Source organism: Oratosquilla oratoria, chromosome 24 (genome assembly GCF_046742065.1).
Source record: "Oratosquilla oratoria isolate Oo_2021 chromosome 24, ASM4674206v1, whole genome shotgun sequence".
In the NCBI taxonomy this organism is placed as follows: Eukaryota; Metazoa; Arthropoda; class Malacostraca; order Stomatopoda; family Squillidae; genus Oratosquilla; species Oratosquilla oratoria.
Genome location: NC_134800.1, coordinates 34,490,532 through 34,562,620, shown reverse-complemented (window position 1 = coordinate 34,562,620; position 72,089 = coordinate 34,490,532). Strand labels below are relative to the sequence as shown.

The 72,089-nt window shown below is 35.1% G+C and overlaps 5 protein-coding genes and 1 non-coding gene across 10 annotated transcripts; all 6 read left to right on the top strand.

Annotated features, from left to right (window-relative positions):
- The first annotated feature begins 12,702 nt into the window (after positions 1-12,702).
- Positions 12,703-16,024, top strand: LOC143038240 (uncharacterized). The gene is made up of 2 exons (XM_076207251.1): positions 12,703-13,047; positions 13,679-16,024. Exon 2 carries the CDS (start codon positions 14,640-14,642, stop codon positions 15,948-15,950), a length of 1,311 nt encoding a protein of 436 aa, XP_076063366.1. The 5' UTR covers positions 12,703-13,047; positions 13,679-14,639; the 3' UTR covers positions 15,951-16,024.
- TRNAV-CAC (transfer RNA valine (anticodon CAC)) lies at positions 13,268-13,339 on the top strand. The gene has a single exon. It is a non-coding gene; the product is annotated as a tRNA-Val (tRNA).
- An 8,398-nt stretch (positions 16,025-24,422) lies between the features above and the next one.
- Positions 24,423-29,789, top strand: LOC143038239 (uncharacterized). 2 transcript variants are annotated; one of them, XM_076207250.1, is made up of 6 exons: positions 24,423-24,772; positions 25,480-25,576; positions 26,472-26,722; positions 27,413-27,636; positions 28,110-28,296; positions 28,988-29,789. In XM_076207250.1, exons 1-6 carry the CDS (start codon positions 24,547-24,549, stop codon positions 29,125-29,127), a joined length of 1,125 nt encoding a protein of 374 aa, XP_076063365.1. In that variant the 5' UTR covers positions 24,423-24,546; the 3' UTR covers positions 29,128-29,789. The 2 variants fall into 2 exon arrangements, with proteins under 2 accessions (XP_076063365.1, XP_076063364.1); XM_076207249.1 differs by having other exon boundaries at positions 26,472-26,845.
- A 438-nt stretch (positions 29,790-30,227) lies between these two features.
- Positions 30,228-37,851, top strand: LOC143038548 (uncharacterized). 2 transcript variants are annotated; one of them, XM_076207886.1, is made up of 6 exons: positions 30,228-32,083; positions 32,791-32,887; positions 33,783-34,033; positions 34,724-34,947; positions 35,421-35,607; positions 36,298-37,851. In XM_076207886.1, the coding sequence occupies exons 1-6, from the start codon at positions 31,858-31,860 to the stop codon at positions 36,435-36,437; spliced, it is 1,125 nt and encodes a 374-aa protein (XP_076064001.1). In that variant the 5' UTR covers positions 30,228-31,857; the 3' UTR covers positions 36,438-37,851. The 2 variants fall into 2 exon arrangements, with proteins under 2 accessions (XP_076064001.1, XP_076064000.1); XM_076207885.1 differs by having other exon boundaries at positions 33,783-34,156.
- An 878-nt stretch (positions 37,852-38,729) lies between these two features.
- Positions 38,730-44,138, top strand: LOC143038237 (uncharacterized). 2 transcript variants are annotated; one of them, XM_076207247.1, is made up of 6 exons: positions 38,730-39,392; positions 40,100-40,196; positions 41,094-41,452; positions 42,020-42,243; positions 42,715-42,901; positions 43,597-44,138. In XM_076207247.1, the coding sequence occupies exons 1-6, from the start codon at positions 39,167-39,169 to the stop codon at positions 43,734-43,736; spliced, it is 1,233 nt and encodes a 410-aa protein (XP_076063362.1). In that variant the 5' UTR covers positions 38,730-39,166; the 3' UTR covers positions 43,737-44,138. The 2 variants fall into 2 exon arrangements, with proteins under 2 accessions (XP_076063362.1, XP_076063363.1); XM_076207248.1 differs by having other exon boundaries at positions 38,733-39,392; positions 41,094-41,329.
- A 2,271-nt stretch (positions 44,139-46,409) lies between these two features.
- On the top strand, positions 46,410-51,055 carry LOC143038547 (uncharacterized). Of its 2 annotated transcripts, none has more exons than XM_076207884.1 (6): positions 46,410-46,688; positions 47,395-47,491; positions 48,387-48,637; positions 49,328-49,551; positions 50,023-50,209; positions 50,901-51,055. In XM_076207884.1, the coding sequence occupies exons 1-6, from the start codon at positions 46,463-46,465 to the stop codon at positions 51,038-51,040; spliced, it is 1,125 nt and encodes a 374-aa protein (XP_076063999.1). In that variant the 5' UTR covers positions 46,410-46,462; the 3' UTR covers positions 51,041-51,055. The 2 variants fall into 2 exon arrangements, with proteins under 2 accessions (XP_076063999.1, XP_076063998.1); XM_076207883.1 differs by having other exon boundaries at positions 48,387-48,760.
- Positions 51,056-72,089: the final 21,034 nt, after the last annotated feature.

Here is a 72,089-nt window from a genome sequence, read left to right as displayed (position 1 = left end):
CCACTGTTGTTTCTTCATGGTATATTCCTTCCCAGTTTTCTTTTTGAAAGAATTCTCTTATTTTGATCAAAGTTTGTTATTTCATACATCATTCTTCCTTTTCTACATTGTTCATTTCTTTTCTTGTATTTTTCCTCATTTAGTTCCAGTTGAATCAGTATATGGTCACTTTTACTTATTGGTGTTTTATATTCAATCTTTTCTACTATTCTAGTCTCGATGGTTCTTCCTCATTTCTATATCTAGTGTTCTCCTGTATCCACTGTGTCATTGTATGGTCAATAATCATCTCGAGTAGAACATTTCCCCATGAGCCGTCTCCACCCTTTACTGTCATCTCTTTCTAGCAGACTTCTTTGCAATTAAAGTCGCCCATCACAGCTATTCTTCCTCCATCTTCCATTATCTTATTTAATGTTATCTTTGTGTCTTCTAACATACTTTTATGTTCACTCTCTTCCCACGAGGCTGTTTTTGGAGGCACATAATTTATCACAAACTTTCTGCTCCTCTTATCTCTGTCTTCCACTTCGATCATAATCATCTCTACTGTATTCTTTCCATATGTGACACACCTCACGTTTATATCCTTCTTAGTCAGGAACATAACTCCACACCCTTGTTTTGTCTCTCTGTTTCTAATCCAATAATTATATGCGTCATGTCCTACACTGTTGGGTGGTCGTGGACCTTTTAATTTCGTTTCTACAATTCCCATTATGTCCGGTTCTTTTTCCTTCAGATAATCATTCAGCTCATTCAATCCTGTTATTAATCCATCTATATTTGTGTAAGACACTCTTAGTTTTCTGCCACTTCCATTGTATTCTCTGTTTCCCTTTTGTTTTTCTCTAGTATTTCGAATTTCCTTACTTTCATATTCACTACTCTCCAATAGAATTTCTCTTTTTCTGACTCTGTTCTGTTCTTGTTTTTTTCCTTAGCTTGTTGTCTTTTCATTTTTTCTTCCTCTCTTTCCTCTTTATTCATTTCTCTTTTTATCCATACCTTTTTATATTGTTCACTTGCTGCTAGTTTCCCTGTTTTTGCTAAGATATTCTCTGCCGTCGTTTGTGACCTGCATTTAATCTTAATTGGTCTGGTCTTATCTGTACTATACTTTCCGAGTCTAAACTTCTCTTCAATTTGTTTCATGATTTCAGGTTGATCTTCCTGAACTAATTCTAGTAATCTGCTTACTTTTTCATTTTCCTCATTGATTCTTGTGGTTGTATCTGGGTTGTGTTTCTCTTCCATTCCTAATATAATTATACATTTCTTGTTATATGCTAAGTCTCTTAATATATTCTCCTTTTGAGTCTTCAGTTTGTTCTTTCATTTGCTGTTTAATTATGTTAGTAGATGCAACTTTACTGTTTTCATGGAATGTCTTCCAACCCTTAGCTTCTTTAGCTATGGCCTCTTTGTTTTCTTTATTATTCCTCTTTAATTCTTCATTCTCCTCTTTTACTTCTTTTAACTGTCTTTTTAGTTCTTCTATATTCTTAGTTAAGTTTTTGTTCGCCTTCTCTAGTTCTTCCAATCTTTCAACCCTTTGGGCAATTTCTAACATTCTACCGAACCTACTCTCCCAATGTTCGGTCATTTGTTCAAGTTTTTGTTCTAGTCTTGCCAGTCGGGGGAGGTTGGTATCCGCCCCCCCCCCTCATTAAATCCATGGAAATTATTATCCTCACCTTCTATTGGGCTGCTCATATCTATGTTTCTAATCTTTACATTTTTGTTAGACTCTTCATCGTCACTAAATTTATCCGGTCCGCGTTTGTTTACATGGCGTCTGCCTGCCTGGACCAAGTCCTCTCCTTCCTCATTTCCTTCCATTTCCCTCAGTAATCCCTCCCCTTCTCCTTTTCCCTCACTTTCCCACTACACCACGAGCAATCCCCTTCCCTGCAAATACAATAGGTACTTCCTTTGCGTTGAGATTCACGAAAATTTCACTTTTTCTTCAGGACGTCAATCCTCGCCGTCTGTCCGACGTAAGTGTGTGTGTGTGTGTGTGTGTGTGTGTGTGTATATATATATATATATATATATATATATATATATATATATATATATATATATATATATATATAATTCATTTTGCTGGGTGATTGACAAAATTTTGCTTTGGCTGAAGAGGTCAGTGAAACACTACAATGCGGTACATTGAATATTTTATTGATGACTGACAGCACAATGTGACTGGAATGGAGGGTGACTGGTGAATTCATAAGTGAAGGAAGTGTGAAAAAAGGACATTTTGGTGGAGTTGACTTCATTGAGGAATTTCTCATTGTATTGTTGGTTGACACTGCAATGACAAGTAGGGGGACATAATATTTATAATAACTGATGTCCACAGACTTGCATACTTCACACAGCATTGTTTGAATAGTGCATTTGCCCCCAACTCCATGTTAGTCCTTCCTTAAACTTAACCAGCCAGAGAGGCACTCCTACCCCTGACGCACAAGAATCCACACACACACACACACACTTTCTTCGGATGGACGGCGAGAATTGGAATTCCGAAGAAAAAGGAAAATCTACGTGGATCTCAACGTCAAGGAAGTACCTTACTGTATATATAGGGAAGGTGAAAGCTCGTGGTGTAGTGGGAAAGTGATAAAAAAGAAGGGGAGGGATTATTGAGGGAAATGGAAGGAAATGAGGAAGAGGGGGACTTGGTCCAGGAGACCAGGCGTCTTGTAAACAAAAGACGGACCGATGATGACGAGGATTTCGGTGATGACGGGATCAACAAAAATGTAAAGCTTAGAAATATAGATAAGAGCAGCACAGTGGAAGGTGATGATAATAGTTTCCAGGGGTTTGAAGAGGGTGGGGGCATACCAACCTCCCCCAATTAGCAAGACTAGAGGAAAAATTTGGTAAAATGACCGAGCATTGGGAAAATAGGTTCTGTAACGTAGCCAAGATTGCGCAGAGAGTTGAAAGATTGGAAGAACTAGAGAAGGCAAACAAAAACTTAACTTTAGAAATAGAAGAATTAAAAAGACAGTTAAAAGAAGTTAAAGAAGAGAATGAGGAATTAAAGAGGAATAATAAAGACAATAAAGAGGCCATAGCAAAGGAAGCACAGGGCTGAAAAAAATCCAAGAACAGTAAAGTTGCATTTACTGACATAATTAAGCAACAAATGAAAGAACAAACTGAAGATTCAGTTATTAAAGTGATGAGACAGAAGGAGAATATAGTAAGAGACTTAGCAGATAAAAAGAAATGTATAATTATATTAGGAATGTAAGAGAAATTTAACCAAAATAGAACCACAAGAATTAAAGAGGAAAAAGAAAAAGTAAATAGTTTACTAGAATTAGTTCAGGAAGATGAACCTGAAATCATGAAACAAATTGAAGAGATGTTTAGAATCGGAAAATATAGTACAGATAAGACCAGACCAATTAAGATTGAATTCAGGTCACAAACAACAGCAGAGAATATCTTAGCAAAAACAGGGAAACTAGCAGCAAGTGAACAATATAAAAAGGTATGGATAAAAAGAGAAATGAATAAAGAGGAAAGAGAGGAAGAAAAAATGAAAAGGCAAGAAGCTAATGAAAAAAAAAACGAGAACAGAACGGAGTCAGAAAAATAAGAATTCTATTGGAGAGTAGTGAATATGAAAGTGAGGAAATGGAACATAACAGAGAGAAACAAAAAAGAAACAGAAAATACAATGGAAATAACAGAAAGTTAAGAGTGTCCTACACAAATATAGATGGATTTATAACAGGATTGAATGAACTGAACGAGTATCTGAAGGAAAAAGAACCGGACATAATGGGAATTGTAGAGACAAAATTAAAAGGTCCACGACCACCCAACAGCATAGGACACAATGCATATAATTATCGGATTAGAAACAGAGAGACAAAACAAGGGGGTGGAGTTATGTTCCTGACTAAGAAGGATATAAACGTGAGGTGTGTCACATATGGAAAGAATAGAGTAGAGATGATTATGATAGAAGTAGAAGACAAAGATAAGAAGAGCAGAAAGTTTGTAATAAACTACGTGCCCCCAAAAACAGCCTCGTGGGAAGAGAGTGAACATAAAAGTATGTTAGAAGACACAACAATAACATTAAATAAGATAATGGAAGATGGAGGAAGAATAGTTATGATGGGCGACTTTAATTGCAAAGAAGTCTGCTGGGAAGAGATGACAGTAAAGGGTGGAGACGACTCATGGGGAAATGTTCTACTTGAGATGATTATTGACCATACAATGACACAATGGATTCAAGAGAACACTAGGTATAGAAATGAAGAACCATCGAGACTAGACCTAATAATCACATCAGAACCTGAAATAGTGGAAAAGATAGAATACCAGGCACCAATAAGTAAAAGTGACCACATATTGATAGAACTAGAACTAAATGAGGAAAAATACATGAAAAGAAATGAACAATATAGAAAAGGAAGATTGATGTATGATTTTTTTTTTTTATCAAATAAGAGTATTCTTTTAAAATGAAGGATGGGAAAGAATACACAAAGAAGATACAACAGTAGAAGAGAAATGGAATATTTTGACAAAAATTTATAGAAAAAAAAAAAAAGGAGTGGAAAAGTATGTCCCAAGACACAAAAACAAGAAAAAGAATATCTAAAGTGCTGGTACAACAAAAGTTGTAAGAAGTTAAAAGACAAAAGAGACAAAGCTTGGACCAAATGGAAGAAACACAAAAGACCTGACAAATGGAAAATATACACTACTTATAGAAATGAATATGTACAAGTGTGCAGAGACGAAAAAAGAAAATATGAAAAAGATGTCATAGAAAAATGTAAAGATCAACCAAAACTATTTTAAAGATTTGTAAACAACAAACTGAAAAACAAACAAGAATTAGAGAAATTACGACAAGGAGGAGTTGAATACACAGAGGAAATAGAAATGGCAGAAATTATGAACAAGCATTTTAAATCATTGTTTAAAAGGGAGAACATACAATCTGGAGAGATCGAATGGGAAGAGAAAGTCCCCCCTATGAAAGAAATAGAAGTAACAAAGAACAAAATGATGAAACACTTGAGGAATCTTGATGTCAGAAAATCGCATGGGCCAGATGAAATAGCAAACTGGATTTTGAAAGAATGCAGGAATGAACTGGCAGACAAAATACATAGCATAATAAACAGTTCCTTGAAAGAAGGAAAAGTTACAGAAGATTGGAAAAAAAGCAAATATAGTACCTATATATAAAGGAGGAAATAAAGAGGACCCTACCAACTATAGACCAGTCTCTCTAACAAGTACAATAGCAAAAATCTGTGAAAGAATTATCAAAAGTAGATGGGTAAAGTATTTAGAAAAAAAAAAAAAACGTACTAAATCCAAGGCAGTTTGGATTCAGACAAGGACGATCATGCGTCACCAATTTAATATGTTTCTATTCAAGGCTAATAGATATAATACAAGAAAGAGATGGATGGGCTGATTGTGCATTTCTAGACCTAAAAAAAGCTTTTGACAAAGTACCACATAAGAAGTTACTTAAGAAATTAGAAACTGAAGGAGGAATACAGGGCAAACTGCTTAAATGGATGGAAGACTTTTTGCAAGAAAGAAAAATGAGAGTAGTGATAAGAGACAAACACTCTAACTGGGATGAAGTAATAAGCGGTGTTCCACAAGGAACAGTTTTGGCCCCAATAATGTTTGCTATATATATTAATGATATGGATAAAGAAATTGAAAATTGCATGAGCTTCTTTGCAGATGATGCAAAACTGTTAAAAAAAAGTGAACACGGAAGAAGATTGTGAGTCACTAGAGTGATCTCAATAAAGTCTAGGAATGGAGTAGGAAGTGGGAGATGGAGTTCAATACCAAAAAGTGTAGTATCATGGAATTTGGAAAAAAAAAAACAGGATTATATAAATTGGGAGAAGAAGGAATAAAAAAGTAGAAAATGAAAAGGACCTGGGAGTCATTATTATGAATAACATGTCACCTGAGAAACATATAAACAAGATTTTTGGAGAAACTTATAATTTAATAAGAACAATCAAAGTAGCATTTACATACCTGGATGAAGAAATGGTGAAGAAAATACTAATCACTTTGATAAGACCAAGATTGGAATATGCAGCAACGATGTGGTCACAAAAAAAAAAAAAAAAAAAAAAAAAAATATATATATATATATATATATATATATATATATATATATATATATATATATATATCAAAACTTGAAAGAATACAAAGAGCAATTACAAAATTGGCACCAACACTCTCAAAACTATTATATGAAGAGAGACTAGCAAAACTTGAACTACAGACACTAGAGCAAAGAAGAGAGAGAGGAGATTTGATAACTATTTACAGAATCATGAAAGGCATATAAATTATTGATAGAGAGGATCTAATAAAATGGGGTGATAGAAATACAAGAGGACACAGAAAGAAAACCAAGAAAGACAACTATAGAAGAGATCTGAAAAAGAATAGCTTTCCTCACAGAGTAATTGACATTTGGAACAAGTTAGATGAGAAAGTAGTGTGTGCAAAAACAATACATGAATTTAAAAATAGTTTAGATAAAATGACATATAAAGACGGGACACCACGAGCATAGCTCCCCTTCCCGTAAAATACAACTATGTAAATACAATTAGGTAAATACACACACACATTCGTCGAATGGACGGTGAAGATTGGAGTTCCGAAGAAAAAGTGTAATTTTCGTGGATCTCAACGTCAAGTACCTTATTGTATTTACAGGGAAGGGGAAAGCTCGTGGTGTAGTGGGAAGGTGAGAAAAAAGGAGAAGGCGAGGGATTACTGAGGGAAATGGAAGGAAATGAGGAAGGGGAGGACTTGGTCCAGGAGACCAGGCGTCTTGTAAACAAGCGAAGGACCGATGATGATTTTGGTGAAGAAGGGATGAACAAAAATGTAAAGATTAGAAATATAGATAAGAGCAGCACAATGGAAGGTGAGGATAATAATTTCCAGGGTTTTAATGAGGGGGGGGGATGCCAACCTCCCCCGATTAGCAAGACTAGAGGAAAAACTTGAGAAAATGACCGAACATTGGGAGAGTAGGTTCAGTAAAATGGCAGAGATTGCGCAGAGTTGACAAATTGGAATAATTAGAGAAGGTGAACAAAAAACCTATCTAAAGTAATAGAAGACTTAACAAGACAGTTAAAAGAAGTAAAGGATGAGAATAAGGAATTAGAGAAGAAGAACAAAGAGAATAGAGAGTCCATAGCAAAAGAAGAACAGGGTTGGAAAAAATCCAAGAGAACAGTAAAGTTGCATTTACTGACATAACAAAACAGCAAATGAAAGAACAAACTGAAGACTCAGTTATTAAAGTGAAGAGACAGAAGGAGAATATAGTAAGAGGCTTAGCAGATAAAAAGAAATGAATAATTATATTAGGAATGGAAGAGGAGTATAATCTTAATAGAACCACAAGAATCAAAGAGGAAAAAGAAAAGGTAAGCAGTTTACTACAATTAGTTCAGGAAGATGAACCTGAAATCATGAAACAAATTGAAGAGAAGTTTAGACTCGGAAAGTATAGTACAGATAAGACCAGACCAATTAAGATAAAATTCAGGTCACAAATGACAGCAGAGAATATCTTAGCAAAAACAGGGAAACTAGCAAACAGTGATTAATATAAAAAGGTATGGATAAAAAGAGAAATGAATAGAGAGGAAAGAGAGGAGGAAAAATGAAAAGACAAGAAGCGAAGGAAAAAAAACGAGAACAGAACAGAGACAGAAAAAGAGAAATTCTATTGGAGAGTAGTAGATATGAAATTGAGGAGATGGGCAATACCAGAGAAAAACAAAAGAGAAACAGAAAATACAATGGAAGTAGCAGAAAATTAAGAGCGTCTTACACAAATATAGATGGATTAATAACAGGATTGAATGAACTGAATGATTATCTGAAGGAAAAAGAACCGGACATAATGGGAATTGTAGAAACGAAATTAAAAGGTCCACTACCACCCAACAGTGTAGGACATGATGCATATAATTATTGGATTAGAAACAGAGAGACAAAACAAGGGGGTGGAGTTATGTTCCTGACTAAGAAAGATATAAACGTGAAAAGTGTCACATATGGAAAGAATACAGTAGAGATGATTATGATCGAAGTGGAAGACAGAGATAAGAAGAACAGAAAGTTTGTGATAAATTATGTGGCTCCAAAAACAGCCTCGTGGGAGGAGAGTGAACATAAAAGTATGTTAGAAGACACAAGGATAACATTAAATAAGATAATGGAAGATGGAGGAAGAATAGTTATGATGGGCGACTTTAATTGCAAAGAAGTCTGCTGGGAAGAGATGACAGTAAAGGGTGGAGACGACTCATGGGGAAATGTTCTACTCGTGATGATTATTGACCATACAATGACACAGGAGATACAAGAGAACACTAGGTATAGAAATGAAGAAAAACCATCGAGACTAGACCTAATAATCACATTTGAACCTAAATTGTGGAAAAGATTGAATATAAAACACCTATAAGTAAAAGTGACCACATATTGATTGAACTGGAACTAAACGAGGAAAAATACATGAAAAGAAATGAACAATATAGAAAAGGAAGAATGATGTATGAAAATTTTTATTTTTGATCAAATAAGAGAATTCTTTCAAAAAGAAAACTGGGAAAGAATATACAAAAAGAAACAACAGTGGAAGAGAAATGGAATATTTTGACAAAAATTCATAAAAAAAAGGAGTGGAAAAATATGTCCCTAGACCAAAACAAGAAAAAGAATATGTAGAGTGCTGGTACAACAAAAGTTGTAGGGAATTAAAAGACAATAGAGATAAAGCATGGACCAAATTGAAGAAAGACATAAGATCTGAAAAATAGAAAATATATACTAGTTATAGAAATGAATATGTACAAGTGTGCAGAGAGAAAAAGAGAAAATATGAAAAAAGTTTCATAGAAAAATGTAAAGATCAACCAAAACTATTTTACAGATTTGTAAACAACAAACTGTAAAACAAACAAGATTTAGAGAAATTAAGACCATGAGTTGAATACACAGAGAAAATAGAAACGGCATTCTAAATCAGTGTTTACAAGGGAGAACATACAAACCTGGAGAGATTGAATACACAGAGGAAATAGAAATGGCATTTTAAATCAGTGTTTAAAAGGGAGAACATACAATCTGGAGAGATTGAATGGGAAGTGAAAGTCCCCCCTATGAAAGAAATAGAAGTAACAAAGAACGAAATAGTGAAACACTTGAGTAATCTTGATATCAGAAAATTGCATGGACCAGATGATATAGCAAACTAGATTTTGAAAGAATGCAGGAATGAACTGCCAGACAAAATACATAGCATAATAAACAGTTCCTTGAAAGAAGGGCAAGTTCTAAAAGATTGGAAAAAAACAAATATAGTACCTATATATAAAGGGGGAAATAAAGAGGACCCTACAAACTATAGACCAGTCTCTCTAACAAGTACAATAGCAAAAATTTGTGAAAGAATTGTCAAAAGTAGATGGGTAAAGTATCTGGAAAAAAACAACGTGCTAAATCCAAGGCAATTTGGATTCAGACAAGGACGATCATGCGTCACCAATTTAATATGTTTCTATTCAAGGCTAATAGATATAATACAAGAAAGAGATGGATGGGCTGATTGTGCATTTCTAGACCTAAAAAAAGCTTTTGACAAAGTACCACATAAGAAGTTGCTTAAGAAATTAGAAACTGAAGGAGGAATACAGGGCAAACAGCTTCAATGGATGGAAGACTTTTTGCAAGAAAGAAAAATGAGAGTAGTGATATGAGACAAACACTCAAATTGGGATGAAGTAATAAGCGGTGTTCCACAAGGAACAGTTCTGGGCCCAATAATGTTTGCTATATATATTAATGATATGGATGAAGAAATTGAAAGATATATGAGCTTCTTTGCAGATGATGCAAAACTATTAAAAAAAAGTGAACAAGAAAGAAGATTGTGAGTCACTACAGAGTGATCTCAATAAAGTCTGGGAATGGAGTAGAAAGTGGGAGATGGAGTTCAATACCAAAAAGTGTAGTATAATGGAATTTGGAAAAAGCAAAGAATAACAGGATCATATAAATTGGAAGAAGGAATAAAAAAGTTGAAAATGAGAAGGACCTGGGAGTCATTGTTATGAATGATATGTCACCTGAGAAACATATAAATAAGATTTTTGGAGAAACTTATAATTTAATAAGAACAATCAAAGTAGCATTTACATACCTGGATGAAGAAATGGTGAAGAAAATACTAATCACTTTGATAAGACCAAGATTGGAATATGCAGCAACGATGTGGTCACCAAGTACAAAAAAAAATAAAAATGTATAACAAAACTTGAAAGAATACAAAGAGCAATTACAAAATTGGCACCAACACTCTCAAAACTATCATATGAAGAGAGACTAGCAAAACTTGAACTACAGACACTAGAGCAAAGAAGAGAGAGAGGAGATTTGATAACTATTTACAGAATCATGAAAGGCATATAAATTATTGATAGAGAGGATCTAATAAAATGGGATGACAGAAAAACAAGAGGACACGGAAAGAAAATCAAGAAAGACAGCTATAGAAGAGATCTGAAAAAGAACAGCTTTCCTCGCAGAGTAATAGACAGTTGGAACAAGTTAGATGAGAAAGTGGTGTGTGCAAAGAAACAATACATGAATTTAAAAATAGTTTAGATAAAATTATATATAAAGACGGGACACCACGAGCATAGCTCCCCTTCCCGTAAAATACAACTAGGTAAATACACACACACATGTACGTCGGATACACGGCGAAGATTGGAACTCCAGAAAAGATGTGCAATTTTCGTGGATCTCAACGATGAAGGAGTATCTTGTTGTATTAGTAGGGAAGGGGGAAAGCTTGTAGTGTAGTGGGAAGGTGAAGAAATAGGAGAGAGGGATTATTGAGGAAAATGTAAGGAAATGAGGAAGGGGACGAACGGGCTTCAGATCTTAGGAGAGGTGTAAACAAACGGGGGCCAGAATACACAGACGAGGAACAACAAGGAAGATAACTGCTTTTATGGATTTAATTAGGGAGGTGACAACCTCCCCTGACTAGTAAATCTAGTGGGGAGAAGAAGAAAAAAAAAAAAAATGAACGAAGAAGGAGAGGTTAGGTTTGACCAATTATCACAGGTTCCTCAAAGAGTTGATAAACTGGAAGAACTAAAGAAGGAGAATCAAAGCCTAACTAAAGAAATAGAAAAATAAAAAAGACAGTTAAAAAAATAAAAGATGAGAATAAGAAATTAAAGAAGAAGAATAAAGAAAATAAAGAGTCCATAGCAAAGGAAGCATAGTATTGGAGAAAAGTCCAAGAGAACAACAAAGTTGTATTTAGAGATATAGTGACACAACAGATGAAAGAACAAAATAAGGACACAGTTAATAAAGTTATGAGAGAAAAGGAAAATATAGTAAGAGACTAAGCCGACAAAAAGAAATGTATAATTATATTAGGGATGTAGAAGTATAATCTTAATAGGACAACAGTAAAAGAGGAAAAGGAAAAGGGAAACAAGATATTAGAAGTAGTTCAAGAGGATGGACAAGAAACAGGGAAAGAAACTGAAGAAATATATAGAATAGGGAAATACAATACAGATAAGACTAGACCAATTAAGATCAAATTCAGGTCACAAACGACAGCAGAGAATATCTTAGGAAAAACAGGTAAACTAGTTGACAGTGAACAATATAAATAAGTATGGACAAAAAGAGAAATGAATAAAAAGGAAAGAGAGGAGGGGAAAACAAAAATACTAGAAACTAAGGGAAAAAAACGAGAAAAGAACAGTCAGAAAAAGATAAATTCTATTGGAGAGCACTGGATATGAAAGTGAGGATATGGTTTATAGCAGAGAAAAATGGAAAGGAAACAGAAAACGCGATGGAAGTAGCAGAAAATTAAAAGTGTCTTACACAAACATAGGTGGCTTAATAACAGACTTGAACGAACTGAATGATTACCTGAAGGAAAAAGAACCGGACATAATGGGAATTGTAGAGGCAAAATTGAAAGGTCCACTACCACCCAACAGTGTAGGACATGGTGCATACAATTATTGGATTAGAAACAGAGAAGTAAAACAAGGCAGTGGCGGATTAACTATAAGGCAAACTAGGCACATGCCTTAGGGCCACAAAAGAAGAAGAAAAAAGAAATCCAGGCCATTTCTGGCAGTCCAAAAACATTTTAATTATGACAAAGAGAAAAATGTTACGTGTCAGTTATCGGTAATTAGCCACGTTGTGAAAGGTAGTTGTTTACCATGTTTTAAGTGCTTTGGCTGTAAAACAATAAAATTCTTAAGTTTCGTAATCATCAGACATTTCTTTTGACGTTGTTTACATATCTACATGTATGTCCTTGTCCGTGTGTACTGTTGGTGGCAGAAACTCACAGAGAACCGTGAACGGTTATGGCCCATCATGAGTGACTCAGAGTACTGACAGGTTTATTTCTGCTCAAGTAGTTAATTTTTGCTTCGAGTTTTTGTTCGACACATATTTTTGCCAAACGATTCATCGGAAATTGTTTCTCATATTTTTGTTGTAGTAATGTTCCTCATTGTTCTATTAATATTTTCTCATTTTTCTCACGTTATATTCCATCATATGTAAATCAGTTTAAAGTTTCTTTCTACCTAGATCTGATCTAGGTAGAAAGAAACTTTTCACTGAATGAATGATCTAGTAGATCATTCATTCAGGCTTCGAGGTTTTACTTGAGACATGTTTTTGTCAAGTGATTCATGGATACTTTTGCTTACATTTTTGTTACAGAATTGTCCCTCGCTGTTCTATTAACGTTTTCTCATTTGTTTAGACACAGTATATTCAGTTACATATAAAATAAGAGTTTTAAGGAATTTTTTTTTAACGACCAAGAACCAGATTATCAGTCTGTCTGTAGGCTATGTATATTGGGTTCACTGTGTTTTAATCATCATTCGCCAGATCTCCTGCTTAGAGGTAAGAACCCGTGTGTTTTATATTACTTCTTGTGTTTAAAAGATCTGATGATCTCGAAACGTAACATTTGAAAATCAAAGATGCTAGCTCAAGTACTACTATACAATCAAGGTTTTCAATCTGCTCGATTTGGTGACAATCCCTCGGGGCATTCATTTACATTCAATTACTTTGTTGTACATCTTGACACACACACACACGCTCGGTGGCGGATTGGTACGGCTCGGTGGCGGATTGGTAACGCGCTGGCCTCACAAGCCAGAGAACCGGGGTTCGATTCCCCGGCGGGCGGAGATAATTTGGATTTGTCTCCTTTCACGTGTAACCCCTGTTCACCTAGCAGTGAGTAGGTACGGGATGTTAGTCAAGAAGTTGTGACCTTGCTGTCATGGTGTGTGAGTGGTCTCAGACCTACCCAAAGATCGGCAAATAATGAGCTCTGAGCTCGCTGCCGTAGGGTGGTGTTTGGCTGTCTCAACAGAGGCTGCAGCAGATCCGAGGTGAATTACACACACCTCACGTATAGTCAGACTAGTGACTATAGAAAGTGTCCCTGCTCCAGTTTGAAAATAATTTATTCAAATTGGTTAATATATAAAATCTCAACTAAAAAATGTTTTTCCTTTTTCAGGCTTTCTTCACGGGACTTCACCATGTCAATGTCAAAACGGAAAGGTGGTTGGTTGGGAAAGAGCTCAGGAATCAAAAAAGAAAAAGCAAATGCAAGAAGATCTGTTGGAGAAAACACACAAATTAACTTCATATTTTCAAGTTGTAGACAAAGATGTTGGAAGCAGCAGTGGTGACTTAGATGATTAATCTCCTACTTCTCCTCCATCAGACACTGTCCAAAGGAAAGTTATTGGTGATGATGATAAAGAATCTACAGCCACAAAAGAAGTTCAGAGTTCAGTTTCAAATGAAGCTGTACCAAATGATGTTGGGCTTTTTGGTAATGACTGGAAGAATATAACTCAGAATTTGAAATCTCATGAAACAAGCACCAAGCATATTGACTCAGTTCTGACTCTTGCTCATCGCTCTGCTGCTGCTGGTCGAATTGATGCTGAGTTGCACAAAAATATGATTGAGCAGCATAAATACTGGAAAAATGTGCTTAGACGTTGTGTTGCAACAATTGCCTTTCTTTGTGAGAGAGGCCTACCACTTCGGGGCAGTAATGAGATTATTGGGTCTGGTAACAATGGCAATTATTTGGGAATATTGGAGTTGATTAGTCAATTTGATCCTTTTCTATCTCAGCATATTCGTCAACATGCCAACCGCGGACGTGGGCATTCATCTTACCTATCAAAAACAATTTGTGAAGAACTTGTCACACTGATGGGACACAAAGTGCTTGATGTTATCAAGCAGGAGATTTTGAAGTCGAGGTATTTCTCTATTTCAGATATTACTCATAGTGACCAGCTGACAATCATTATTCGTCATGTCAATATGACAAATTATGTACCAGTGGAGCGTTTTCTCACATTCATCCCAATTTCCAGTCACACAGGTTCTGCAGAATCTTGCTGATACTCTACTTCAGTACTCATTGCCGTGGACAGACATATGACAATGCTAGTAATATGTCCGGTAAATACATTGGTATGCAGCAAATCCTGAAAAACAAGAACAGTTTGGTGGATTATATTCCATGTGCAGGCCACTCACTAAATCTTGTTGGTCAATCTGCGGTGGATTGCTGTGTTGAAGCTGTTTCATACTTTGGGTTTTTGCAGCATTTGTACACATTCTTTGTAGCATCTACACATCGATGGAGGATTCTGCTAATCCACATAGAACAGAAACCTCATTGCCTTATTCCTAAACACCTATCAGATACCCGATGGTCTGCTAGGGCTGATGCCACTGAGGCTGTATTCCAAAGATATCAACAGTTCCACAGTGCTCTTGAGGAAATTGCAGCTGATGACAGTCAGAATAGGGATACTCAAAATCAGGCAAACGCTTTGGCAGAGCATATGGATACCATAGAAGTATCCTTCATGTGTGAACTTTGGAATGACATTCTGCAGCGCTTCAACCAATGCAGCAAGTTGCTGCAAAGTGCTACCATTGAACTAACAACTGCTATTGGTCTTTTGAAGAGTCTGGCTCAATTCATAAGTGATTGCAGAGAGAAATTTGACATTTATGAGCAGAAAGCCTCTGACCGTTGTGGAAACAGCTCTTATAAGTATGAAAGTGAAACCCACCGAATACCTAAAAGCAAGAAGCATATTAGTGAAGGAAGTGCTGCAGATGCTATGGAAAGTATGACAGGAAAGCAGAAATTTAAAGTTAACACTTTTAATGTCATCATCGATCAACTGAACAGTGCTTTGAAAAAACGCATTGAAGCATATTCAACCATGCAGCAGTGGTTTGGTGTTCTGACTGAGTTTGAATCAATGTCTGATGATGATATTGTGGCTGCAATTGAAAGACTTGTTGGTGTGTATGCAAGTGATCTTTCCTCTGACTTCTATTCAGAATTCTGTCAGTTTATCTGTTGGTATAAGGAACAGACAAAGAAGAAATGTAGCAAAGAAGCGTCAACAGGTATTGCTCAACATATGTTCAAATTAATGCACAAAACTGGAATTTCAACTGCATTTCCAAACACTGAAGTGGCTTTGCGAATTTACTTGTCACTGATGGCTACTAATTGCTCTGGTGAACGGTCATTTTCCCAGCTTACTAGAATTAAGGATGTAAAGCGATCCACAATGAGTCAGCACCGCCTTGGTGTGTTGGCACTTCTGTGCATTGAAAAATATTTGCCATTAGAAACTGACTTCAGTTCTATGATTAATGAGTTTGCTACTGTCAAAGCAAGAAAAGTGAAAATTATAATGTATACAAAAACACATGTATGTAGTAGTACCTTACCTTAACATATGTAAAATTGATAAGATTTTGTTTAGAAATAAATGTTTACTAATGGATATTTGTTATTATTGTACAATAATATAAATTTTATCATTAGTTCAGGCCATATTTTAAAAAAATCTTGAAATTTGCCTTAGGGCCACAAGAGCCTTAATACGCCACTGAAACAAGGGGGTGGAGTTATGTTCCTGAATAAGAAGGATATAAATGTAAGGAATGTCACATATGGAAAGAGAGTAGAGAGGATTATGATGGAAGTGGAGGACAGGGATGGGAAAAGCAGGAAGTTTGTAGTAAATTATGCCTCCTAAAATGGCCTCGTGGAAAGAGAGAACACAAAAGTGTGTTCGAAGACACAAGGATAACACTAAATAAGATAATGGAAGATAGAGGAAGAATAGTTATATTGGGTGACTTTAATTGTAAAGAAATATGCTGGGAAGAGATGACATTGAAGGGTGGAGATGACCTATGGGGAAATGTACTACTTGATATGATTATAGAATATACGATGATGCAATGGATACAAGAGAATACTAGGCATAGAAATGAGGAAGAACCATCGAGACTGGACCTAATAATCACATCAGAACCCGAAATAGTGGACAAGATTGAATATAAGATGCCATTAATTAAAAGTGACCACATATTGGTTGAACTGGAACTAAATGAGGAAAAATACATGGAAAAAATTAACAATATAGAAAGGGAAGACGGATGTATGGAAAAACAAATTTTGATCAAATAAAAGAATTCTTTAAAAAAGCAGACTGGGAAAGGATACACAAGGAGGAAACAACAGTAGAAGAGAAATAGAATATTTTGACAAAAATTTATAAAGGAGTGGAAAAGTATGTTCCAAGACAAAAGCAAGAAAAAGGATATATAAAGTGCTGTTACAACAAAAGATGTAGGGAGTTAAAAGACAAAAGGGACAAAGCTTGGATAAAATGGAAGAAACACAAAAGACCTATAAAATGGAAAATATATACTAGTTGTAGAAATCAGTATGTACAAGTGTGCAGAGCAGAAAAGGGAAAGTAAGAAAGGATGTCATAGAAAAATGTAAAGATCAACTAAAACTATTTTAAAGATTTGTAAACAAACTGAAAAACAAATAAGAATTAAAGAAACTATGGCAAGGAGGAGTTGAATACACAGAGGAAATAGAAATGACAGAAATTATGAACAAGCATTTTAAATTGATGTTTACTAGGGAGAATATACAACTTAGATATATCGAGTGGGAGGAGAAAGTCCCCCCTATGAAAGAGATGAAAGGAATAGAATAATGAATCTCGATGTCAGAAAATTGCATGGACCAGATGAAATGGCAAACTGGATTTTGAGAGAATGCAGGAATGAACTAACAGACAAAATACATAGTCTAATAAGCAGTTCATTGAAAGAAGGAAAAGTTCCAGAAGATTGGAAAAGAGCAAATATAGTACCAATATATAAAGGGGGGAACAAGGAAGACCCCACTAACTATAGACTGGTCTCTCTTACAAGTACGATAGTTAAAATTTGTCAAAGAATCATCAAAACTAGATGGGTAAGGCATTTAGAAAAAACAACGTACTAAATCCAAGGCAATCTGGATTTAGACAAGGATGATCAAGCGTCACAAACTTAATGTGTTTCTATTCAAGGCTAATAGATGTAATACAAGAAAGAGATGGATGGGCTGATTGTGGATTTCTAGACCTGAAAAAAGCTTTTGATAAGGTGCCACATAAAATATTGCCAAAGAAATTAGAAACCGCAGGAGGAATACTGGGCAAACTGCTGAAGTGGATGGAAGACTTCTTCCATGAAAGAAAAATGCGAGTGGTGATAAGAGACCAACACTCTAATTGGGATGAAGTGATTAGTGGAGTTCCACAAGGAACAGTTCTAGCCCCAATAATATTTGCTATATATATTAATGATATGGATAAAGGAATTGAAAGTTATATTAGCTTCTTTGTGGACAATGCAAAATTGTTGAAAAAATGAACACTGTATAAAATAGTGAGTCGCTACAGAGTGATCTCAATAAAGTATGGGAATGGAGTAGGAAGTGGGAGATGGAATTCAATATTAAGAAGTGTAGTATAATGGAATTTGGAAGAAGCGAAAAAAGAATAGTGAGACCATATAAATTGGGAGAAGAAGAAATTTAAAAAGTAGAAAATAAGAAGGACCTGGGAGTCATTATTATGAATAATATGTTCCCTGAGAAATATATAAACAAAATTTTTGGAGAAACTTATAATTCAATAAGAACAATCAAAGTGATATCTACATACCTGGATGAAGAAATGGTGAAGAAAATACTAATCACTTTGATAAGACCAAGATTAGAGTATGCAGCGCCGACGTGGTCACCAAGTATAAAAAATGTATAATAAAACTTGAAAGAATACAAAGAGCAATTACAAAATTGGCACCAACACTCTCAAAACTATCATATGAAGAGAGACTAGCAAAACTTGAGCTACAGACATTAGAGCAAAGAGGAGAGAGAGGAGAATTGATAACTATTCATAGAATCATGAAAGGCATAGAAGCTATTGATAGAAAGGATCTAATAGAATGGAATAGTAGAGATAGAAGAGGACATGGAAAGAAAATCAAGAAAGACAGTTATAGAAGAGACCTGAAAAAGAACAGCTATCCCCACAGGGTAATAGATGTTTGGAACAAGTTAGATGAAAATGTGGTGTGTGCAAAAACAATACACGAATTTAAAAACAGTCTAGATAAAAGGAAGTATGAAGACAGGACACCACAAGCAAAGCTCCCCTTCCCGTAAAATACAACAAGGTAGATACATGTATATGTATATATATATAATTATTCATTTTGCTGGATTTTTGACAAAATTTTGACCTTAACCCAGTAAACATGGTTAAAATGGACCGTTTCTGGTTTCCTTGCGGCATGTCAAGGCAGTTCGGGTTCTGTTTTGCCTTAAGCTAACCGTAACGGGGCCAGTTAAACGCTGCCATTTTATAACCGACTTTAAATTGTACCGTTATCATACCAGAATGGTGCCGTTTAATCATAACGTACAAATGGGCCAGTTCTGGCCCGGTTAAGGTAGATTGCAGTGTTTATAACGTTACATCTCGCGCCATTCCATCTACGGAGATAACGTCCGAGCCTTCGACGCATGCCCTGAAGAGTTCCGATCTCACATTTTGAATCCAAAGAAACTACAAGAGCGGAGCGTTTTTTCACGGGCTGATATACTTTCCATTTTGCTGTGTCGATTCCACTCTTTATTACCAGGTAACAAAGCAATGGCATAACGTATACATTATAGCATAGTGATTACATTTCAGTGGCAGCAGTTTGTTTGGTAATGATTTTATATAGTGGGTCTGTTGCATTAAATTTCCTTGGGTGAGCGATAATGTGTAAGTCTGGCACTTTATCAGTTTGTCAGACACTGGGCCTATAACGTTGTAAGCTATCAACGCCAGCTTAAGTAAATTTTATTTTAATTCATGAATTTTTAAATTAGGTTAAGCAATATTATCATGTATAGTGTTGTTTATTAAAAGCCTCTAAGCCTAACAGTTATTAAAAACTCCAAAAAAACAATTCTACACCTACACTAGAATAATTCTATTATTAATATTACTAAACTAGTAGGCCTATAGTCAAAACATCTCAACCACAGCCTTTATTATATCAGTTGTGGGCTCTATTTGATACTACTTGTTACTGTTACTAATACTAGTGAATTGTGTTGGGTAAGGCTAGAGCTCTACTTATAAATTTATTGTTAGGTATAATCACTGTAGCATATCTGAGTTATTTGTTTATTGTGCTGTATAGAGCTGTATGAAATAATTCAAGTATTAAACAATTTAGTATTCAATATTTTTAAAAATTAGCAATGTCAATTTGGACAAAACGTCGAAAAATAAAAAATGATGTAAATCATCATTTAGAAAATATTATGAATAAGTCTTCAGAAAATGTGGATATTGTTGATTCTAGTCATAACCAAAATGTTAACATTGTGAAAGTAGCACATAGTTTGCCATCTAGTTCTACTTATGTACAAAATACAGTTAAATATAAAGATAGTAATGAGGTACATCAAACTTCACAAGAGTCTTATAAAGAAATGGTTGGCTTTGAAATTGAGGAAGACAATACTATCCTGCATGATAGTGATTGTCATAACAATTATGATTCTTCTGACTATGATTATGTATCATCCGATAATGATGGAAATGGTGACTCACAGACTTTTCAAATTGAGTTGATGGATTTATTGTCCAGATGGGCAGTACAGTTTAATGTAACTCATATTGCACTAAAAGAACTACTTAAAATTTTGAGTCTAGTACTACCATACCTCCCTAAAGATCCAAGAACACTAATTAAAATAGGGAAGATTGATAAAATTGTGCAAATACAAGGTGGTGAGTATTATCATTTTGGTGTTGCTACTGGTATATTAAATCAGCTGACATACCGTAGTGATTTACTGGAGCAAGTCGTACTAAAGTTACAAATAAACATTGATGGTCTACCACTGTTTAAAAGTGCCAAAACTCAGTTTTGGCCTATTCTGGGGTTAATTCCAGGAACAGCAAAATCACAACCTTTTGCTATTGGTATATTTTGTGGTGATTCAAAGCCAGGTAGTGTTGAAGAATTTCTTTCTTATTTCATTGATGAAATGATAGAGTTAAAGGTAAATGGAATAAAATATGAAGATAAGATCTATCAGGTAGTTATAAAGGCTTTTGTTTGTGATGCTCCAGCACGATCCTTTATCAAATGTATTAAAGGGCACACTGGCTATGCTGGATGTGAAAAGTGTGACCAGTCTGGTGTTTTTGAGAAGAAAATAACATTTCCAGATACTAATGCACAGTTGCGCACTGACATAGCATTTGATGAAATGCATGATAGAGACCACCACAAAGGAGAATCCCCTCTTAAAAGATTAGGTGTTGGTCTTGTGTCTCAAGTGCCTTTGGATTACATGCACCTTGTGTGTTTAGGAGTAATGAAGAAGCTGATTTGGCTTTGGTTGAAAGGACCATTGACTGTAAGAATAGGGAGACAAGTTAAAAATAGTATATCTGAAAGACTTCAAAGTTTTAAGACAATTTATCCCTCGAGAATTTTCAAGAAAACCTCGTGGCTTAGATGATATTGATCGATGGAAAGCTACTGAATATAGATTGTTTCTGTTATATACAGGCTTGGTTTCATTAATTGACAGACTTCCTCTAGAAATATATCATAATTTCATGCTTCTATCTGCTGCTGTTCATATTTTAGCTAATCCCAAGCTAGCTTCAACTCATTGTGATTATCCACAGCAGCTTCTATTGTCATTTATTCAGCATTTCATGAGATTGTATGGTTCAGAGTTTGTGACCTATAATGTACATTCTCTAATGCATCTTCCTGATGATGTAAAGTTGCATGGACCTCTAGATTCATTTTCATCCTTCCCTTTCGAGAATTTTCTTGGAGCTTTGAAGAGAATGTTAAGAAAACCTAGTGGTGCATTACCCCAAATAATTAGGAGATTAACAGAAATTTCAAATATAATGCAGCCTCAGGTTGCTGCACATTTTCATCCTAAAGGCCAACATTATGAAGGACCTGTCCCAGCTCAGTATCTACTTTCAAAATATAAACAGTATACTGAATTTCATAATGGGAAATTTGTCATAAGTAGAAAAACAGGCAACAACTGTTTTCAAATTCAAGGCACAGTATGTTTGGTTCAAAATATTTTTAGCCAAAATGATGAAATTTTTGTAGTGTATAAACGTTTCATGACTCAAGGTTTATTATTTGATTATCCAGTAGAATCTTCAAAATTGAATATTCATGCTGTTTCTAATTTACACAGTGAATTGTTAGTAGCAAATGTTAAAGTCATATCAGGCAAGTATGTCTTACTGCCCAATTGTGCCAACTCTGCTGCAATTCCTCTAATACATTCATTTTAGCTGTCATTTTTATCTTTTATGTAAAATTACATTAGAACATTGAAATTGGGATTTTGTCTTAATTTATATATTCTTTGTTTCATGAGATAGTATTATTCTATTAAGATTTATATGAATATATATGGTGTTATACCATTTGGCTGAATCATTTTACCAAAGGTTGGGATAATGCATATCAGGTATTACTAAAAATTATAAAATAGTCATGTTTTGAGAATGTCTGAAACCCACTTTTCGACCTACCAGTGAACTGTAACTGTCAAATGCCAATATAATACTATGGATTAATATAGTATTTTTTGCCCTATAACCCCTCAAGCCTGTATTTACCTTATATTTAGCTTGAACCCAAACAATTAATCTACATCATTCTATATATTTTGAGAATATAGTAATAATTAAAGGTATTAAACTATGTTTAGAAAGACAAAAATATATGTACTATTAGTGGGTATTTTAACTTTAAATGGAAGTGTTCAGTGCAAATGTAGTAGAAAATATCCAAACGTTAGATACACACTTTTACCAGTAATCTTTATTGTTAAAAGTAAAAGTAAGTTTTCACTCGGTGATGCCTAGAAACATTATCATTTTAAAAATAGATAGGGTTGTTGTTTCAAATAAATTATTTCACGTAATACACAATTTAACCAAATGTCCATTCCTAAAACAAGGTTAAACTAAACTCTCTTGTAAAATGTAAGCTATGAATATAATTATTTGTTTTCTGAACATGGTTAGAACTTATCTGCAGTCAGATATTTCTGTCATTATTGATTTTATGATACTATATCATATATTTTGATTTATTAATAATACTATTTGCTGCCACTTGAAATTTTCTCTATGCTGTAAACAATACCTACAGTGCTCGACAAAAGTTCGCGGCGCCTCAGCGAATCTAAACAAAAATGCACAAAGATGGAATTAATCATTATATTTATTGGATTTTTACTCACCTAATACTTGGTTGGGAGTCCTTTGCGCTTTAACACAGCCTCAAGACGATGTGGAAGTGAAGCAGCTAGGTTGTGGAGGGTTGTAGGCTCCAAATTATCCCAGATTTCCTGAATGGCTGCCTCGAGCTTGGGTATAGAGCTGACGTCTTTGCCTTGTAACCTCTTCTTTATAATTTGCCACAAATTTTCAATTGGGTTCAAATCAGGGCTATTACCTGGCCAGTCCTTTATAAAGTTCACTTCACAGTCGTTGAGCCAGGTAGTGATGGATTTAGCAGTGTGGCAGGGGGCACCGTCCTACTGAAAAACTGTGGCACCTGTTTTTTCAAATGATTCAGGTAAATTTTCACAAAGAAGCTCCAAGTACACGTTTTGGTTCACTTTTAAGTTCTTGGGTAACACTACTAATGACCCCAAGCCCTTGCCGCTGAAACAGCCCCACACCATTAAAGTATCAGGGAATTTGACAGTACCCTTGACGTACCGAGGGTCAAGCGGGTCACTTCCATGTCGCCGGTACACCTTTGCACCACGGTTACAGGTGACACTGAAGGTGGCCTCGTCAGACCACAAAACGTCAAGCCAGTCGTCCTCAGTCCAGTGAGAGTATTTCTTGGCAAATTCAATCCTTCTGGCTTTCTGTTTCTTGGTGACAAGTGGCTTAGCAACAGGCTGGTGACTCACGTACCCAAGCTCATGCACCCTTCGTGACACTGTCCTCACAGACACCTCACCAAACACCCCAGGGTTCTGTTCCTTCACTACCCTTGCTGTCTTACGAGGAGATGCCTCTAGAGTTCGTTTTATGATGGTATCTGCCATTGTAGAAGTCTTTCTAGGGCGTCCTGAGCGTGGTTTGTGAGCAGGCAAAATGTCATCTGGCAAATCTCTTGCACGTGCACACCACTTCCTCACTGTAGACTTTGCACAGCTTAACTGTTCACTTATTTCCTTCGTTTTCTTGCCTGATTTACGTAGAGCAATGATCTGGGCTATTAACTGCTTGCTTCTATAAGCTGCATCGGCCATGGTAAGGTCACAGGCAATGGTAAGGTCACAGGATTGGAGCTACCAAAAAAAAATGTACCGCAGACACTCTCTCACAAAGACTTCTACAAGGGCAGATACCATCATAAAACAAACTCTAGAGGCTTGGGGTCATTAGTAGTGTTACCCAAGAACTTAAAAGTGAACCAAAACATGTACTTGGAGCTTCTGTGTGAAAATTTACCTGAATCATTTGAAAAAACAGGTGCCACAGTTTTTCAGCAGGACGGTGCCCCCTGCCACACTGCTAAATCCATCACTACTTGGCTCAACGACTGTGAAGTGAACTTTATAAAGGACTGGCCAGGTAATAGCCCTGATTTGAACCCAATTGAAAATTGTGGCAAATTATAAAGAAGAGGTTACAAGGCAAAGACGTCAGCTCTATACCCAAGCTCGAAGGCAGCCATTCAGGATATCTGGGATAATTTGGAGCCTACAACCCTCCACAACCTAGCTGCTTCACTTCCACGTCGTCTTGAGGCTGTGTTAAAGCGCAAAGGACTCCCAACCAAGTATTAGGTGAGTAAAAATCCAATAAATATAATGATTAATTCCATTTTTGTGCATTTTTGTTTAGATTCGCTGAGGCGCCGCGAACTTTTGTCGAGCACTGTATGCCTATGCTAATGTTAGCCTTTAATTGCCACAGAATGTATGTTATTGTCGCATTCACCAATAATAATACTGTTGAGATGGTCCCCAGTGGATGGATCCTGGGGCAGGATGAGACCTGGTGGCCAAAGAGTAAATCATTGACAGCAATTACAAAGATGATAAAAGATAGGGTGGTGCCAGACCACACATGGGAGAGGCATAAGATGCGTGTCATCTGTGCGGCAGGTATGTAATATCTGATCATTCTTGGAATGACATAATTAAATTTGTGACATATGGGCTGATTAACTCTTAATATATCCCCTCTCTGATTTTCCATGGTACATTCAAGTTAAGTTTTTGTAATTGTAGTTGCTGCCGATTCTGTAATTGAGTATAAAACTTATTTTTAGACATTTTAAATGCTGAAGATATATCATATGTAAATTGATAAATAAATTCAGTCAGTTAAAATGATAAGAGATAATTGTTTCCCCCCATAATTATATCTCTTGATGAGACTTGAAGGTAAATATTCTTTGGTGGTAAATGACTGTTAGAATACATTCATTTGCAAAGATTTCATTTGATCTAATTCTAATAATAAAGTGTCCACTAAACTTTTGATTGTTTTTTTTTTTTACTTTACAGCTATTTTCCTTATTTATTATATCACCCCTTTGAATTCAGTTCATTTGCTGATTTTTTCTTTTGTTCTTAAAACTGCTGATAGTAAGTTACAAAGTATCTGTGTTCATTTTTTGGGTTATGGTATCTTTTGATTTGAAATATTCTCAGGTTTTGTAATTGATAAGGCAGTTAAAAAACATGTGCCTCTTTATCACATTGGCTTTGAACAATTTTGAAATAATTCCCTAGAATTCTCCTATAATCTTAAATTATTTTTCTCCAATAAAACTCATATGAGGTTTTTTGTATTTTTTGCCCTCCAGATACATATGAAGATGGAAGACGGAAAGCAAGGGAGGCTGAAGAGACAGATAACCCTGTCAGCCAAGGTGAAGAGGAGGTTGGACGAGGAGCAAGAAGGTATAAATTGGTTTCATGTACTTTTACCTTATCAGGTATAGCTGGCAGATAGCTGCGATCTGCAACTCTGAGCAAAAATATGATTATTTACATAATAGAGTGAAGGAGAAGTGTGAGGGGAGATAAATTGACAAAACCATAACCAAAAAGAGATATTACAATCTATTATTTAATCAATGTGAATTACATAAAGAACTGAGATGGAGCAATAACTATATATAATAGGCAGATTTGATATACAAAACAGGATATCCTCAAAAAGGGTAATAAATGAATGAAAAGTTTCTGTCCTGATTTATCTTGTGCCGGCTTTTCTGGATAATATATATATTATCAGAAATATTTTGGTTGAAACCCTTATATATTGTAAGTATATTATCCTAATTTTGCAGGATAATGAAGCTATTATTTTTTTATTTGTGAGTATAAATTAGTGGGGGGTGATTGGTGCTTTGATTGGTAACTTTTGTATTGCTTGTAAAATCCTATGCTTATATCTGACCTTAAATAATTCCTTATATTTAGTAGTTGGTTATATTACTCCATATACAAGAGATATATAATGGGATAATATTCGGATTTTATTGTTGTGTTCTTGTAGTAGGTAAGGTGTACTTAGTTACTATGATTGTGGACCAAAATATTCAGTAGAATTACATTGATTTTAATTTGCTTTTCATAGGTATAAATTTTTCATTTATTATTGACTTCATTCATTGTATGAATTTTAGAACTTGTGTGCCCATATTTTTGGTGCATACCCAGCTTCATTACTTATTTCAGATGTGATTTTCCTTATTGGATATTAATGTAGAAACGTTTTTTTTTTTGTGTATTGTTTAGAAATGGTGAAAATCATGTTCTTTATTATAGGGGTGATTTGAATTTTTTGCAGGATTAGATCAAGATACCCTCCTAGTAGCGACGAGGAAGAGGACTATGTTCCAAAAGCAAAAAGAAAGTTGGCCAAAGCACCTGCAATCCAAAAGATGCCATCAGTTGTGTCAGTGAACATTCCGCAATTCGACACGTTTGACGATGCAGCGGGTGTGTCTGACATATTAATTGATACATCCAGCCTAGCTCCAACCAGTACCCCAATTAGAGTGTCAACAGCACCCGTTTCAACAGCACCCGTTAGCTCAGGTATCATGTTCGACAATGCAGGGGGTGTGTCTGACATATTAATTCATACATCCAGCCTAGCTCCAACCAGTACCCCAATTAGAGCGTCAACAGCACCTGTTTCAACAGCACCCGTTAACTCAGGTATCTGTTTATCTGTTAAACCTATTTCAGTCAATTTCTATCGAAAAAATAATATATTTAAAATTTCTTGCTTTGTTTTAAAAAATTATTCTTAGCACTAGTTCTGGTGGTAACTTTTACTGGTTTGAAGCTATGCCAGAGTTATTAACTTTTCCAAATAATATACATACATATACCAAGGCTTTTTCTAAGGGGGTAGCCAAAAAAGAACAAGGCATAAAATCACTCCCACCCTTTCCATCCCCACACCCGACTCCCCTCCACCCTCCCTCCCATCTGAGCCCTCCTGGATGATTATAGATGATAATATAGATTCTAATGGATGATAATATAGATTCTATGGATGATAATATAGATTCTACTTAATTTCAATTAAGGGCTGCTTATCATTTCTGTCATATGAATGATTGAATGTACTTCTCATTCTCAAAAGTTGTGAAATAACTTATTTTTATGCTAACCGGATGAGCTTAGTACAATGTTGATATTTTTTTGTGTAAGATGCAAGATAATTTTAAAAATAAAAAGTTTATGGTATTCATTTTGTGTATTTTACCCTTTTTGCAGCACGAGATGTAGAGTTTCTTACCATTTTAATGGAATTGAAACATGATCTGGAGGAGCTACGTGCTGAGGTGAGAGCCTGCAGGGCAGAGCTGCAGAAGCTCAATAAAACGAGCGGAAAGGTTGATGACGCTGAGCTTCCAATGCAGTTGCCACTCACCTCCTTAGAGGAGTTTGACGTATTCGAGGGCTGGTTAAATGAAGATAAAACACACCAAAAGATATTGGTAAGAACGTTTTTTCAATGTACGCTAGCTTTTCTGAAATTATCTAGATTAATATACGACAAAAAAGGAGTACCACTCAGATGCATTTAATCGTTTGCCAATTACTTCTGTTAGAAAATTATGATGACTCTGTCCAAATATTGTATTTACCAAAGTTTCTTATATTGTCTAGTGTCTGTAGAACGTACCTTATTTATTGTCATGTTTTACACGAGTACATACAATAGCATTTTAAGGATTGTTACTGGTAATTCTGACCCAACTATGATTGTGTCATTTTAAGGGCATATTTTGTTGCTGCAGTTATTTTCTAGTAGGTGTCTCTTTGTTTTTATTTTATTATTGCTATTCGACTTTTAAATACTTTTTTAGGCTCCATCCTGCTCCCTAACCAGGCTTCTCTTTCTAATAATTGTCTCTGCTTAAGTTTGTCATTCATAGTTCATTTCTGTGTAATATCTCTTCTACTTCAGGAGAACAAGCTCTGCTTGATTGGAGGCTTTGACCTACGGGACTGCGTCAGGAGGATGGGCTCTTCGCTACTAAGCCACCTGCTCCAGGTCAAATTCAATTGGATTGGAACGAAGGGCTGGAAGAGCAAGGATGATGTGGAGGCAAAACGGGGTTTCAAATCCACAACGCTGTCTACAGTCTGGATTGGTATGTTTTATCTTTCGTCTAAGAGAACTATTTTTTAATGAATATTGATATCGAAATACTGGTGATATGTATGGGGAATGAATAGCATAATATTCGTTAATAATTTTTTATTCTTATTTACAGTTTGAGATTGTTGAAAGTGCATCAGATGCCCCTTGTTATATTAAACGAATAACCCGGGTATATGGGGGCCATTGGGGGGTTGTTTTTAATAATGTCAAGATTCTATATATCGACCCTATTTTGGTTTACTTGTTAGGGTGCTGAAATATGGTTTTGGGCACAATGATCACTAACGTAATTTATTGAAGTTATTAGCTATAGGTGTTTACACTGTCTATTTCACATGTTTCTGCATGATTGTTTTTTTTTTTGTTAAATCCCTTGTGTCTTACTTTAGTAGTCATTTAAATAAATAAACGTCGAATTGGATCTATTTCTAATACTATACATTTCTTGCAAGCTTGTTAGCAAGCAGTACTTACTGAAACCTAATCTTAGTACAAAAAACTTATAATTCCCCATAAACGTTTTGAACTTTTATGTAGATCGAAGTCTATTTCTTTTTCAGCTTTCTTCACTCGTTTTAAGGAAAAGTACTAACTTAGAGGTTCTGAATGTCTTATCAATTCTATTTGTTCAACTGATTTTTAAATATCTATTAACATAGTTAATTCTTTCCATTTTTCAGGTGCTATCCTCCGTTTAACTTGCATTGAAGGTGCTGTGCAAGCCCATGTAGAGCGGGAAATCATGATTTATCTGAGAAATGCCTCAGACAGATGTGGAGGCAGAAAAAGGAGAGAGCAGGACTCTGCTACATCCGTTTGATAATAGAAGTCTTAATTAGTCTTAGTTTAAAATAAGTATGCCATTAAGTCAGACCCAGTCGATACCTAGAAGTCAGATAACGTACAACATACATAGTTCTTCTGTACAATTGCAAATAAAATGATATTTGTTAAATTAATATTTCTTGTTATTGTGTATTCACCTGGTCTTTGGATCACGTGTTGGACTCGTGATCGACAGCTATTACTATATATTAGACATTTGTGAAAATGACAATTGGTTCTAATGCATTTGCCTAATTCCAAACACTAAATTAAAATGATCACATGTAAAATGAAATTCTGCCGAAATATATGACCAATTTAACGGGTGCTGAGAATTTGTTTCCAAATTTGTGTATGTCTAGGATATATGCGATATGCAAAATATCAAAATGTAAGCTTATTAATATCAGAGACAAAGGCCATGTTTACTATGTCTGTTTATAACGGACTGAGTTTTAGACAAAGGCTGTATAAACATTGACTAATCATTTGTGTGTGTGTGTTAGTCGCTGATAATTATAGTTTGTACGTTCAATTTTGGCATTGTGTATATATAATAATTATTCAAACAATTTTAGCAAATTTAGAAAATATGATTTCTCAGCACCGGTGATATTTGTGGTTAACCGTGAATGAGCCATTGCCGGGGGGGATAACATTTGCCATAACTGGGCCGTATCTGTATATAAATGGCTGCGTTAAGGGAATCCCAAAAAGGCCCAGAACCTGCGTGTTGTGGCCCAGTTACGGCTGCCATAACCGGCCCGTTATTGGACTTGAACCGGCTCCATTAAGGAAAACCTGAAAGGGGCCAGAACTGGTCCCTTTGTTGACCAATGACGGCAGCCATAACCGGCCCGTTTAAAAGCCTGTGTGCAAACACTGCCAATGCCATTAAGGTTCCAAAATGGTACCGTTACGGCATAATGGCAAGCCTGAATAGGCCCACTTTTGGCTAAGAGGGAAACCAGAAATGGGCATAAAGCGGGCCATTTCGGGCATGTTTACTGGGAACTTTTTGCCAGTAACTCCAACAAGTCTCTGTCTAGTCATTGACTTTGGCTGAAGAGAATAATGAAACACTACAATGTGGTACATTAAATATTTTTATTGATGACTGACAGCACACAGTGAGTGGAAGAGAGGGTGATTGGTGAATGCATAAGTGAAGGAAGTGTGAAAAGGACATTTTGGTGTTGAGTTGAATCCATTGCGGATTTTCTCATTTCATTGTTGGTTGACACTGCAATGACAAGGAGGGATACATAATGTTTATGATAATTGATGTCTACAGACATGCATACTCCACACATTATTGTTTAAATAGTGCACTTGCCCCCAACCCCATGTTAGTCCCTCCATAAACTTAGCTTGCCAGAAAGGCACTACTACCCCTGCCACAAAAGAAACTATATATATATGTATATATATATATATATATATATACATATATATATATATATTATATATATATATATATATGTATGCTATTTTCTCTTTTATTATTACAGCTACTGTGCGCAGTGTAGTACCAAAAATAAAGACATGCAATTGATTTTGGGTTTTAGCATCTCCATTTGATTAAAAAATTGAAGACACTTGAAAAACATTTTCAGTGTTGTCTGTATTCTGTTGAGTAGGCCTGTTGGCACTGTTACACTGCTCCCCTTTACTTTTGGAATTTTCTTAAATATCACAAACATTTATTGGTGTGTCACCTGCAGAGTAACAGTACTAGGTCCTTGTATATGCAGACGGGTTCTAGAATCTTTGTCAATCTGGTTGACTTATGGACTTTTTTTAAGAGTTAGAATATATTTGAAAATATAGATTATGTATATATATATATATATATATATTATATATATATACATACATATATATATATATATATATATATATATATATATATATATATATATATATATATATATATATATATATATATATATATATATAGCTAGTTGTATTTACCTAGTTGTATGTTACAGGAAGGGGATCTACGCTCATGGTGTCCCATCTCTGTATCTTGCCATATCTAACTTACTCTTAAATTTTTGTATTGTTTATGCACACACTCTTGTTTTGTTTAGTATGTTCCATGCATCCATTACTCTGTGGGGAAAAATGGTCTTTTTCATGTCTCTTCTATAACTGTCCTTTTTTTGAGCTTCAATGTCCTCTTGTGTTTCTCTTTTCCCAATCTAGTAAGTCTTCTCTATCAAGAACTTCTATGTGTGTATTTACCTAATTGTATTATACAGGCAGGGGAGCTTCTGTGTGAAAATTTACCTGAATCATTTGAAAAAACAGGTGCCACAGTTTTTCAGCAGGACGGTGCCCCCTGCCACACTGCTAAATCCATCACTACTTGGCTCAACGACTGTGAAGTGAACTTTATAAAGGACTGGCCAGGTAATAGCCCTGATTTGAACCCAATTGAAAATTGTGGCAAATTATAAAGAAGAGGTTACAAGGCAAAGACGTCAGCTCTATACCCAAGCTCGAAGGCAGCCATTCAGGATATCTGGGATAATTTGGAGCCTACAACCCTCCACAACCTAGCTGCTTCACTTCCACGTCGTCTTGAGGCTGTGTTAAAGCGCAAAGGACTCCCAACCAAGTATTAGGTGAGTAAAAATCCAATAAATATAATGATTAATTCCATTTTTGTGCATTTTTGTTTAGATTCGCTGAGGCGCCGCGAACTTTTGTCGAGCACTGTATGCCTATGCTAATGTTAGCCTTTAATTGCCACAGAATGTATGTTATTGTCGCATTCACCAATAATAATACTGTTGAGATGGTCCCCAGTGGATGGATCCTGGGGCAGGATGAGACCTGGTGGCCAAAGAGTAAATCATTGACAGCAATTACAAAGATGATAAAAGATAGGGTGGTGCCAGACCACACATGGGAGAGGCATAAGATGCGTGTCATCTGTGCGGCAGGTATGTAATATCTGATCATTCTTGGAATGACATAATTAAATTTGTGACATATGGGCTGATTAACTCTTAATATATCCCCTCTCTGATTTTCCATGGTACATTCAAGTTAAGTTTTTGTAATTGTAGTTGCTGCCGATTCTGTAATTGAGTATAAAACTTATTTTTAGACATTTTAAATGCTGAAGATATATCATATGTAAATTGATAAATAAATTCAGTCAGTTAAAATGATAAGAGATAATTGTTTCCCCCCATAATTATATCTCTTGATGAGACTTGAAGGTAAATATTCTTTGGTGGTAAATGAATGTTAGAATACATTCATTTGCAAAGATTTCATTTGATCTAATTCTAATAATAAAGTGTCCACTAAACTTTTGATTGTTTTTTTTTTTTACTTTACAGCTATTTTCCTTATTTATTATATCACCCCTTTGAATTCAGTTCATTTGCTGATTTTTTCTTTTGTTCTTAAAACTGCTGATAGTAAGTTACAAAGTATCTGTGTTCATTTTTTGGGTTATGGTATCTTTTGATTTGAAATATTCTCAGGTTTTGTAATTGATAAGGCAGTTAAAAAACATGTGCCTCTTTATCACATTGGCTTTGAACAATTTTGAAATAATTCCCTAGAATTCTCCTATAATCTTAAATTATTTTTCTCCAATAAAACTCATATGAGGTTTTTTGTATTTTTTGCCCTCCAGATACATATGAAGATGGAAGACGGAAAGCAAGGGAGGCTGAAGAGACAGATAACCCTGTCAGCCAAGGTGAAGAGGAGGTTGGACGAGGAGCAAGAAGGTATAAATTGGTTTCATGTACTTTTACCTTATCAGGTATAGCTGGCAGATAGCTGCGATCTGCAACTCTGAGCAAAAATATGATTATTTACATAATAGAGTGAAGGAGAAGTGTGAGGGGAGATAAATTGACAAAACCATAACCAAAAAGAGATATTACAATCTATTATTTAATCAATGTGAATTACATAAAGAACTGAGATGGAGCAATAACTATATATAATAGGCAGATTTGATATACAAAACAGGATATCCTCAAAAAGGGTAATAAATGAATGAAAAGTTTCTGTCCTGATTTATCTTGTGCCGGCTTTTCTGGATAATATATATATTATCAGAAATATTTTGGTTGAAACCCTTATATATTGTAAGTATATTATCCTAATTTTGCAGGATAATGAAGCTATTATTTTTTTATTTGTGAGTATAAATTAGTGGGGGGTGATTGGTGCTTTGATTGGTAACTTTTGTATTGCTTGTAAAATCCTATGCTTATATCTGACCTTAAATAATTCCTTATATTTAGTAGTTGGTTATATTACTCCATATACAAGAGATATATAATGGGATAATATTCGGATTTTATTGTTGTGTTCTTGTAGTAGGTAAGGTGTACTTAGTTACTATGATTGTGGACCAAAATATTCAGTAGAATTACATTGATTTTAATTTGCTTTTCATAGGTATAAATTTTTCATTTATTATTGACTTCATTCATTGTATGAATTTTAGAACTTGTGTGCCCATATTTTTGGTGCATACCCAGCTTCATTACTTATTTCAGATGTGATTTTCCTTATTGGATATTAATGTAGAAACGTTTTTTTTTTTGTGTATTGTTTAGAAATGGTGAAAATCATGTTCTTTATTATAGGGGTGATTTGAATTTTTTGCAGGATTAGATCAAGATACCCTCCTAGTAGCGACGAGGAAGAGGACTATGTTCCAAAAGCAAAAAGAAAGTTGGCCAAAGCACCTGCAATCCAAAAGATGCCATCAGTTGTGTCAGTGAACATTCCGCAATTCGACACGTTTGACGATGCAGCGGGTGTGTCTGACATATTAATTGATACATCCAGCCTAGCTCCAACCAGTACCCCAATTAGAGTGTCAACAGCACCCGTTTCAACAGCACCCGTTAGCTCAGGTATCATGTTCGACAATGCAGGGGGTGTGTCTGACATATTAATTCATACATCCAGCCTAGCTCCAACCAGTACCCCAATTAGAGCGTCAACAGCACCTGTTTCAACAGCACCCGTTAACTCAGGTATCTGTTTATCTGTTAAACCTATTTCAGTCAATTTCTATCGAAAAAATAATATATTTAAAATTTCTTGCTTTGTTTTAAAAAATTATTCTTAGCACTAGTTCTGGTGGTAACTTTTACTGGTTTGAAGCTATGCCAGAGTTATTAACTTTTCCAAATAATATACATACATATACCAAGGCTTTTTCTAAGGGGGTAGCCAAAAAAGAACAAGGCATAAAATCACTCCCACCCTTTCCATCCCCACACCCGACTCCCCTCCACCCTCCCTCCCATCTGAGCCCTCCTGGATGATTATAGATGATAATATAGATTCTAATGGATGATAATATAGATTCTATGGATGATAATATAGATTCTACTTGATTTCAATTAAGGGCTGCTTATCATTTCTGTCATATGAATGATTGAATGTACTTCTCATTCTCAAAAGTTGTGAAATAACTTATTTTTATGCTAACCGGATGAGCTTAGTACAATGTTGATATTTTTTTGTGTAAGATGCAAGATAATTTTAAAAATAAAAAGTTTATGGTATTCATTTTGTGTATTTTACCCTTTTTGCAGCACGAGATGTAGAGTTTCTTACCATTTTAATGGAATTGAAACATGATCTGGAGGAGCTACGTGCTGAGGTGAGAGCCTGCAGGGCAGAGCTGCAGAAGCTCAATAAAACGAGCGGAAAGGTTGATGACGCTGAGCTTCCAATGCAGTTGCCACTCACCTCCTTAGAGGAGTTTGACGTATTCGAGGGCTGGTTAAATGAAGATAAAACACACCAAAAGATATTGGTAAGAACGTTTTTTCAATGTACGCTAGCTTTTCTGAAATTATCTAGATTAATATACGACAAAAAAGGAGTACCACTCAGATGCATTTAATCGTTTGCCAATTACTTCTGTTAGAAAATTATGATGACTCTGTCCAAATATTGTATTTACCAAAGTTTCTTATATTGTCTAGTGTCTGTAGAACGTACCTTATTTATTGTCATGTTTTACACGAGTACATACAATAGCATTTTAAGGATTGTTACTGGTAATTCTGACCCAACTATGATTGTGTCATTTTAAGGGCATATTTTGTTGCTGCAGTTATTTTCTAGTAGGTGTCTCTTTGTTTTTATTTTATTATTGCTATTCGACTTTTAAATACTTTTTTAGGCTCCATCCTGCTCCCTAACCAGGCTTCTCTTTCTAATAATTGTCTCTGCTTAAGTTTGTCATTCATAGTTCATTTCTGTGTAATATCTCTTCTACTTCAGGAGAACAAGCTCTGCTTGATTGGAGGCTTTGACCTACGGGACTGCGTCAGGAGGATGGGCTCTTCGCTACTAAGCCACCTGCTCCAGGTCAAATTCAATTGGATTGGAACGAAGGGCTGGAAGAGCAAGGATGATGTGGAGGCAAAACGGGGTTTCAAATCCACAACGCTGTCTACAGTCTGGATTGGTATGTTTTATCTTTCGTCTAAGAGAACTATTTTTTAATGAATATTGATATCGAAATACTGGTGATATGTATGGGGAATGAATAGCATAATATTCGTTAATAATTTTTTATTCTTATTTACAGTTTGAGATTGTTGAAAGTGCATCAGATGCCCCTTGTTATATTAAACGAATAACCCGGGTATATGGGGGCCATTGGGGGGTTGTTTTTAATAATGTCAAGATTCTATATATCGACCCTATTTTGGTTTACTTGTTAGGGTGCTGAAATATGGTTTTGGGCACAATGATCACTAACGTAATTTATTGAAGTTATTAGCTATAGGTGTTTACACTGTCTATTTCACATGTTTCTGCATGATTTTTTTTTTTTTGTTAAATCCCTTGTGTCTTACTTTAGTAGTCATTTAAATAAATAAACGTCGAATTGGATCTATTTCTAATACTATACATTTCTTGCAAGCTTGTTAGCAAGCAGTACTTACTGAAACCTAATCTTAGTACAAAAAACTTATAATTCCCCATAAACGTTTTGAACTTTTATGTAGATCGAAGTCTATTTCTTTTTCAGCTTTCTTCACTCGTTTTAAGGAAAAGTACTAACTTAGAGGTTCTGAATGTCTTATCAATTCTATTTGTTCAACTGATTTTTAAATATCTATTAACATAGTTAATTCTTTCCATTTTTCAGGTGCTATCCTCCGTTTAACTTGCATTGAAGGTGCTGTGCAAGCCCATGTAGAGCGGGAAATCATGATTTATCTGAGAAATGCCTCAGACAGATGTGGAGGCAGAAAAAGGAGAGAGCAGGACTCTGCTACATCCGTTTGATAATAGAAGTCTTAATTAGTCTTAGTTTAAAATAAGTATGCCATTAAGTCAGACCCAGTCGATACCTAGAAGTCAGATAACGTACAACATACATAGTTCTTCTGTACAATTGCAAATAAAATGATATTTGTTAAATTAATATTTCTTGTTATTGTGTATTCACCTGGTCTTTGGATCACGTGTTGGACTCGTGATCGACAGCTATTACTATATATTAGACATTTGTGAAAATGACAATTGGTTCTAATGCATTTGCCTAATTCCAAACACTAAATTAAAATGATCACATGTAAAATGAAATTCTGCCGAAATATATGACCAATTTAACGGGTGCTGAGAATTTGTTTCCAAATTTGTGTATGTCTAGGATATATGCGATATGCAAAATATCAAAATGTAAGCTTATTAATATCAGAGACAAAGGCCATGTTTACTATGTCTGTTTATAACGGACTGAGTTTTAGACAAAGGCTGTATAAACATTGACTAATCATTTGTGTGTGTGTGTTAGTCGCTGATAATTATAGTTTGTACGTTCAATTTTGGCATTGTGTATATATAATAATTATTCAAACAATTTTAGCAAATTTAGAAAATATGATTTCTCAGCACCGGTGATATTTGTGGTTAACCGTGAATGAGCCATTGCCGGGGGGGATAACATTTGCCATAACTGGGCCGTATCTGTATATAAATGGCTGCGTTAAGGGAATCCCAAAAAGGCCCAGAACCTGCGTGTTGTGGCCCAGTTACGGCTGCCGTAACCGGCCCGTTATTGGACTTGAACCGGCTCCATTAAGGAAAACCTGAAAGGGGCCAGAACTGGTCCCTTTGTTGACCAATGACGGCAGCCATAACCGGCCCGTTTAAAAGCCTGTGTGCAAACACTGCCAATGCCATTAAGGTTCCAAAATGGTACCGTTACGGCATAATGGCAAGCCTGAATAGGCCCACTTTTGGCTAAGAGGGAAACCAGAAATGGGCATAAAGCGGGCCATTTCGGGCATGTTTACTGGGAACTTTTTGCCAGTAACTCCAACAAGTCTCTGTCTAGTCATTGACTTTGGCTGAAGAGAATAATGAAACACTACAATGTGGTACATTAAATATTTTTATTGATGACTGACAGCACACAGTGAGTGGAAGAGAGGGTGATTGGTGAATGCATAAGTGAAGGAAGTGTGAAAAGGACATTTTGGTGTTGAGTTGAATCCATTGCGGATTTTCTCATTTCATTGTTGGTTGACACTGCAATGACAAGGAGGGATACATAATGTTTATGATAATTGATGTCTACAGACATGCATACTCCACACATTATTGTTTAAATAGTGCACTTGCCCCCAACCCCATGTTAGTCCCTCCATAAACTTAGCTTGCCAGAAAGGCACTACTACCCCTGCCACAAAAGAAACTATATATATATGTATATATATATATATATATATACATATATATATATATATTATATATATATATATATGTATGCTATTTTCTCTTTTATTATTACAGCTACTGTGCGCAGTGTAGTACCAAAAATAAAGACATGCAATTGATTTTGGGTTTTAGCATCTCCATTTGATTAAAAAATTGAAGACACTTGAAAAACATTTTCAGTGTTGTCTGTATTCTGTTGAGTAGGCCTGTTGGCACTGTTACACTGCTCCCCTTTACTTTTGGAATTTTCTTAAATATCACAAACATTTATTGGTGTGTCACCTGCAGAGTAACAGTACTAGGTCCTTGTATATGCAGACGGGTTCTAGAATCTTTGTCAATCTGGTTGACTTATGGACTTTTTTTAAGAGTTAGAATATATTTGAAAATATAGATTATGTATATATATATATATATATATATTATATATATATACATACATATATATATATATATATATATATATATATATATATATATATATATATATATATATATATATATATATATATATATATATATATAGCTAGTTGTATTTACCTAGTTGTATGTTACAGGAAGGGGATCTACGCTCATGGTGTCCCATCTCTGTATCTTGCCATATCTAACTTACTCTTAAATTTTTGTATTGTTTATGCACACACTCTTGTTTTGTTTAGTATGTTCCATGCATCCATTACTCTGTGGGGAAAAAATGGTCTTTTTCATGTCTCTTCTATAACTGTCCTTTTTTTGAGCTTCAATGTCCTCTTGTGTTTCTCTTTTCCCAATCTAGTAAGTCTTCTCTATCAAGAACTTCTATGTGTGTATTTACCTAATTGTATTATACAGGCAGGGGAGCTTCTGTGTGAAAATTTACCTGAATCATTTGAAAAAACAGGTGCCACAGTTTTTCAGCAGGACGGTGCCCCCTGCCACACTGCTAAATCCATCACTACTTGGCTCAACGACTGTGAAGTGAACTTTATAAAGGACTGGCCAGGTAATAGCCCTGATTTGAACCCAATTGAAAATTGTGGCAAATTATAAAGAAGAGGTTACAAGGCAAAGACGTCAGCTCTATACCCAAGCTCGAAGGCAGCCATTCAGGATATCTGGGATAATTTGGAGCCTACAACCCTCCACAACCTAGCTGCTTCACTTCCACGTCGTCTTGAGGCTGTGTTAAAGCGCAAAGGACTCCCAACCAAGTATTAGGTGAGTAAAAATCCAATAAATATAATGATTAATTCCATTTTTGTGCATTTTTGTTTAGATTCGCTGAGGCGCCGCGAACTTTTGTCGAGCACTGTATGCCTATGCTAATGTTAGCCTTTAATTGCCACAGAATGTATGTTATTGTCGCATTCACCAATAATAATACTGTTGAGATGGTCCCCAGTGGATGGATCCTGGGGCAGGATGAGACCTGGTGGCCAAAGAGTAAATCATTGACAGCAATTACAAAGATGATAAAAGATAGGGTGGTGCCAGACCACACATGGGAGAGGCATAAGATGCGTGTCATCTGTGCGGCAGGTATGTAATATCTGATCATTCTTGGAATGACATAATTAAATTTGTGACATATGGGCTGATTAACTCTTAATATATCCCCTCTCTGATTTTCCATGGTACATTCAAGTTAAGTTTTTGTAATTGTAGTTGCTGCCGATTCTGTAATTGAGTATAAAACTTATTTTTAGACATTTTAAATGCTGAAGATATATCATATGTAAATTGATAAATAAATTCAGTCAGTTAAAATGATAAGAGATAATTGTTTCCCCCCATAATTATATCTCTTGATGAGACTTGAAGGTAAATATTCTTTGGTGGTAAATGACTGTTAGAATACATTCATTTGCAAAGATTTCATTTGATCTAATTCTAATAATAAAGTGTCCACTAAACTTTTGATTGTTTTTTTTTTTACTTTACAGCTATTTTCCTTATTTATTATATCACCCCTTTGAATTCAGTTCATTTGCTGATTTTTTCTTTTGTTCTTAAAACTGCTGATAGTAAGTTACAAAGTATCTGTGTTCATTTTTTGGGTTATGGTATCTTTTGATTTGAAATATTCTCAGGTTTTGTAATTGATAAGGCAGTTAAAAAAACATGTGCCTCTTTATCACATTGGCTTTGAACAATTTTGAAATAATTCCCTAGAATTCTCCTATAATCTTAAATTATTTTTCTCCAATAAAACTCATATGAGGTTTTTTGTATTTTTTGCCCTCCAGATACATATGAAGATGGAAGACGGAAAGCAAGGGAGGCTGAAGAGACAGATAACCCTGTCAGCCAAGGTGAAGAGGAGGTTGGACGAGGAGCAAGAAGGTATAAATTGGTTTCATGTACTTTTACCTTATCAGGTATAGCTGGCAGATAGCTGCGATCTGCAACTCTGAGCAAAAATATGATTATTTACATAATAGAGTGAAGGAGAAGTGTGAGGGGAGATAAATTGACAAAAACCATAACCAAAAAGAGATATTACAATCTATTATTTAATCAATGTGAATTACATAAAGAACTGAGATGGAGCAATAACTATATATAATAGGCAGATTTGATATACAAAACAGGATATCCTCAAAAAGGGTAATAAATGAATGAAAAGTTTCTGTCCTGATTTATCTTGTGCCGGCTTTTCTGGATAATATATATATTATCAGAAATATTTTGGTTGAAACCCTTATATATTGTAAGTATATTATCCTAATTTTGCAGGATAATGAAGCTATTATTTTTTTATTTGTGAGTATAAATTAGTGGGGGGTGATTGGTGCTTTGATTGGTAACTTTTGTATTGCTTGTAAAATCCTATGCTTATATCTGACCTTAAATAATTCCTTATATTTAGTAGTTGGTTATATTACTCCATATACAAGAGATATATAATGGGATAATATTCGGATTTTATTGTTGTGTTCTTGTAGTAGGTAAGGTGTACTTAGTTACTATGATTGTGGACCAAAATATTCAGTAGAATTACATTGATTTTAATTTGCTTTTCATAGGTATAAATTTTTCATTTATTATTGACTTCATTCATTGTATGAATTTTAGAACTTGTGTGCCCATATTTTTGGTGCATACCCAGCTTCATTACTTATTTCAGATGTGATTTTCCTTATTGGATATTAATGTAGAAACGTTTTTTTTTTTTGTGTATTGTTTAGAAATGGTGAAAATCATGTTCTTTATTATAGGGGTGATTTGAATTTTTTGCAGGATTAGATCAAGATACCCTCCTAGTAGCGACGAGGAAGAGGACTATGTTCCAAAAGCAAAAAGAAAGTTGGCCAAAGCACCTGCAATCCAAAAGATGCCATCAGTTGTGTCAGTGAACATTCCGCAATTCGACACGTTTGACGATGCAGCGGGTGTGTCTGACATATTAATTGATACATCCAGCCTAGCTCCAACCAGTACCCCAATTAGAGTGTCAACAGCACCCGTTAGCTCAGGTATCATGTTCGACAATGCAGGAGGTGTGTCTGACATATTAATTCATACATCCAGCCTAGCTCCAACCAGTACCCCAATTAGAGCGTCAACAGCACCTGTTTCAACAGCACCCGTTAACTCAGGTATCTGTTTATCTGTTAAACCTATTTCAGTCAATTTCTATCGAAAAAATAATATATTTAAAATTTCTTGCTTTGTTTTAAAAAATTATTCTTAGCACTAGTTCTGGTGGTAACTTTTACTGGTTTGAAGCTATGCCAGAGTTATTAACTTTTCCAAATAATATACATACATATACCAAGGCTTTTTCTAAGGGGGTAGCCAAAAAAGAACAAGGCATAAAATCACTCCCACCCTTTCCATCCCCACACCCGACTCCCCTCCACCCTCCCTCCCATCTGAGCCCTCCTGGATGATTATAGATGATAATATAGATTCTAATGGATGATAATATAGATTCTATGGATGATAATATAGATTCTACTTAATTTCAATTAAGGGCTGCTTATCATTTCTGTCATATGAATGATTGAATGTACTTCTCATTCTCAAAAGTTGTGAAATAACTTATTTTTATGCTAACCGGATGAGCTTAGTACAATGTTGATATTTTTTTGTGTAAGATGCAAGATAATTTTAAAAATAAAAAGTTTATGGTATTCATTTTGTGTATTTTACCCTTTTTGCAGCACGAGATGTAGAGTTTCTTACCATTTTAATGGAATTGAAACATGATCTGGAGGAGCTACGTGCTGAGGTGAGAGCCTGCAGGGCAGAGCTGCAGAAGCTCAATAAAACGAGCGGAAAGGTTGATGACGCTGAGCTTCCAATGCAGTTGCCACTCACCTCCTTAGAGGAGTTTGACGTATTCGAGGGCTGGTTAAATGAAGATAAAACACACCAAAAGATATTGGTAAGAACGTTTTTTCAATGTACGCTAGCTTTTCTGAAATTATCTAGATTAATATACGACAAAAAAGGAGTACCACTCAGATGCATTTAATCGTTTGCCAATTACTTCTGTTAGAAAATTATGATGACTGTCCAAATATTGTATTTACCAAAGTTTCTTATATTGTCTAGTGTCTGTAGAACGTACCTTATTTATTGTCATGTTTTACACGAGTACATACAATAGCATTTTAAGGATTGTTACTGGTAATTCTGACCCAACTATGATTGTGTCATTTTAAGGGCATATTTTGTTGCTGCAGTTATTTTCTAGTAGGTGTCTCTTTGTTTTTATTTTATTATTGCTATTCGACTTTTAAATACTTTTTTAGGCTCCATCCTGCTCCCTAACCAGGCTTCTCTTTCTAATAATTGTCTCTGCTTAAGTTTGTCATTCATAGTTCATTTCTGTGTAATATCTCTTCTACTTCAGGAGAACAAGCTCTGCTTGATTGGAGGCTTTGACCTACGGGACTGCGTCAGGAGGATGGGCTCTTCGCTACTAAGCCACCTGCTCCAGGTCAAATTCAATTGGATTGGAACGAAGGGCTGGAAGAGCAAGGATGATGTGGAGGCAAAACGGGGTTTCAAATCCACAACGCTGTCTACAGTCTGGATTGGTATGTTTTATCTTTCGTCTAAGAGAACTATTTTTTAATGAATATTGATATCGAAATACTGGTGATATGTATGGGGAATGAATAGCATAATATTCGTTAATAATTTTTTATTCTTATTTACAGTTTGAGATTGTTGAAAGTGCATCAGATGCCCCTTGTTATATTAAACGAATAACCCGGGTATATGGGGGCCATTGGGGGGTTGTTTTTAATAATGTCAAGATTCTATATATCGACCCTATTTTGGTTTACTTGTTAGGGTGCTGAAATATGGTTTTGGGCACAATGATCACTAACGTAATTTATTGAAGTTATTAGCTATAGGTGTTTACACTGTCTATTTCACATGTTTCTGCATGATTGTTTTTTTTTTTGTTATATCCCTTGTGTCTTACTTTAGTAGGCATTTAAATAAATAAACGTCGAATTGGATCTATTTCTAATACTATGCATTTCTTGCAAGCTTGTTAGCAAGCAGTACTTACTGAAACCTAATCTTAGTACAAAAAACTTATAATTCCCCATAAACGTTTTGAACTTTTATGTAGATCGAAGTCTATTTCTTTTTCAGCTTTCTTCACTCGTTTTAAGGAAAAATACTAACTTAGAGGTTCTGAATGTCTTATCAATTCTATTTGTTCAACTGATTTTTAAATATCTATTAACATAGTTAATTCTTTCCACTTTTTTTTCAGGTGCTATCCTCCGTTTAACTTGCATTGAAGGTGCTGTGCAAGCCCATGTAGAGCGGGAAATCATGATTTATCTGAGAAATGCCTCAGACAGATGTGGAGGCAGAAAAAGGAGAGAGCAGGACTCTGCTACATCCGTTTGATAATAGAAGTCTTAATTAGTCTTAGTTTAAAATAAGTATGCCATTAAGTCAGACCCAGTCGATACCTAGAAGTCAGATAACGTACAACATACATAGTTCTTCTGTACAATTGCAAATAAAATGATATTTGTTAAATTAATATTTCTTGTTATTGTGTATTCACCTGGTCTTTGGATCACGTGTTGGACTCGTGATCGACAGCTATTACTATATATTAGACATTTGTGAAAATGACAATTGGTTCTAATGCATTTGCCTAATTCCAAACACTAAATTAAAATGATCACATGTAAAATGAAATTCTGCCGAAATATATGACCAATTTAACGGGTGCTGAGAATTTGTTTCCAAATTTGTGTATGTCTAGGATATATGCGATATGCAAAATATCAAAATGTAAGCTTATTAATATCAGAGACAAAGGCCATGTTTACTATGTCTGTTTATAACGGACTGAGTTTTAGACAAAGGCTGTATAAACATTGACTAATCATTTGTGTGTGTGTGTTAGTCGCTGATAATTATAGTTTGTACGTTCAATTTTGGCATTGTGTATATATAATAATTATTCAAAACAATTTTAGCAAATTTAGAAAATATGATTTCTCAGCACCGGTGATATTTGTGGTTAACCGTGAATGAGCCATTGCCGGGGGGGATAACATTTGCCATAACTGGGCCGTATCTGTATATAAATGGCTGCGTTAAGGGAATCCCAAAAAGGCCCAGAACCTGCGTGTTGTGGCCCAGTTACGGCTGCCGTAACCGGCCCGTTATTGGACTTGAACCGGCTCCATTAAGGAAAACCTGAAAGGGGCCAGAACTGGTCCCTTTGTTGACCAATGACGGCAGCCATAACCGGCCCGTTTAAAAGCCTGTGTGCAAAACACTGCCAATGCCATTAAGGTTCCAAAATGGTACCGTTACGGCATAATGGCAAGCCTGAATAGGCCCACTTTTGGCTAAGAGGGAAACCAGAAATGGGCATAAAGCGGGCCATTTCGGGCATGTTTACTGGGAACTTTTTGCCAGTAACTCCAACAAGTCTCTGTCTAGTCATTGACTTTGGCTGAAGAGAATAATGAAACACTACAATGTGGTACATTAAATATTTTTATTGATGACTGACAGCACACAGTGAGTGGAAGAGAGGGTGATTGGTGAATGCATAAGTGAAGGAAGTGTGAAAAGGACATTTTGGTGTTGAGTTGAATCCATTGCGGATTTTCTCATTTCATTGTTGGTTGACACTGCAATGACAAGGAGGGATACATAATGTTTATGATAATTGATGTCTACAGACATGCATACTCCACACATTATTGTTTAAATAGTGCACTTGCCCCCAACCCCATGTTAGTCCCTCCATAAACTTAGCTTGCCAGAAAGGCACTACTACCCCTGCCACAAAAGAAACTATATATATATGTATATATATATATATATATATACATATATATATATATATTATATATATATATATATATGTATGCTATTTTCTCTTTTATTATTACAGCTACTGTGCGCAGTGTAGTACCAAAAATAAAGACATGCAATTGATTTTGGGTTTTAGCATCTCCATTTGATTAAAAAATTGAAGACACTTGAAAAACATTTTCAGTGTTGTCTGTATTCTGTTGAGTAGGCCTGTTGGCACTGTTACACTGCTCCCCTTTACTTTTGGAATTTTCTTAAATATCACAAACATTTATTGGTGTGTCACCTGCAGAGTAACAGTACTAGGTCCTTGTATATGCAGACGGGTTCTAGAATCTTTGTCAATCTGGTTGACTTATGGACTTTTTTTAAGAGTTAGAATATATTTGAAAATATAGATTATGTATATATATATATATATATATTATATATATATACATACATATATATATATATATATATATATATATATATATATAATATATATATATATATATATATATATATATATATATATATATAGCTAGTTGTATTTACCTAGTTGTATGTTACAGGAAGGGGATCTACGCTCATGGTGTCCCATCTCTGTATCTTGCCATATCTAACTTACTCTTAAATTTTTGTATTGTTTATGCACACACTCTTGTTTTGTTTAGTATGTTCCATGCATCCATTACTCTGTGGGGAAAAATGGTCTTTTTTCATGTCTCTTCTATAACTGTCCTTTTTTTGAGCTTCAATGTCCTCTTGTGTTTCTCTTTTCCCAATCTAGTAAGTCTTCTCTATCAAGAACTTCTATGTGTGTATTTACCTAATTGTATTATACAGGCAGGGGAGCTTCTGTGAGAAAATTTACCTGAATCATTTGAAAAAACAGGTGCCACAGTTTTTCAGCAGGACGGTGCCCCCTGCCACACTGCTAAATCCATCACTACCTGGCTCAACGACTGTGAAGTGAACTTTATAAAGGACTGGCCAGGTAATAGCCCTGATTTGAACCCAATTGAAAATTGTGGCAAATTATAAAGAAGAGGTTACAAGGCAAAGACGTCAGCTCTATACCCAAGCTCGAAGGCAGCCATTCAGGATATCTGGGATAATTTGGAGCCTACAACCCTCCACAACCTAGCTGCTTCACTTCCACGTCGTCTTGAGGCTGTGTTAAAGCGCAAAGGACTCCCAACCAAGTATTAGGTGAGTAAAAATCCAATAAATATAATGATTAATTCCATTTTTGTGCATTTTTGTTTAGATTCGCTGAGGCGCCGCGAACTTTTGTCGAGCACTGTATGCCTATGCTAATGTTAGCCTTTAATTGCCACAGAATGTATGTTATTGTCGCATTCACCAATAATAATACTGTTGAGATGGTCCCCAGTGGATGGATCCTGGGGCAGGATGAGACCTGGTGGCCAAAGAGTAAATCATTGACAGCAATTACAAAGATGATAAAAGATAGGGTGGTGCCAGACCACACATGGGAGAGGCATAAGATGCGTGTCATCTGTGCGGCAGGTATGTAATATCTGATCATTCTTGGAATGACATAATTAAATTTGTGACATATGGGCTGATTAACTCTTAATATATCCCCTCTCTGATTTTCCATGGTACATTCAAGTTAAGTTTTTGTAATTGTAGTTGCTGCCGATTCTGTAATTGAGTATAAAACTTATTTTTAGACATTTTAAATGCTGAAGATATATCATATGTAAATTGATAAATAAATTCAGTCAGTTAAAATGATAAGAGATAATTGTTTCCCCCCATAATTATATCTCTTGATGAGACTTGAAGGTAAATATTCTTTGGTGGTAAATGACTGTTAGAATACATTCATTTGCAAAGATTTCATTTGATCTAATTCTAATAATAAAGTGTCCACTAAACTTTTGATTGTTTTTTTTTTTACTTTACAGCTATTTTCCTTATTTATTATATCACCCCTTTGAATTCAGTTCATTTGCTGATTTTTTCTTTTGTTCTTAAAACTGCTGATAGTAAGTTACAAAGTATCTGTGTTCATTTTTTGGGTTATGGTATCTTTTGATTTGAAATATTCTCAGGTTTTGTAATTGATAAGGCAGTTAAAAAACATGTGCCTCTTTATCACATTGGCTTTGAACAATTTTGAAATAATTCCCTAGAATTCTCCTATAATCTTAAATTATTTTTCTCCAATAAAACTCATATGAGGTTTTTTGTATTTTTTGCCCTCCAGATACATATGAAGATGGAAGACGGAAAGCAAGGGAGGCTGAAGAGACAGATAACCCTGTCAGCCAAGGTGAAGAGGAGGTTGGACGAGGAGCAAGAAGGTATAAATTGGTTTCATGTACTTTTACCTTATCAGGTATAGCTGGCAGATAGCTGCGATCTGCAACTCTGAGCAAAAATATGATTATTTACATAATAGAGTGAAGGAGAAGTGTGAGGGGAGATAAATTGACAAAACCATAACCAAAAAGAGATATTACAATCTATTATTTAATCAATGTGAATTACATAAAGAACTGAGATGGAGCAATAACTATATATAATAGGCAGATTTGATATACAAAACAGGATATCCTCAAAAAGGGTAATAAATGAATGAAAAGTTTCTGTCCTGATTTATCTTGTGCCGGCTTTTCTGGATAATATATATATTATCAGAAATATTTTGGTTGAAACCCTTATATATTGTAAGTATATTATCCTAATTTTGCAGGATAATGAAGCTATTATTTTTTTATTTGTGAGTATAAATTAGTGGGGGGTGATTGGTGCTTTGATTGGTAACTTTTGTATTGCTTGTAAAATCCTATGCTTATATCTGACCTTAAATAATTCCTTATATTTAGTAGTTGGTTATATTACTCCATATACAAGAGATATATAATGGGATAATATTCGGATTTTATTGTTGTGTTCTTGTAGTAGGTAAGGTGTACTTAGTTACTATGATTGTGGACCAAAATATTCAGTAGAATTACATTGATTTTAATTTGCTTTTCATAGGTATAAATTTTTCATTTATTATTGACTTCATTCATTGTATGAATTTTAGAACTTGTGTGCCCATATTTTTGGTGCATACCCAGCTTCATTACTTATTTCAGATGTGATTTTCCTTATTGGATATTAATGTAGAAACGTTTTTTTTTTTGTGTATTGTTTAGAAATGGTGAAAATCATGTTCTTTATTATAGGGGTGATTTGAATTTTTTGCAGGATTAGATCAAGATACCCTCCTAGTAGCGACGAGGAAGAGGACTATGTTCCAAAAGCAAAAAGAAAGTTGGCCAAAGCACCTGCAATCCAAAAGATGCCATCAGTTGTGTCAGTGAACATTCCGCAATTCGACACGTTTGACGATGCAGCGGGTGTGTCTGACATATTAATTGATACATCCAGCCTAGCTCCAACCAGTACCCCAATTAGAGTGTCAACAGCACCTGTTTCAACAGCACCCGTTAGCTCAGGTATCATGTTCGACAATGCAGGGGGTGTGTCTGACATATTAATTCATACATCCAGCCTAGCTCCAACCAGTACCCCAATTAGAGCGTCAACAGCACCTGTTTCAACAGCACCCGTTAACTCAGGTATCTGTTTATCTGTTAAACCTATTTCAGTCAATTTCTATCGAAAAAATAATATATTTAAAATTTCTTGCTTTGTTTTAAAAAATTATTCTTAGCACTAGTTCTGGTGGTAACTTTTACTGGTTTGAAGCTATGCCAGAGTTATTAACTTTTCCAAATAATATACATACATATACCAAGGCTTTTTCTAAGGGGGTAGCCAAAAAAGAACAAGGCATAAAATCACTCCCACCCTTTCCATCCCCACACCCGACTCCCCTCCACCCTCCCTCCCATCTGAGCCCTCCTGGATGATTATAGATGATAATATAGATTCTAATGGATGATAATATAGATTCTATGGATGATAATATAGATTCTACTTAATTTCAATTAAGGGCTGCTTATCATTTCTGTCATATGAATGATTGAATGTACTTCTCATTCTCAAAAGTTGTGAAATAACTTATTTTTATGCTAACCGGATGAGCTTAGTACAATGTTGATATTTTTTTGTGTAAGATGCAAGATAATTTTAAAAATAAAAAGTTTATGGTATTCATTTTGTGTATTTTACCCTTTTTGCAGCACGAGATGTAGAGTTTCTTACCATTTTAATGGAATTGAAACATGATCTGGAGGAGCTACGTGCTGAGGTGAGAGCCTGCAGGGCAGAGCTGCAGAAGCTCAATAAAACGAGCGGAAAGGTTGATGACGCTGAGCTTCCAATGCAGTTGCCACTCACCTCCTTAGAGGAGTTTGACGTATTCGAGGGCTGGTTAAATGAAGATAAAAAACACCAAAAGATATTGGTAAGAACGTTTTTTCAATGTACGCTAGCTTTTCTGAAATTATCTAGATTAATATGCGACAAAAAAGGAGTACCACTCAGATGCATTTAATCGTTTGCCAATTACTTCTGTTAGAAAATTATGATGACTGTCCAAATATTGTATTTACCAACGTTTCTTATATTGTCTAGTGTCTGTAGAACGTACCTTATTTATTGTCATGTTTTACACGAGTACATACAATAGCATTTTAAGGATTGTTACTGGTAATTCTGACCCAACTATGATTGTGTCATTTTAAGGGCATATTTTGTTGCTGCAGTTATTTTCTAGTAGGTGTCTCTTTGTTTTTATTTTATTATTGCTATTCGACTTTTAAATACTTTTTTAGGCTCCATCCTGCTCCCTAACCAGGCTTCTCTTTCTAATAATTGTCTCTGCTTAAGTTTGTCATTCATAGTTCATTTCTGTGTAATATCTCTTCTACTTCAGGAGAACAAGCTCTGCTTGATTGGAGGCTTTGACCTACGGGACTGCGTCAGGAGGATGGGCTCTTCGCTACTAAGCCACCTGCTCCAGGTCAAATTCAATTGGATTGGAACGAAGGGCTGGAAGAGCAAGGATGATGTGGAGGCAAAACGGGGTTTCAAATCCACAACGCTGTCTACAGTCTGGATTGGTATGTTTTATCTTTCGTCTAAGAGAACTATTTTTTAATGAATATTGATATCGAAATACTGGTGATATGTATGGGGAATGAATAGCATAATATTCGTTAATAATTTTTTATTCTTATTTACAGTTTGAGATTGTTGAAAGTGCATCAGATGCCCCTTGTTATATTAAACGAATAACCCGGGTATATGGGGGCCATTGGGGGGTTGTTTTTAATAATGTCAAGATTCTATATATCGACCCTATTTTGGTTTACTTGTTAGGGTGCTGAAATATGGTTTTGGGCACAATGATCACTAACGTAATTTATTGAAGTTATTAGCTATAGGTGTTTACACTGTCTATTTCACATGTTTCTGCATGATTGTTTTTTTTTTTGTTAAATCCCTTGTGTCTTACTTTAGTAGTCATTTAAATAAATAAACGTCGAATTGGATCTATTTCTAATACTATACATTTCTTGCAAGCTTGTTAGCAAGCAGTACTTACTGAAACCTAATCTTAGTACAAAAAACTTATAATTCCCCATAAACGTTTTGAACTTTTATGTAGATCGAAGTCTATTTCTTTTTCAGCTTTCTTCACTCGTTTTAAGGAAAAGTACTAACTTAGAGGTTCTGAATGTCTTATCAATTCTATTTGTTCAACTGATTTTTAAATATCTATTAACATAGTTAATTCTTTCCATTTTTCAGGTGCTATCCTCCGTTTAACTTGCATTGAAGGTGCTGTGCAAGCCCATGTAGAGCGGGAAATCATGATTTATCTGAGAAATGCCTCAGACAGATGTGGAGGCAGAAAAAGGAGAGAGCAGGACTCTGCTACATCCGTTTGATAATAGAAGTCTTAATTAGTCTTAGTTTAAAATAAGTATGCCATTAAGTCAGACCCAGTCGATACCTAGAAGTCAGATAACGTACAACATACATAGTTCTTCTGTACAATTGCAAATAAAATGATATTTGTTAAATTAATATTTCTTGTTATTGTGTATTCACCTGGTCTTTGGATCACGTGTTGGACTCGTGATCGACAGCTATTACTATATATTAGACATTTGTGAAAATGACAATTGGTTCTAATGCATTTGCCTAATTCCAAACACTAAATTAAAATGATCACATGTAAAATGAAATTCTGCCGAAATATATGACCAATTTAACGGGTGCTGAGAATTTGTTTCCAAATTTGTGTATGTCTAGGATATATGCGATATGCAAAATATCAAAATGTAAGCTTATTAATATCAGAGACAAAGGCCATGTTTACTATGTCTGTTTATAACGGACTGAGTTTTAGACAAAGGCTGTATAAACATTGACTAATCATTTGTGTGTGTGTGTTAGTCGCTGATAATTATAGTTTGTACGTTCAATTTTGGCATTGTGTATATATAATAATTATTCAAACAATTTTAGCAAATTTAGAAAATATGATTTCTCAGCACCGGTGATATTTGTGGTTAACCGTGAATGAGCCATTGCCGGGGGGGATAACATTTGCCATAACTGGGCCGTATCTGTATATAAATGGCTGCGTTAAGGGAATCCCAAAAAGGCCCAGAACCTGCGTGTTGTGGCCCAGTTACGGCTGCCGTAACCGGCCCGTTATTGGACTTGAACCGGCTCCATTAAGGAAAACCTGAAAGGGGCCAGAACTGGTCCCTTTGTTGACCAATGACGGCAGCCATAACCGGCCCGTTTAAAAGCCTGTGTGCAAACACTGCCAATGCCATTAAGGTTCCAAAATGGTACCGTTACGGCATAATGGCAAGCCTGAATAGGCCCACTTTTGGCTAAGAGGGAAACCAGAAATGGGCATAAAGCGGGCCATTTCGGGCATGTTTACTGGGAACTTTTTGCCAGTAACTCCAACAAGTCTCTGTCTAGTCATTGACTTTGGCTGAAGAGAATAATGAAACACTACAATGTGGTACATTAAATATTTTTATTGATGACTGACAGCACACAGTGAGTGGAAGAGAGGGTGATTGGTGAATGCATAAGTGAAGGAAGTGTGAAAAGGACATTTTGGTGTTGAGTTGAATCCATTGCGGATTTTCTCATTTCATTGTTGGTTGACACTGCAATGACAAGGAGGGATACATAATGTTTATGATAATTGATGTCTACAGACATGCATACTCCACACATTATTGTTTAAATAGTGCACTTGCCCCCAACCCCATGTTAGTCCCTCCATAAACTTAGCTTGCCAGAAAGGCACTACTACCCCTGCCACAAAAGAAACTATATATATATGTATATATATATATATATATATACATATATATATATATTATATATATATATATATATGTATGCTATTTTCTCTTTTATTATTACAGCTACTGTGCGCAGTGTAGTACCAAAAATAAAGACATGCAATTGATTTTGGGTTTTAGCATCTCCATTTGATTAAAAAATTGAAGACACTTGAAAAACATTTTCAGTGTTGTCTGTATTCTGTTGAGTAGGCCTGTTGGCACTGTTACACTGCTCCCCTTTACTTTTGGAATTTTCTTAAATATCACAAACATTTATTGGTGTGTCACCTGCAGAGTAACAGTACTAGGTCCTTGTATATGCAGACGGGTTCTAGAATCTTTGTCAATCTGGTTGACTTATGGACTTTTTTTAAGAGTTAGAATATATTTGAAAATATAGATTATGTATATATATATATATATATATATTATATATATATACATACATATATATATATATATATATATATATATATATATATATATATATATATATATATATATATATATATATATATATATATATATAGCTAGTTGTATTTACCTAGTTGTATGTTACAGGAAGGGGATCTACGCTCATGGTGTCCCATCTCTGTATCTTGCCATATCTAACTTACTCTTAAATTTTTGTATTGTTTATGCACACACTCTTGTTTTGTTTAGTATGTTCCATGCATCCATTACTCTGTGGGGAAAAATGGTCTTTTTCATGTCTCTTCTATAACTGTCCTTTTTTTGAGCTTCAATGTCCTCTTGTGTTTCTCTTTTCCCAATCTAGTAAGTCTTCTCTATCAAGAACTTCTATGTGTGTATTTACCTAATTGTATTATACAGGCAGGGGAGCTATGCTTGTGGTGACACATCTTTGTATCTTGCAACATCTAGTTTGTTCTTAAATTCTTGTATAATGTTTGCACACACTATTGTTTCACCCAATTTGTTCCAGACATCCACCACTCTGTGTGGAAAGCTGTTTTTTTCAGATCTCTTCTATAACTGTCCTTTTTTTTAGTTTCTTTTCATGTTCCCTTGTTTTTCTTCTATCCCAATTTAATAAATCATCTCTATCAAGGAATTCCAAGCCTTCCATTATTCTATAAATGGCCAACAGATCACCTCTTTCTCTTCTTTGTTCCAGGGTTGGTAGATTTAGTTTAGACAATCTTTACTCATATGTCAGTTTTGAAAGTGTTGGGGCCATCTTTGTTGTTGCTCTTTGGATTCTTTCTATTTTCCTTATATTCTTTTTTGTATTGGGTGTCCATAATGTCACTGTGTACTCCAATCTTGGTCTTATCAGTGTGACTTTATTTTCTTTACCATTTCCTCATCCAAGTACTTAAAAGCCAACTTTATTGATCTTAACAAATTGTAGATTTCGCCAACTATTTTGTTTACCTGCTTGTCTGGGGTCATGTCTTTGGTTATGATTACTCCTAGGTCCTTTTCAGAACCAACTTTCTTTACTTCCTTTGCACCAATTTTATATTGTCCTGATATTCTTTTTTTATTTTTTCCAACTTCCATTATACTACATTTCTTAATGTTGAAGTCCACTTCCCACTTCTGACTCCATTCCCAGACTTTGTTCAGATCTCTCTGTAGTGATTCACAATTTTTTTTCATACTTACTTTCTTTAGTAGTTCTGCGTCATCTGCAAAGAAGTTCATGTAACATTCTACACATATATAACAAACATTATTGGAACCATTACTGAACTCTGAGGGACTACACTCATCATTTCTTCCCAAATAGAATTTTTGCCTTTGAGCACCACTCATATTCCATACAAGAAATCTTCCATCTATTTCAATAGTTTTCTTTGTATACCTCCTGCTGTTTCATGTTTTCTTAATATTTCTTTTGTGTGGTACTTTATCAAACACCTTTTGTAAGTCCAGGAAAGGACATTCTGCCCATTTTGTCCCATTCTTATATTATATCTATTAACCTTGAATAGAAACAGATCAAATTTGTGGCACATGACCTTCCCTGTCTAAATCTGAATTGTCTTGGATTTAGTATATTGTTCTCCTCCAGATGTTTAGTCCATCTATTTTTGATAGCTTTCTCACAAATTTTGACTACTGTACTTGTAAGGGAGACTGGTATATAGTTTGTTGGGCCTTGTTTTCCCCTTTGTATATTGGTACGATATTGCAATTTTTCCAGTCTTCCGGTACCTTTCCTCCTTTGAGCAATCTATTATCTTATATATTTTGTCTATTAGTTCATTTATACATTCTTTCATTATACAGTTTGCAATTTGGGCTGTGCGATTTTCTGACATTAGGTTCATTATATGGTCCCTTATTTCTTTCTGTGTCACAATTATTTCTCTCATTGGAGGGGATCTTCCTTTCCTTTCTTCATCCCAACTGTGTATGTTTTCCTTAGTGAACACAGATTTGAAATGTTTGTTCATAATTTCAGCCATTTCTATATCCTCTGTGTATTCCATGTTCCCTTGACATAGTTTTACTATTTCCTGTTTATTTTTTAGTTTACCATTCACATATCTATAGAATAATTTAGGTTGATCTTTACATTTGTCTATTATGTCTTTTTCATAGTTTCTTTTTTCTTCCCTGCATATTTTTACATATTCATTTCTTAGGTTGATATATATTTGCCACTTTCCATTTTTTCCCCCATCTTTTCCAAGCTTTGTCTCTTCTATCTTTTGCCTCACTACACTTTTTGTTATACCAGCACTTAATGTACACCTTTTCCTGTTTTTGTTTTGGTACATATTTATCCACTCCTTCATTATAGATTTCTTTTAAAATCATCCATTTCTCTTCCACCTGTGTTTCTTCATTAAAGAATTTTTCCCAACTCGCTTTTTGAAAGTTTCCCAAAATCCGTTTTGTTATACATCAGTCTTTCTTTTCTGTGTTTCTCATTTCTCTCCACATATATTTCCTCTTTTAGTTCAGGCTCAAGTAGTATGTGATCACTCTTCCCAATTGATGTCTTCTATTCAATTTTCTCTAATATAAATATTAAATCTAGTCTCGATAGCTCTTCATTATTTCTATATCTGGTATTCACTCTTACCCATTGAATCATTGTGTATTCAATGGTCATGTCAGGTAGTATGTTTCCCCAAAGGCCCTCTCCACCCTTCACTGTCATCTCCTCCCATCATATTTCTTTAGAGTTAAAATAACCCATAGTTACTAGATTTCCTCCTTTCAGCATTTCATTTGATATATGCCTTGTGTCTTCCAACATTTTGGAATAGTCACTCTCTTCCAAAGAACTTGTTTTTGGGGGCCACATAGATCACCACAAATTTTCTACTTTTCATGTCACTATTTTCAACTTTTATCATGATCAATTCCACATTATTTTCTCCTGTGGTCTTCACCCTTATTTGTCAAAAACATGACTCCACCCTGTTTTTCCTCTCTATTTTTCATCCGGTGGTTATATAAACCTTGTCCAACACTATTTGGTGGTAGTGGACCTTTTAATTTTGTCTCCACAATTCCCATTGTATCTGGTTTTTCTTCTTCCAGATATTCATTTAATTAATCTAATCCTGAAATCAGACCATCTATGTTGCCTTTTCCTCCTTGTTTTCTGTTTCCTGTATTTCCTTTCTTTTGATATACCATTTTCTCAGCCTCATTTATTTCATTAACTTCAATTCTTAGTGTCTATTCTCTCTCTTTTCCTCACTGCTTATTTCCTTTCTTATTCATGTACTTTAGTGGTTTTCACTTTTTACCAACTTTGCTGTTTTTGCTAATACAGGTCACCGCAATTCGACCGTTTGCAATTCAAATTATCGCAAATTCGACAGTAGCTAATTTATACCCAACCCTCAAGGTTCGACAGCCAGACTCGACAATTCGACATTCAAATCTCACGTGCCACGCACCCGGTCGAATTTGCCGCCACTCCCAATGTGCCACTCTGTCTCACTCTTGCCCCAGCCATCGTAAAGGCAAGCCACGCTCCGCTGTTCCACCTCCACCATGCCGCGCAAATCCACCTCCGGCCCCACCCCTAAGAAACACACTTTCCTGCCTTTCAAAGATAAGCTTGAGCTTATAAGAAAGTGTGAGGCAGGTATGGCTCATTCTGCCGTTGCAGCAGAAATGGGTGTCCCAAGATCCACAGTATCAACGATTTGGAAGAACAGGCACAAGTACCGCCAGGGCGCTGCATCAACATCTTCCACGACTTCCCTTGTTCTCCGTGGCTCAAGGGACTCCTGTCTCGACATGATGGAGGACATGTTGATCGAGTGATCAAGTGATCAAGTGGATAGAGGACAGGACACAACACAAGATGCCAATCAGCATAGGGCTCATGCAGGAGTGTGCCTTGTCACTGTGGGAGAACTTGCAGGCCACAACATCCACCACCAAAAATGTACTGTAAAGCAGCTTAATGTGTTTAATAAACAAAATTAGATATAAATGAAGCCTTTAATATTACTGATTTAGTCTAAGTTAGTGTTTTTTAGAGGTCATAGTGATATTTTGGGGGGTCTGGGCTGGAGGTCAGTCCCTATCCCCCTAATTACAATGTATTCCTATGGGAAAAACTGCATCATGATTCGACAAAACCCAGGTTCGTCTGATGATAGACCGCCCCATCCCTGTCGAATTGCAGTGACCCCCTGTACTTCTTTTGCTCTCATTTGTGACCTTAGTTTAATTTTTAGAAATTGATTCTTTTCTTTTGAGTATTGCTCCATTCTATATATATAGATATATATATATATATATATATATATATATACATATATATATATATATATATATATATATATATATATTATATATATATATATATATATATATATATATATATATACACATAAGTAGTGTGACAAGTTGCCAACATGGTTAAACCCTTGAAAGTCGTCTGTATTGACTTTGTTAAGCTGATAAGATTCTATTCTCACCACAGGCTATTTCATTCTGCTTACAGGATTCCCTCAGCACTAAGGGTCAAATCCATATCTATATTGCTGCCTTCCACCAAGAAATAATCTTTGTCACAGGGGAATTGGAGAAAATACTTATGATAAAAACTAATCTCTTAGAATATATACATTTGTATCTAAAGAGATATTCCCACCCCAATTAAGTAGATCTCTTGTGTAAAATGCAGTAGAGCTGAATAATTCTTCTGCAATAAAAAGACCTACAACAACCTACTTCCATGTTTGTATGTACCACCAGGTCCATAGAACATTGCCCAATGCTGATGATAAACCACAGATGTCACCATATCTGCTACCAATTCTAATTTACTATAGGAGTACCATAAAATGCATACTCTCATCTTTTACCAAATGCAGGGTAGTATCAACTATCTGCTGCCTAACATGTACTCATCCCTAATCACCAACAATACAAACTGGTCAGTTCAGGGGAAGCAGCCTCAGAGCAGTGGCCACTAATGTGGTACACAATGTCATAATAATGCTGTTACAATGGGATTTTTATATTAGCCATACAACTCCCTTTTGCAATAACACAATTGGATTTGTGACTACTTTTATAAGTTCAGATAGCCTACATGGTGCATGTCAAGAAATAGCCTCCACCTCTTCTTTTTCCAGGGAAACAAGAATTAAAAGTCTTCATCAGCTATAAGTTAACAAAGTCTTATGAAGGAAGCCACCATAGACGATTAAAACATTTCAAGATGGCAGCAGTGAATTCACATATACATACACAGATCTTTATAACTATATACTGTACATGTACATACATACATACATATATATATATATATATATATATATATGTATATACTGTATATATGTAATGTGATGTACAGATACTTGTACAGTATGTATAGATGTAATTTAATATTTTTATAACGGGTTGGGTGAATGATCTCTGCTGAGACAGCTAGGGCCACAGTTGGAAAAAACACTTCTTTTCTCTTCTCTCTCATATACACAACTTATGCATACACACACACACACACACTTTCGTCAAATGGACGGCAAGAATTGGTGTACCGAAGAAAAAGGAAAATCTACGTGGATCTCAACGTCCAGGAAGTGCCTTATTGTATTTATAGCGAAGAGGAGTGCTCGTGGAGTAGTGGGAGAGTGATAGGGAAAGAGAAGGGAAGGGATAATTGAGGGAAATGAGGAAGAGAGGGACATGGTCCAGGAGGCAAGACGTCTTGTAAACAAGAGGCGGACCGACAATAATGATTTTGGTGATGACGGGATCGACAAAAATGTAAAGATTAGAAGTATAGATAAGAACAGCACAGTGGAAGGTGATGATAGTAGTTTCCAAGGATTTAAAGAGGGTGGGGGGGATACCAACCTCCCCCGATTGGCAAGACTAGAGGAGAAACTTGATAAGATGACCGAACATTGGGAAAACAGGTTTGGTAATGTAGCCAAAATTGCACAGAGTTGAAAAATTAAAAGAACTAGAGAAGGCGAACAAAAATAAAAACTAATGAAATAGAAGAATTAAAAAGACAGTTAAAAGAAGTAAAAGAGGAGAATGAAGAATTAAAGACGAATAATAAAGACAACAAAGAGGCCATAGCAAAAGAAGCACAGGGTTGGAAAAAAAAATCCAGGAAAACAGTAAAGTTGCATTTACTGACATAATTAAACAGCAAATGAAAGAACAAACTGAAGACTCAGTTATCAAAGTGATGAGACAGAAGGAGAATATAGAAAGAGACTTAGCAGATAAAAAGAAATGTATAATTATATTAGGAATGGAAGAGAAACATAACCTAGATAGAACTTCAAGAATCAATGAGGAAAATGAAAAAGTAAGCAGTTTACTAGAATTAGTTCAGGAAGATGAACCAGAAATAATGAAACAAAATGAAGAGATGTATAGAGTCGAAAGTATAGTACAGAAAAGACCAGACCAATTAAGATTAAATTCAGGTCACAAACGACGGCAGAGAATATCTTAACAAAAACAGGGAAACTAGCAGCAAGTGAACAATATAAAAAGGTATGGATAAAAAGAGAAATGAATAAAGAGGAAAGAGAGGAGGAAAAAATGAAAAGACATGAAGCTAAGGAAAAAACGAGATGAGAACAGAGTCAGAAAAAGAGAAGTTCTATTGGAGAGTAGTGAATATGAAAGGAAATACAACATACTAGAGAAAAACAAAAGGGAAACAGAGAATACAATGGAAGTGGCAGAAAACTAAGAGTGTCTTACACAAATATAGATGGATTAATAACAGGATTGAATGAACTGAATGATTATCTGAAGGAAAAAGAACCGGACATAATGGGAATTGTAGAAACAAAATTAAAAGGTCCACTACCACCCAACAGTATAGGACATGATGCATATAATTATTGGATTAGAAACAGAGAGACAAAACAAGGGGGTGGAGTTATGTTCCTGACTAAGAAGGATATAAACGTGAGGTGTGTCACATATGGAAAGAATACAGTAGAGATGATTATGATCGAAGTGGAAGACAGAGATAAAAAGAGTAGAAAGTTTGTGATAAATTATGTGCCTCCAAAAACAGCCTCGTGGGAAGAGAGTGAACATAAAAGTATGTTAGAAGACACAAGGATAACATTAAATAAGATAATAGAAGATGGAGGAAGAATAGTTATGATGGGCGACTATAATTGCAAAGAAGTCTGCTGGGAAGAGATGACAGTAAAGGGTGGAGATGACTCATGGGGAAATGTTCTACTCGAGATGATTATTGAACATACAATGACACAGTGGATACAGGAGAACACTAGGTATAGAAATGAAGAACCATCGAGACTAGACTTAATAATCACATCTGAACCTAGAATAGTGGAAAAGATTTAATATAAAACACCAATAAGTAAAAGTGACCACAAATTGATTGAACTGGAACTAAATGAGGGAAAATACATAAAAAAAAAAAAAAAAAATGAACAATATAGAAAAGGAAGAATGATGTATGAAAAAACAAACTTTAATAATATAAGAGAATTCTTTCAAAAAGAAAACTGGGAAGGAATATACAAAGAAGAAACAACAGTGGAAGAGAAATGGAATATTTTGACAAAAATTTATATAAAAAAAAAAAAAAAAAAAAGGAGTGGAAAAGTATGTCCCAAGACAAAACAAGAAAAAGAATATATAAAGTACTGGTACGACAAAAGTTGTAGGGAGTTAAAAGACAAAAGAGACAAAGCTTGGACCAAATGGGAGAGAGACAAAAGACCTGAAAAATGGAAAATATATAAATGCTATAGAAATGAATATGTACAAGTGTGCAGAGAGGAGAAGAGAAAATATGAAAAAGATGTCATAGAAAAATGTAAAGATCAACCAAAACTATTTTACAGATTTGTAAACAACAAACTGAATAACAAACGAGATTTGGAGAAATTAAGACAAGGAGTTGAATACACAGAGGAAATAGAAATGGTGGAAATTATGAACAAGCATTTTAAATCAGTGTTTACAAGGGAGAACATACAACCTGAAGAGATCGAATGGAAAGAGAAAGTCCCTCCCATGAAAGAAATAGAAGTAACAAAGAATGAAATAATGAAACACTTGAGTAATCTTGATGTCAGAAAATCGCATGGACCAGATGAAATAGCAAACTGGATTTTGAAAGAATGCAGGAATGAACTGGCAGACAAAATACATAGCATAATAAACAGTTCCTTGAAAGAAGGAAAAGTTCCAGAAGATTGGAAAAAAGCAAATATAGTACCTATATATAAAAGGGGAAATTAAGAAGATCCTAACTATAGACCAGTCTCTCTAACAGTCTCTCTAACAAGTACAATAGCAAAAATTTGTGAAAGAATTATCAAAAGTAGATGGGTAAAATATTTAGAAAAAAACAAAGTGTTAAATCCAAGGCAATTTGGATTCAGACAAGGATGATCATGCGTCACCAATTTAATATGTTTCTATTCAAGGCTAATAGATATAATACAAGAAAGAGATGGATGGGCGGACTGTGCATTTCTAGACCTAAAGAAAGCTTTTGACAAAGTACCACATAAGAAGTTGCTTAAGAAATTAGAAACTGAAGGAGGAATACAGGGCAAACTACTAAATTGGATGGAAGATTTTTTGCAAGAAAGAAAAATGAGAGTAGTGATAAGAAACCAGCACTCAAAATGGGATGAAGTAATAAGCAGTGTTCTGCAGGGAACAGTTCTGGCCCCAATAATGTTTGCTATATATATTAATGATATGGATGAAGGAATTGAAAGCTATATGAGCTTCTTGCCAGATGATGCAAAACTACTGAAAAGAGTGAAAACTGAAGAGGATTGTGAATCACTACAGAGAGATTTAAATAAAGTCTAGGAATGGAGTAGGAAGTGGGAGATGGAGTTCAATACAAAAAAGTGTAGTATAATGGAATTTGGAAAAAGCAAAAACAGAATAACAGGAGCATATAAATTGGGAGAAGAAGGAATAAAAAAAAGTAGAAAATGAGAAGGACCTGGGAGTCATTGTTATGAATAATATGTCACCTGAGAAACATATAAATAAGATTTTTGGAGAAACTTATAATTTAATAAGAACAATCAAAGTTGCATTTACATACCTGGATGAAGAAATGGTGAAGAAAATCCTAATCACCCTGATAAGACCAAGATTGGAATATGCAGCAACGATATGGTCACCAAGTACAAAAAAATGTATAAGAAAACTTGAAAGAATACAAAGAGCAATTACAAAACTGGCACCAACACTCTCAAAACTATCATATGAAGAGAGACTACAAAAACTTGAACTACAGACACTAGAGCAAAGAAGAGAGAGAGGAGATTTGATAGCTATTTACAGAATCATGAAAGGCATGGAAATTACTGATAGAGAGAATCTGATAAAATGGGATGACAGAAATACAAGAGGACACGGAAAGAAAATAAAAAAAGACAGCTATAGAAGAGATCTGAAAAAGAACAGCTTTCCTCACAGAGTAATAGACAGTTGGAACAAGTTAGATGAGAAAGTGGTGTGTGCAAAAACAATACATGAATATAAAAATAGTTTAGATAAAATGAGATATGAAGACGGGACCCCACGAGCATAGCTCCCCTTCCCGTAAAATACAACTAGGTAAATACAACTAGGTAAATACACATATATATATATATATATATATATATATATATATATATATATATATATTAGTTACATCATCATCCAGGGGATATGCTGGTCCTGCAGTGGACCATTAAGGCTGAACGAAACACAGACCCAAACATTATATATATATATATATATATATATATATATATATATATATATATATATATATATATATATATATATAATGTTTGTGTATGTGTTTAGTTCAGTCATGTCTGTTTGTTTGCTTGTTTGTTTATGTATTTGTTTGTTCACAAACTCTTAGGGTTTTGAAGGGAGACCCCCATAACTTTATGTATTCTGATACCCTATCACTCCAGGTACTTGGATAACTATATGTCATTATATATATATATATATATATATATATATATATATATATATATATATATATATATATATATATATATAATGTACATACATATGTATACGTTAGGGTTAAGGGTTAAAGTTAGGTGGTTTATGGTGAGGGAACACGCCACTACTGTAGTATCCCCTTAAGTCACGTATTATTTTAGTGACATAAGAATTAATATGATTAAACAAACCATTGTATGTGTCCATGAATATTATCTATATTTGTGAAATTAATGTTGCCACAAACCATGATAGCTTTTGTAAGAAGAAAGCATGTAAATGTAAAATGATTGTATGATTTTACCAAATGTTGAAATATTGGTTATTTTCATTTAATTTTAGTGCGGGCGGAAATTGATTATTCACAAACTCCTCCTAGGTTTTTGCAAATAAACCCCTATAACCATATATATTCTGAAGATAAATAAACGAGATACATTTCTTCACCTTTTAGCTGTGGACATCTATTGTCAATCCACAAACACACAAACTCACACACACTTTCAACGAACGGACGGCTTGAAGAACGTTCTGAAGAAAAGTGCAGATTGTGGATCCCAACGCAAAGAGAAGTGCCTTTTTGTATTTACAGGGTGGGGGGAAATTGCTCGTGGGGTAGTGGGAAAGTAAGGAAAGAGGAGAAGGGGAGGGATTGCTGGGGAAATGGAAGGTAATGAGGAGGTAGAGGACTTGGCCCTAACAGACCGCCGAAAAGTAAACAAGCGACCACAAGACGAGCTGGAAGATGACGACATGTCTAATAAGAATGTAAAGATTAGAAGTATAGATAGGAGCAATACAGTAGAAAGTGATGAGAATATTTTCAAGGGATTTAAAGAGGGTGGGGGGGGATACAACCCCCCCCCGACTGACAAGACTAGAAGAGAAGGTCGATAAGATGAACGAGGACTTGGAGCGTAGGTTCGGTAATGTTGACAGTATGATACGAAGAATTGAAAAATTGGAAGAACTAGAGAGGGCGAACAAAAACTTAACTAAGGAAATTGAAGAATTAAAACAACAGTTAAAAGAAGTAAAAGATGAGAATAAAGTCTTAAAGGAGAATAATATGGAGAACAAGGAGGGTTGGAAAAAAATTCATGAAAATGGCAAGGTTGCATTCACTGACATAATCAGACAGCAAATGAATGAACAAACTGAAAACTCAGTTATTAAAGTGATGAGACAGAAGGAGAATATAGTAAGAGACTTAGCAGACAAAAAGAAATGTATAATTATATTAGGAATGGAAGAGAAACATAACCCAGATAGAACCACAAGAATCAAAGAGGAAAATGAAAAAGTAAGAAATTTACTAGAACTAGTTCAGGAAGATGAACCAGAAATAATGAAACAAATCGAAGAGAAATTCAGGCTAGGGAAATATAGTACAGACAAGACCAGACCAATCAAGATTAAATTCAGGTCACAAACTACGGCTGAGAATATCTTATCCAAAACAGGGAAACTAGCAACAAGTGAACAATATAAAAAGGTATGGATAAAAAGGGAAATGAATAAAGAGGAAAGAGAGGAAGAAAAACAGAAAAGACTTGAAGCAAAGGAAAAAAACGAGATAAGAACGGAGTCAGAAAAAGAGAGATTCTATTGGAGAGTAGTGAATATGAAACTGAAGAAAGTCGACATACAAGAGAAAAACAAAAGGGAAACAGAGAATACAATGGAAGTGGCAGAAAACTAAGAGTGTCTTACACAAATATAGATGGATTAATAACAGGATTGAATGAACTGAATGATTACTTGAAAGAAAAAGAACCAGACATAATGGGAATTGTAGAAACAAAATTAAAAGGTCCACTACCACCCAACAGTGTAGGACATGATGCATATAATTATTGGATTAGAAACAGAGTGAAAAAGGAAGGGGGTGGAGTTATGTTCCTAACTAAGAAGGATATAAACGTGAAGGGTGTCACATATGGAAAGAATACAGTAGAAATGATAATGATGGAAGTAGAAGACAGAGATAAGAAGAACAGAAAGTTTGTGATAAATTATGTGCCCCCAAAAACAACCTCATGGGAAGAGAGTGAACATAAAAGTATGTTAGAGGACACAAAGATAACATTAAACAAGATAATGGAGGAGGGAGGAAAAATAGTTATGATGGGCAACTTTAATTGCAAAGAAATCTGCTGGGAAGAAATGACAGTAAAGGGTGGAGACGGCTCATGGAGTAACGCTCTACTCGAGATGGTTACTGACCATACAATGACACAATGGATACAGGAGAACACTAGGTATAGAAATAAAGAAGAGCCATCGAAACTAGACCTAGTAATTACATCCGAACCTAGAATAGTGGACAAAATTGAATATAAAACACCAATAAGTAAAAGTGACCACATACTGATTGAACTGGAACTTAATGAAGAAAAATATATGAAAAGAAATGAACAATACAGAAAAGGAAGAATGATGTATGAAAAAACAAACTTTGATAAAATAAGAGAATTCTTTCAAAAGGAAAACTGGGAAGAAATATACAAAGAAGAAACAACAGTAGAAGAGAAATGGAATATTTTGACAAAAATTTACAAAAAAGGAGTGGAAAAGTATGTCCCAAGACAAAAACAAGAAAAAGAATATGTAAAATGCTGGTACAACAAAAGCTGTAGGGAGTTAAAAGACAATAGAGACAAAGCCTGGACCAGATGGAAAAAATACAGAAGACCTGAAAAATGGAAAATATATACCTGCTATAGAAATGAATATGTACAAATGTGCAGAGAAGAAAAAAGAAAATATGAAAAATATATCATAGAAAAGTGTAAAGATCAACCGAAACTATTCTACAGATTTGTAAACAATAAACTGAAAAACAAACAAGACTTGGAGAAATTAAGACAGGAGGGAGTTGAATACACTGAGGAAATGGAAATGGCGGAAATTATGAACAAACATTTTAAATCAGTGTTTACAAGGGAGAACATACAACCTGAAGAGAACGAATGGAAAGAGAAAGTCCCCCCTATGGAAGAAATAAAAGTAACAAAGAATGAAATATTAACACACTTGAGTAATCTTGATGTCAGAAAATCGCATGGACCAGATGAAATAGCAAACTGGATACTAAAAGAATGCAGGAATGAACTGGCAGACAAAATACATAGCATACTAAATAGTTCCTTGAAAGAAGGAAAAGTTCCAGAAGATTGGAAAAAAGCAAACATAGTAACTATATACAAAGGAGGAAATAAAGAAGAACCTACCAACTATAGACCAGTCTCTCTAACAAGTACAATAGCAAAACTTTGTGAAAGAATTATCAAAAGTAGATGGGTAAAATATTTAGAAAAAAACAAAGTGTTAAATCCAAGGCAATTTGGATTCAGACAAGGACGATCATGCGTCACCAATTTAATATGTTTCTATTCAAGACTAATAGATATAATACAGGAAAGAGATGGATGGGCAGACTGTGCATTTTTAGATCTAAAGAAAGCTTTTGACAAAGTACCACATAAGAAGTTGCTTAAGAAATTAGAAACTGAAGGAGGAATACAGGGCAAGCTACTAAATTGGATGAAGGACTTTTTGCAAGAAAGAAAAATGAGAGTAGTGATAAGAAACCAGCACTCAAAATGGGATGAAGTAATAAGCGGTGTTCCGCAGGGAACAGTTCTGGCCCCAATAATGTTTGCTATATATATTAATGATATGGATGAAGGAATAGAAAGCTATATGAGCTTCTTTGCAGATGATGCAAAACTACTGAAAAGAGTGAAAACTGAAGAGGATTGTGAATCACTACAGAGAGATCTAAATAAAGTACAAGAATGGAGTAGGAAATGGGAGATGGAGTTCAATACAAAAAAGTGTAGTATAATGGAATTTGGAAAAAGCAAAAACAGAATAACAGGAGCATATAAATTGGGAGAAGAAGGAATAAAAAAAGTAGAAAATGAGAAGGACCTGGGAGTCATTGTTATGAATAATATGTCACCTGAGAAACATATAAATAAGATTTTCGTAGAGACTTATAATCTAATAAGAACGATCAAAGTTGCATTTACATACCTGGATGAAGAAATGGTGAAGAAAATCCTAATCACCCTGATAAGACCAAGATTGGAATATGCAGCAACGATATGGTCACCAAGTACAAAAAAATGTATAAAAAAACTTGAAAGAATACAAAGAGCAATTACAAAACTGGCACCAACACTCTCAAAACTATCATATGAAGAGAGACTAGAAAAACTTGAACTACAGACACTAGAGCAAAGAAGAGAGAGAGGAGATTTGATAGCTATTTACAGAATCATGAAAGGCATAGAAATTACTGATAGAGAGAATCTGATAAAATGGGATGACAGAAATACAAGAGGACACGGAAAGAAAATAAAAAAAGACAGCTATAGAAGAGATTTGAAAAAGAACAGCTTTCCTCACAGAGTAATAGACAGTTGGAACAAGTTAGATGAGAAAGTGGTGTGTGCAAAAACAATACATGAATTTAAAAATAGTTTAGATAAAATGAGATATGAAGACGGGACCCCACGAGCATAGCTCCCCTTCCCGTAAAATACTAGGTAAATACAACTAGGTAAATACACGTACGTCGGATTCACGGCGAAGATTGGAACTCCAGAAAAGTAGTGTAATTTTTGTGGATCTCAACGACGAGGGAGTACCTTTGTTGTATTAATAGGGAAGGGGAAGCTCGTGGTGTAGTGGGATGAAGAAAAAGGAGAGAGGGATCACTGAGGAAATGCAGAAGGGGACGAACGGGCCCCGGATATTAGGAGAGGTGGAAACAAACGCAAACGGGGGACAGAACACACAGACGAGGAACAACAAGGAAGCAGAGGTGTCAAAAGCAGAAATATACTGTAGATAATATCAGCTCAATGGAAAGAGAAGATAACTGCTTTTATGGATTTAATGAGGGAAGAGGGGACAACCTCCCCCGACTGGTACATCTAGAGGAAAAACTAAAAACTAAAAAAAAAAAAAAAAGAAAAAAAAAATTGATAGACTGGAAGAAAGAGAATCAAAACCTAACCAAAGAATTAAAAAGACAATTAAAAGAAGGAAAAGATGAGAAGGAGGTATTAAAGAATAATGATAGAGAGAATAAAGAGTCCATAGCAAAAGAAGCACAGGGTTGGAGAAAAGTCCAAGAGAACAACAAAGTTGTATTTACAGATATAGTGAAACAACATATGAATTAACAAACTAAGGACACAGTTATTAAAGTGATGAGGGAAAAGGAGAATATAGTAAGAGACTTAGCGGACAAAAAATCTATAATTATATTAGGGATGGAGAGAAGTACAATCCAAATAGAACCACGAGAGTAAAAGAGGAAAAAGGAAAAGGTAAAAAAGATATTAGAAGTAGTTCAAGAGGATGGACAAGAAACAGGGAAAAAAGTTGAATAACTATATAGAATAGGGGAAATACAATACAGATAAGTCCAGACCATTTAAGATCAAATTCAGGTCACAAATGACAGAGAATATCTTAGCAAAAACAGGGAAACTAGCAGACAGGGATCAATATAAACAGGTATGGATAAAAAGAGAAATGAATAGAGAGGAAAGAGAGGACGAGAAAACAAAAAGGCTAGAAGTTAAAAAAAAAAAAAAGTACTAAATCCAAGGCAATTTGGATTTAGACAAGGATGATCATGCATCATAAACTTAATGTGTTTCTATTGAAGGCTAATAGATGGAATACAAGAAAGAGATGGATGGGCTGATTGTGCATTTCTAGACCTGAAAAAAGCTTTTGATAAGATGCCACATAAGAAATTGCTTAAGAAATTAGAAATTGCAGGAGGAATACAGGGCAAACTGCTGAAGTGGATGGAAGACTTCTTGCATGAAAGAACAATGAGAGTGGTGATAAGAGACAAACACTCTAACTGGAATGAAGTGATTAGTGGAGTTCCACAAGGAACAGTTCTGGCCCCAATAATGTTTGCTATATATATTAATGATATGGATAAAAGAATTGAAAGTTATATGAGCTTCTTTGCAGATGATGGGAAATTGTTGAAAAAAGTGAACACTGTGGAAGATAGTGAGTCGCTGCAGTAATCTCAATAAAGTATGGGAATGGAGTAGAAAGTGGGAGATGGAATTCAATATTAAGAAGTGTAGTATAATGGAATTTGGAAGAAGCAAAAATAGAATAGTGGGATCATATAAATTGGGAGAAGAAAAAATTTAAAAAGTGGAAAATGAGAAGGACCTGGGAGTCATTATTATGAATAATATGTCCCCTGGGAAACATATAAACAAAAATTTTGGAGAAACTTATAATTTAATAAGAATCAAAGTGGCATTTACATACCTGGAAGAAGAAATGGTGAAGAAAATACTAGTCACTTTGATAAGACCAAGATTGGAACATGCAGCGATGACGTGGTCACCAAGTAAAAAAAAAAAAAAAAAAAAAAATTGAAACAATAAAAAAAGCAATTACAAAATTGGCACCAACACTCTCAGAACTATCATGTGAAGAGAGACTAGCAAAACTTGAGCTACAGACATTAGTGCAAAGAGAGAGAGGAGACTTGATAAATATTCATAGAATCATGAAAGGCATAGAAACTATTGATAGAGAGGACCTAATAAAATGGGATAGTAGAGATACAAGAGGACATGGAAAGAAAATCAAGGAAGACAGTTATAGAAGAGACCTAAAAAAGAACAGCTTTCCCCACAGGGTAATAGACATTTGGAACAAGTTAGATGAAAATGTGGTGTGTGTAAAAACGATACATGAATTGAAAAACAGTCTAGATAAAACGAGATTTGAAGACGGGACACCACGAGCATAGCTACCTTTCCCGTAAAATACAACTAGGTAAATACACATATACAATAGAAAGAGATCCTCTTATAAGAGTAATGTATACAAATAATAATGAAACTTTTACCACCTCACATTGCAAACCATTACTAAAGTCAGTGTGTGGATATATTGCCGTCTTGTGCACATTTTTGCACTTTGGTTTACAACCTAAGCTCCTGTGTCTGACAATGAAGTCTCATACAGGTATCACAAACTTTGGCGTACGGCATACCAAGTGCAACAATTGCAGTCCAACTATAAAAATAGCTTCTATTACTGCTAAAATTTAAACATAGGTGTAGGTAAATAAATGAGGATATTGCTCACAATTAGACAAATGAATCATGTAAGTTAAGGTGTCAAAAACAATCACAACCTTTACAGAAAATGAAACCCCAACTCTGCTTCCCTGACAAAAAGTTTTGCTGCTCGGCTGTCAGGTTTTCTAATTGCTTTGTAATCACACTATTTACAAAAATATACAAATCAAACACCATCCACTAATTTACACAAAGAATTTCAGGCTAATCAGAAGTCATGGCATAAACTGTGGGTGAAGTTTAACCTGAATACTAATTATCATTAAATTCTAATTTCCCATGATGGAAGCAGGGTTGGTCCTATTGACTGAGTACTTAAACATGTTTCTAGGTTCTCTTTTTTTATGCATCTGAATTCTTATTCAAATATAGTCCAAGATCACGCTCATTACTACTGACTAAAGAAGTAAGGAGTTTCAGCTATAGGATGGTATCCATCCTTCTGAAGTCACATTGATTTCAACTTTTTCATATTTCTTAATGTCTTATTATGACACACTTTCCAGATTCTGTTCAGGATAACATTATATGATCTTATTCAAATAAAGGTAGGGCCTAGTGCTCAAGGTACAGTGACACTCTCTACAAAACTTATTCAAGATAGTGGGAATTGCCTTAGCAAACAAGTTACATTTCATCATTTGATATCTATGTATCTATTAAAAATTGTGCTTGAGATTCCAGAGACTGGATTTGTGTAATGTTTCATGAACAAAAATAAAAATGGAAACTATGCATGCATTTACTTAAAATCCCCATCTATCCATGAGTGTTTGCAGCTCCTTGAGCAGAATTACATGTGAAAGCAGTTGATACAAACAACCTGGTAACAGAGAAAGCATTGCATCATTTATGCTTCCATTTTTATACTTGTGGACGTGTACTGTACATGGCATGGCATCAGTTATGTCACTATTTGAAAATAGAAACTTCACTACAGCATCTTTTTGATAAGCAACAAGAATTAGGAAGTAGAGGTTCCCACTCAGCTAAGACAGTAGTCATACATATATAACAGCAGCTTTATATACTTTATCTGGATGTAAAAGAATGAAATTTTTGGCAGTTTACATGAATGTTTAGAACCCATACATACATACATACATAGACAGTATCCAGGAAATTAAGAAGTGGAAAGAAAATATTGAAAATAAAGAAATTGCTTTCAAAGAAATAGTCAAGCAGCAAATGCAAGATAATGCAAAAGACACAATCATTCAAGTGATTAACGAAAAAGCAAATTGGGTCAGGGATACAGTAGATAGGAAATGTATTGTGGTTTATGGGCTAAAAGAAAAACAAGGATTGGCGAGGTACATGAGAGAAAAAGAAGAAAAAGAGACAGCAGTAGAAATCCTTAATGAAATTCAGGGGGGAGACAGAGATTCAGGCACAGACCTAGAAGAGACTTACAGAATTGGTCGCTATACTAAGGATAGGAATCGACCTCTAAAGATAAAACTAAGGTCACAAATGGTAGTAGAAGACATATTTGAAAAAGTAGGTAACTTGGCAAAGAGTGAAAAATACAATAAGATATGGATAAAAAGAGAAATGAGTACTGAGGAATTAGAAAAAGAAAGGGCACTAAGAGAAGAAGCAAAGGAAAAAAACTTGAAGAGATCGGAGACAGAATGCAAAGAATTCCAGTGGAGAGTAATAGACTTGAGATTAAGACAATGGCGCATCAAAACGAAAAAACCAAGGGAAGAAGAAACCAGGGAGAAGGAAGAAAATTAAAAGTGGCCTATACCAACATTGATGGACTAATTTCGGGACTGAACGAACTCAATGATTATCTGTTAGAAGCAAAACCAGACATAATGGGAATTGTAGAGACTAAACTAAGAGGTGAAATACCATCCACTGTTATCGGACAAGGTTTATACAACTACTGGATAAAAAACAGGGACAAGAAACAGGGAGGGGGAATCATGTTCTTGGCCAAGAAAGACCTAAAGGTGACAAAAATTGCAGAGGGCAAAGGCAATGTTGAATTGATCATGATAAATGTCGAAGGC

Bases quoted from the DNA above. Each gene is read 5' to 3' on its own strand.
- LOC143038240 (XM_076207251.1), top strand. From the start codon at position 14,640: ATGTCCGGTAAATACATTGGTATGCAGCAAATCCTGAAAAACAAGAAC.
- LOC143038239 (XM_076207249.1), top strand. From the start codon at position 24,547: ATGCCTATGCTAATGTTAGCCTTTAATTGCCACAGAATGTATGTTATT. The intron at 26,846-27,412 runs GTATCTGTTTAT...CCCTTTTTGCAG, and splicing joins AACAGCACCCGTTAACTCAG to CACGAGATGTAGAGTTTCTT. The intron at 28,297-28,987 runs GTATGTTTTATC...TCCATTTTTCAG, and splicing joins GCTGTCTACAGTCTGGATTG to GTGCTATCCTCCGTTTAACT.
- LOC143038548 (XM_076207885.1), top strand. From the start codon at position 31,858: ATGCCTATGCTAATGTTAGCCTTTAATTGCCACAGAATGTATGTTATT. The intron at 32,888-33,782 runs GTATAAATTGGT...AATTTTTTGCAG, and splicing joins GTTGGACGAGGAGCAAGAAG to GATTAGATCAAGATACCCTC. The intron at 34,157-34,723 runs GTATCTGTTTAT...CCCTTTTTGCAG, and splicing joins AACAGCACCCGTTAACTCAG to CACGAGATGTAGAGTTTCTT.
- LOC143038237 (XM_076207247.1), top strand. From the start codon at position 39,167: ATGCCTATGCTAATGTTAGCCTTTAATTGCCACAGAATGTATGTTATT. The intron at 42,244-42,714 runs GTAAGAACGTTT...CTTCTACTTCAG, and splicing joins AAACACACCAAAAGATATTG to GAGAACAAGCTCTGCTTGAT. The intron at 42,902-43,596 runs GTATGTTTTATC...CTTTTTTTTCAG, and splicing joins GCTGTCTACAGTCTGGATTG to GTGCTATCCTCCGTTTAACT.
- LOC143038547 (XM_076207883.1), top strand. From the start codon at position 46,463: ATGCCTATGCTAATGTTAGCCTTTAATTGCCACAGAATGTATGTTATT. The intron at 46,689-47,394 runs GTATGTAATATC...TTTGCCCTCCAG, and splicing joins GCGTGTCATCTGTGCGGCAG to ATACATATGAAGATGGAAGA. The intron at 49,552-50,022 runs GTAAGAACGTTT...CTTCTACTTCAG, and splicing joins AAAAACACCAAAAGATATTG to GAGAACAAGCTCTGCTTGAT.